Genomic DNA, 70,753 nt, shown 5'->3' on the forward strand with positions numbered 1-70,753 from the left:
TGAGTTTCGTGTTAAAAATGAACAAACAGCTGTGCTACTATTTTTGTCATGCTTAATGGTTGGTGTGTTCCAAAGAAAAAAAACACACAATTGTGCTACATACATGTACTATGTTTGTTTTGTTGGTAAGTTACTGTAATGTTTCACAAGTGTCATGTCCAAAACAAACAAAAAACCTTACTACTATTATTGTTTGTCATGTTTCATGGATGTCATGTTCAAAAGAAACAAACGACCGTGCTATTATGTTTGTCGTGTTTCATAAATGTCATGCTGAAAAGAAACAAACAACTGTGCTGTCATTTTGTCATATTTCATAGATGTCACTTTCAAAAGAAACAAACAACCGTGCTGCTATGTTTGAGTCATGTGTCATATGTGACATGTTCAAAAGAAACAAACAACCGTGCTACTATGTTTGTCATGTTTCATAAATGTCTTGCTAAAAAAAAAAAAAAAAAAAAAATGTGCTGTCATTTTGTCACATTTGGTTTAAGCGTGTTTATTCAAATTCACATACACACGTTTCAAACAATAACAACATTGAGAACGTTAACAAGCAGATTGCTTATGGACACGTTCTTGAACTTATAATCAATACACATTCAAATAGCAAAACATGGCGAACAAGTGATAGCTTCAACACTTATCTTGATAATCTTTAATTATATTTTATACAAATAGGGTAAAGAGAGAGAGAGAGAGAGAGAGAGAGAGAGAGAGAGAGAGAGAGAGAGAGAGAGAGAGAGAGAGAGAGAGAGAGAGGGAGAGGGAGAGAGAGAGAGGGAGGGAGAGAATGCCTGGCTACATCAATTGCACAGTTAATATAATATCAGCCGAAGCGATTAGTTAACATAACATAGTCTTGTACAACAGAGAATATTTTCGTGTTCAAAGATATAGTTAAATCAGTATTTCCAAACAAGAGTGTTTTGCAGTCCAGAACGTGTGTTGGCAGACTATTGAATAAAATGGTTCTATGTTCTTTAAATTTTGGACAGTGTAATAAGAAATGTTCAGAATCTTCCGGGCATGCTCCACACGTACATTCTAAATTATCAGAGAGGTGTCGGTTAACTAAGTCTTGTTGCAAATCGCTCATGTTTAATCTCAACCTGCTGTGAAGTACCTGTCCCTGGCGGTTGCCTAGATAATAATACGGTGGAACAACAACATCTCCATCGGTCAAATACCTTTTAAATTCACCAACTGACTGCGTTTGTTGTATATTTTCTGGAAGATTATTCCACAAAGCTGTCGTTGAAGGAAAAAATGAAGATTTATATAACTCACTTCTGCACAATGGAAACTTACGTTCAAGAGGGCGTCGTCTGTGGTAAGGATTTACATCGGAAACCAGGACCGGCAGTTTGGAATATAAATATTCTGGGGTTAAACGATTTACAATTTTATAATACAGCAAAAGTTTATGACGACGTCGCCTTTCTTTCAGGGGCACAAAACCCGATTCGTTATACAGTTTTTGGTGGCTTGTGCCACGTACTGCACCTACAATGATTCGGATTGCATAGATGTCACTTTCAACAGAAACAAACAACCGTGTTGCTATGTTTGTCATGTTTCGTATGTGTCATGTTCAAAAGAAACAAACAACCGTGCTGCTATGTTTGTCATGTGTCATATGTGTCACTTTCAAAAGAAAAAACCAACCGTGCTGCTATGTTTGTCATCTATATATATATACGACTAGTGTCTGTCTGTCTGTGTGTCTGTCTGTCTGTGTGTCTGTGCGCGATGCACGGCCAAAGTTCTCGATGGATCTGCTTCAAATTTGGTGGGCATATTCAGGTACACCCGGGACACAACCTAGTCGATGAGATATTTCAACACGTGCTCTCAGCGCGCAGCGCTGAACCGATTTTTTGTGTGTGCTGAACCGATTTTTTTTTGTTTTTGTCTGGATCCACTACCAGTAACTCTTCCTTATCTTCTCCAGTGTTTTTAGCCGCGATTATCTCCCTTCCTCCGTGCGGTCCCCGGCGCAGCCGGGTATTCGGATCGACTTCTTCCCGGCGCAGCCGTACCCGGCGAAGCGGGTATTCATCTAGTCTATCATATGTGTCATGTTCAAAAGAAACGACTGAACAACCCAACCGTGCTGCTATGTTTGTCATGTGTCATATGTGTCATGATCAAAAGAAACAAACAACCGTGCTGCTATGTTTGTCATGTGTCATATGTGTCATGTTCAAAAGAAACAAACTATCCTTTGCGGATTATGACTTTATTCAGTTATTCTGCAGAAAAGGAGAAAACCCGTTCTTTTCTGCAGCATTTCTGCATAATGTCATCTTTCGCCGAAGCAGCGTTTTTTTCTGCAGCAAAACATTGTACTGCAGTAAAATTGAAATCAAGAATGCTGCAGTAAAATGGTGCTGTTGTTTTACTGCAGAAAACCTGTTTACATTTTTTCTGCAGGCAACACTGGTGACAATAGCAGGTATGATGTGTTTGACGAAAGACATGTACTCTTCACTCGGCGATCCCGACGTTGTACTCTTCAGAGCCTCGTTCACTCGTGTCAATATGGTCTCGTGAATCTCCGACACATCGATATCAGTACTATTTGCATTTTCAGTCTCCATACCCCTTTCTGCATGGATTAATGCCTCCATTTCCACAGGAGACGATGCCTCACGCACTTTCTTACCCTTCACAGCAGACGGAGGAGAAAACACAAGGATTCGTTTGCTATTCCTTCTCGGCATACCGTCTATGAAGAGTGAGGGTGATGAGAAAAGAAATACTAACAATAGCACAACTGAGATCAACTCAGCTCCGAAACCCGGTGTGTAGGAGCTGTAAGCAAAACACGACCTCTCGCTACGGAGTCCAAGCTGTCGAGAGAGAGAGAGAGAGAGGGAGAGAGAGAGAGAGAGAGAGAGAGAGAGAGAGAGAGAGAGAGAGAGAGAGAGAGAGAGAGAGAGAGAGAGAGAGAGAGAGAGAGAGAGAGAGAGAGAGAGAGAGAGAGAGAGAGAGAGAGAGAGAGAGAGAGAGAGAGAGAGAGAGAGAGAGAGAGAGAGAGAGAGAGAGAGAGAGAGAGAGAGAGAGAGAGAGAGAGAGAGAGAGAGAGAGAGAGAGAGAGAGAGAGAGAGAGAGAGTCTATTGTGTCATGTAGTTGAATATCTAATCTTGCAAACAGACATGCAAAGGAATAGGTGTTGGTGCTTTTGGTCCTAGGCTTATATCAGTGCCAAGGAAACCGCAACAGTCTGAAAAAGAACACACTGGAATGAAACTGAGCAATAAGTGCATGGTATAGGCCTACACTGCGCACAACTGTTGGTACTGCACCAAGGACTGACTCTTTCAGAACAACTTAACAATGTGTGCATGGTCTAGACTGCACACGTTCTTAGTTCTGCAACTAGGACTGACGCTTTCAGTTCAAGTCTCTGGCTCCACTTTTTGTTGACTAATTTAGTCAGAACCTAAAGGGGAAGGCTGCGTATGCGTCTCTGGGTCTTCCTCGCTCGCTGCACCTTCTTCAGAAAGAGGTTCCACGCCGCTGAGGTCGTTGGACGGTTCATCCTGCGCCGTATCATCATCATCTTCTCGCTCGAAGTCTCCTTCCAGACGATCTGTTGGATCCGACAGCAGAGGTTCGCAGTGCCATTGGCGGTCCTCGTCTGTGATCTCGGGCACGCTGAAAGCCTGACTCCATTTGTCGATGAGCTGCCGTTTGCCGTCGCTGTCTTCGGTGATGAAGCTCTTGATGGGGATGACTGGAAACTCCACGCCGTCATCGACAGAGCGTACCATGATTCCCCAGTAATCTCCACATTTCAGGCAGTGCAGCTTGCCTGTTCTGGGGATGCTTGCGTCGTAGGCTTTTTGTTGAGAGAAGTCATCGTCTCTTCTGTCGTATCTATTTTGCAAAGAATCCAAAACAAGAGAAAAGTCAAAGGCCGCCGGGAGATGTGTGGGTGGAGGTATTCTAAAATATGTCCCCCACAAACTCGCCTGATGGTAAGCCACTAGATTATGAGACAACTTGCATGAGGTTTAACTTGCCTCTAAACGAGAGTCGGTGGTAAAGAGATCCGGAGAGAGAGAGAGAGAGAGAGAGAGAGAGAGAGAGAGAGAGAGAGAGAGAGAGAGAGAGAGAGAGAGAGAGAGAGAGAGAGAGAGAGAGAGAGAGAGAGAGAGAGAGAGAGAGAGCAAATCCTAAACTTTGAGAAAGCATGCTTACTTGTTGCTGAACTCTGCCCCAAGAACAACGCGGTTGGTTCGCTTCAGGAGACGAATGTTTTGTGAAGTACAAGCAGGAACACCACAGCCCCGGCATATCAGTCTGTACATCCCCTCTGGCAGCTGTTGGCGCAAACGTTTGGCGTCTTGGACATCCTGCAATCATCATCATCATCATCATCATCATCATCATCATCATCATCATCATCATCATCATCATCACCATCATCATCGTCGTCATCATCGTCATCGTCATCATCAGCAGCAGCAGCAGCAGCAAGAAGGACGAGCCGCAGCAGCAGCAGGAGGAGCAGCAGCAGGAGCAGGAGCAGTAGCAACGTCATCGCCTGTTTGATTTTATTTGTGTGTACAAGCAAATCATAGGCCTTATTTTTGAATTCAAGGCAGTCACCTGCCTTTGCTAAAGGTACTCGAAGTTGCCTGCAGTTAATATTGACCATGGTCATGTCAACTCGAACATTCACAGGGCCACATTTCATTAACTGTCCTCTTCTTTTGTTGTTCGCATGTAGACAGGTCAAACTGTCAGTTCGGTTTGCAGCACTGACAAATTGTGCTGTCCTCTCTAACTGAGGTCTCGGGCCGAACAGCTTTTCTTGCAGTGGGGTCTCAGTACTCAAGACGGGTCTGCCTAATAGTCTTTAAAATGGGGCACATTTAGACGATTTGCTTTGCTGTCTGGTTGGCACATTTCATTTTGCAATATGGCGTTACATGATCAGAAGCAGAAGTACATTATAGTTAGACAAGATCATATACCTATGTCAACAGTTAATACCTTGCGCCATCGTTTTTTCCAGTTGTCTGTCTGTAAGGCCTGGATGGCTTCCGTGTGAGCCTTGGGGTCACGGTCCACTGCTTCCTGGATCTGCTTGACGGCATCACGCATGATCTGCTCGCTCTGAATATTGTCACGCTCCTTAGCTGTACTGTCCGAGCTCTGGCGACCCATCACGCAATAGCGTGAGTTCAGCTCACGGGCGCGACCTGCGCGCACAAAGGTCCAGATTGCCACACACAAAAATGACCAGTCCTAATTTTCATCAGAGTTCAAAACTGTGACAATATCTTCGTAGACGTTAACCATTCTGCTATCCAGCGCGACATGAATACACAAAAGGTCCGCCCAGACAGTCGCAGAATTAGTCTACATTTATTTTTGTTTTGGATCAGATTGAAAAAACCGGCACGGTGGCCTAGTGGTAAGGCGTCCGCCCAGTGAGCGGGAGGTCGTGGGTTCGAACCCCGGCCGGGTCATACCTAAGACTTTAACATTGACAATCTAGTGGCTGCTCCGCCTGGCGTCTGGCATTATGGGGTTAGTGCTAGGACTGGTTGGTCCGGTGTCAGAATAATGTGACTGGGTGAGACATGAAGCCTGTGCTGCACGTTAAATGTCAAAGCAGCACCGCCCTGATATCACCCTTCGTGGTGGACTGGTCGTTAAGCAAACAAACAAACAAACAAACAAAGATTGAAAGAATAAAGGACAAGGTACAAACAACAAGAACATCGCACAATAAGTAAGGTTGAATTGTTCAAGTGACTGCACACTTAACCAAGGAAAATTCATTGACTTTAATACCACAAGAGGGACAACGAAGGACACACTTCTGATGGCCGCACAGTCACGTGCTTTAAATTTAGGATGCAGAGACTCGGTAACTATTGTCTTCTCTTCTGGAAAACAAGAAGTTTACATGTAATATTTTTACGAATACAAATTATTGACTTTATTGAAAGGATAAAATCGAATACATGTAGACGAAAAAAATGCACAACACCGACCTCGAGTCTGAACCATTGACACCATGCTGGCTTCGTACAGATATCGAATGACGAGGTTACAGGCCTTGAAATCCAGGCCCTCTTCTGCTGCGGAGGTGCAGATGACCACTTTGTGTATTCCAGCGTTGAATTTCGCCATCACTTCTGTCACTTCACTTTTGGTCATCCCTGTCAAGACAGGAAACATGACGTTGTCGTTTCTCTCACAACTTAAAACAACCCCAACTCAAAGCAGTGCATGTGCACTTATTGCAGACTACAAGGAAAACAGTGCTCGGCAGAAGCATTTCAGCTGAAACCTCATAACGATAGCACCCCCAAAATGGCTTTTTTTGCACCAATCACGCTTACAAGCAATACAAAACAACGCAAAGCAATCATTTATATGATGTGACTCAAGCGGCAACCAAGTTTTCAGTGAAAGAAGAAGAAAACGCCTAAACGAATTTTAGAGCAATGCAAGTCCCAACTACATCTTTAATTTTCACATGAGGAAGTAAGATCGAGTCTTTCAGAATGTCAAAGTCACGTCCCCTCTCCCTCTACACAAGCCATATAAAACTCGCAATGTGACGCACACACAAAAATCTCTAAAACTTTAAGCCTATCCCGTCAAAACCAGACAGACACAAGATGACTAAAAGAGAGACAGCAAAGCAAATGACAATTAAGTTATCCCAGAAGATCCGTTTCCTCACCTCCATTCTTGACACTGGCATTGACCCCAGTGATGCGGCCAGGGATGAGAGACTTCAGCTTGGGATGCCTCTCCATCCATCTGAGCAGCGCCTTGGACAAGTCCAGTGTTCTGACGAAGATCATACCTCGTACATTGTCGTCGAGGTGATGCCACTCGCTGTCAGTCATTGACAAACAGTCCGTGGACTCCACAGTGTCTGCTGAGGACTCCACCTCTGACGCTTCTTCTCCATTCCTTTCATCCATTGCAAATTTAGATGCCGCCTCTACGTTCGTTGGAGCCATGGCGATTCCTGAAGCAGTTGCTTCTCTCTCAACTGCCTCAGCCTCCTTCTCCCCTGGGGCTTCGGCGGATTCGGACGAAATCTCCAGCTGCTTTTCGTAGGTCTGGTCATCCTGGGTGACTTTCAAGAGCAGTTCTTCGAGGTACTTCAGCTTTGGGTTCTGACATTCCTTGCGGGCGCACTCGTATTGAAGGGAAGGTAGTTCTTCGTTGGACTTGTAATCTGTGTGTCTCTCGAAGAGGCCGAAGAGCTCCTGGTCCACTTGTTCCTTGTTGTGTTTCTCGCGGCGCATGCTGTCCACCTCTTCTTTTAGGAGCTGCAGTGCTCCCAGTGAGTCACAGTCTTCGTTCAGGATCAGGCATCGCTGACAGTGCTGGACACACAAACATACACACATGCATACATATCTTTACAACAAGTGCTAAAATGTTTGACCAATGTTGTCAAAGTATGCTGACCTATGAATGGAAAGATGGGACAGACAGACAGTAGACAGACATTTCTAGAACCCAGCAGTGACGACAGAACAAGGGGCTTTTTCAGTCAAGCTAAATGATTCTTTTTACTCAGTGATGTTCTTTATTTTATTTTAACCCACCAGGGTGTTTTATTTAATGTATTTCATAGTGTGTTTCTTTTTCTTCAGCGGGAATAAAGCAGCCTTGGTGGCCTTGACTGAGCTGTTTTAAAACCATACGCCCATCTAACCTTTCTTCTTGTTCGTCTAACCTTACTTTATTTGAAAACAAACAAACAAACAAACCCTGAGATAATATTTTTTCTCCTCCTTTAGTTATTTTGTTTTTACCTCAGTTGCATGCAGGTTGCTAGCTACTATACCCTTATTTGTTGCCCTCTCTCTCTCTCTCTCTCTCTCTCTCTCTCTCTCTCTCGCTCTCTCTCTCTCTCTCTCTCTCTCTCTCTCTCTCTCTCTCTCTCTCTCTCTCTCTCTCTCTCTCTCTCTCTCTCTCTCTCTCTCTCTCTCTCTCTCTCTCTCTCTTCTTTTTGTAAAACCCTGAGACCATACCTGCAGCATGTTGATGTGAGCAGTGAGAGCGTACAAAGCCTTCTGGTTGTCGACTTCCTTGATGGCTTTCTCAGCAGTGCTGAGCCACTGTGTGTACTGGTCCTCCCCTCTCTGTGTCACTGGTGCCTGGAGCTGCTTCTTCAGCTGTTCCGAAGATTGTGGAGTTTCTAGTTGCTTAGCCTGGTGAAAGTCTGTACAGGCAAAGTCAATGCACGTTGTTACTCACTGGCAAGAAGATGCAGTGTGTGTGTACGGGTGGGGGTTGGGGTCGGTTGGTTTTGAAGTGAAGAAGGGAAAGAATGATACGAAGAAAAACTAAAAACGTTACCCTTAAAACTAAACTTAAGTCAAATGCACATTGAATGAAAAATGAAAAAAAAAACGCTGCTAGTTACAGATTATTATAACTTGCTTTCATCATTTTAAACACTATCACAAGCAGAAGCCGCACCACCACTATCATCATCATTATCATCATCATCATCATCATCGTCATTACATCATCATCATCATCATCATTACATCAGCATAATCATCATCATCATCAGCATCAGCATCATCATCATCCTTATCACCAAGAACAACAACCACTGCCGGAACTAAATTATAAAAGATGACTTCCCTTCGGTCACTGATCCAAAGCCCAATTAAGTGGGGTCATTCTCAAACGTTGGAGAGAGCCTTGAAATCTTCAATAACTCGTGATGGTCAAGAAGAAAATATTTAAAACAAAAAACTTACATCTTTCAACATCCGGGTCAGCAAACATTCTCTCTTCCACGATCTGCATTAGGGCTTCAATCCGTTCCTTTAGCTTGTCCACTTTCCGTTTCTCGCATTCATGAATATCTGGAAATAAACACAATCTCTGCTCTGCTTTATTCTATACACAACCTCAGGAAAAGCACATGCACGGCGAATATCAGTGCATTGATATAAATTATTTTCTTGGCCACATAACAATAGTGTGTTCAAACTAAATGCAAAATAATGGGAACACTCTAATCTTTCAATCAGGATAGGAAACAAAAGCTGCTGTGTTGTTTGTACACACACACACACACACACACACAATCACGCACAGAGAGAAAGAGAGAGAGAGAGAGAGAGAGAGAGAGAGAGAGAGTGAGAGAGAGAGAGAGACAATCAGACAGACAGACAGACAGACAGACAGACAGACAGAACGAAGCAGAGACAGACACAGAGATAGACACAGAGAGACAAAGTAAGCTTATAGAGAAACACAGAGACAGAGAGAGAGAGAGAGAGAGAGAGAGAGAGAGAGAGAGAGAGAGAGAGAGAGAGAGGGAGGAATCCATCTATGTATCCATCCATCCATCCAGTCAGACAAAAACTCCCAAAGCCCCCTGCTGTGTCTTGCTACCCCCCTCCCCCCCCCCCCCCCCTCGGATTTTACAATATTCTGGCACAAAGCGTATATGCTGACAAAACCAAAGCAAGTATAATACAACGAAGGCAAGCATATATAGTCTGTGTGCCCAATACTCACCAAGTTCCGGCTCCTTGACGTATTCCTCCAAGTCTTGCAGGTGCTGTCTGACGCTACAGATATGCGTGACGTCAAGCCGTGCACACAGTTGCTTCAAGTACGTCTCTGCTTCTTGTAGGACTTTACCCCTTGCTTTTCCTACCCCGGGGCTGGCCGTGAGACCTATGATCTGCACACAGCCAGCAAAACGGTGATGTGTTAGAGTTCGGTAGCTTAAAACACTGAAGTTTTAAGTGCGCATAAGTCAATGTAAAGCTACAAAAAACGTGATATCATCTGGAAGAATTTGTATGGAAGAATTTTGTAAGAAGTACCCAACAACAAGTGAAAACATTACAAAGTAATGTCTTGTTCTAATATGCTAAACACATATCGTTGAAGATGCCTTCTTAACAGGCTAAAATCAAACAGCAAGTACCAAACCATGAACAATTGTGACCATATCACTGCCATTCCAAATTCTCTCTGGTTTAGAAGAGTCATAACAGTTTTCCAACAACCAGGTGGGCTTAAATAAACAAACAGATAATATAGTCAGTTGCACAACCATATGAAGGTAGAAAAAGAGAATGTTGTAAAGAAAAGAAAAGAGAAAATCACAATATCTAATAAAAGTTAAACGAAACAAACCTGGGGGAGTTTGACCTTGCTACTGTGTTCCCCAAACTTGAATTCCATGTACAGGTTCATGAGCGACCTGAGCGGGTGACCTCCCCTGGTGTGGTGACACTCATCCAGCACGAGCAGGGAGAACTGGTTCAGTGACACTTTCTTGCTCTCCACCGCCTCCACCAGACACTGACCCGTCATCACCACCACACTGCTCCTGTAATGACGTCATCAGTTACAACGTTAGTGGTTGCGTCATCAAATGTAGCTGGTTCAGTTCTCCACCGCCTCTGCCAAACACTGCCCGGTCACCACTACCACCCCTCCCCTGGAATGACGTCATTAGAGGTTGAAACGTCAAGAACTGGTTCAATGACATTTTGTGGTTCTCCGCCACCCCCACAAGACCGTACCCCCTCATTGCCACCTCACACTACGGCGTCAGTACAACTTCAAGATCTGCACTGAAGAACACCCTGAAATCTGCTAACGTCTTCGAGCTTTTATTCCACAGCCTTTTGAGAAACTCAAGAGACAACATTGCCAGAGAAGACGTATGCCTGCCTAGGAATCCAAGGTCATGCATGTTTATTTTCTTAAAGAACATGATAAATTTACGGAACATTTGCATCACATCCGATGCGTCTTGCATCACATCTGGTGCGACTTGCACCTTGTAATCAAACACAAAAATAATGCAGACTACTCAAGCTTGTATGACGTCACAAAAGGGCATTTCGCTTCCTGTGATGCCTTGTACGTGTATTTTGTGATGGAGGAAGACAAGTTTGTTTGTTTTGTTTGTTTGTTTGCTTAACGCCCAGCCGACCACGAAGGGCCATATCAGGGCGGTGCTGCTTTGACATTTAACGTGCGCCACACACAAGACAGAAGTCGCAGCACAGGCTTCATGTCTCACCCAGTCACATTATTCTGATACCGGACCAACCAGTCCTAGCACTAACCCCATAATGCCAGACGCCAGGCGGAGCAGCCACTAGATTGCCAATTTTAAAGTCTTAGGTATGACCCGGCCGGGGTTCGAACCCACAACCTCCCGATCACGGGGCGGACGCCTTACCACTAGGCCAATCGTGCCGGTAGGAAGACAAGTAAAAGACAACAAACAAACAAAAAAACAACAACAAAAAACACACTAACATTTTTTCATGATGTTGCCTTTGGGTTGTCTTGTACTTCGTAATGCCAGAAGAAAGTCATGCTTACTGCCCACGCTTGTATGTTTGGAGCAAAGCACAAAGACTGTCTGCAGTCAGCAGAATGGTTTCATCGCAATAAAGAAAGAAAACTACTTTAAACTACTCACGTGTGAAGGACCTCACTCAAGGGTTGTCTACTGCCAGCTGTGCCACTGGTCTCCCCGCACTTGAGGTGGGGTTTGAACTCAGGCAGGTAGGCCTGGAACCGTTCGAACTGCTGACGGGCAAGGCGAACTTTGGGTACCACAAAGCCCACCCGTCTATCCTCGCCGCCCTTCAGGTGTTCCTGAAATTGTCAAAGAGATGTTAAGCTGCTTCTTTACACAGATTAAGTCTAATTTATTAAATTCTATGAGAACAATAACATCTGTAACAGACAGGAGACACTTTTATGGTCAAAATGTTGATCAACACACAAACAGAAGACAATTGAATTATCAAGGTTTCTTCCTCACTCCCTATAATTATCTCTCTCCCCATCTCTCTCTCTCTCTCCCTCTCTCTCTCTCTTTCTCTCTCTCTCGCTATCTCTTTTTCTCTCTCTCTCTCCCTCCCATCCTCTTTTTTTCCCTCTCTCCGTCTCCAATCTCTCTCTCTCACCCCCTCTCTCTCCCGCTCACTCAATCTCTTCCTGCCTTCCCTCTCTCTCTCGTTCTTTGTCTTTTTCTCCTCCTTATTTCTCTCTCTCTCTCTCACCCTCCCTCCCTCCCCCTCTCTTTCTCCCCCTCCCTCTCTTTCTCTCTCTCTCTTCTCCTCTCTTTCTCTCTCTCTCTCTCCTTCCCTCTCTTTCTCTCCTCTCACCCCCCTCTCTCTCTCTCTCTCTCTCTCTCTCTCTCTCTCTGTCTGTGTCTCTGTCTCTCTCATCTCCGCATACTTAAAGACAATGTAGGTCTTCCCTATCCCGATGGGCTTGCTCCCTCTCCCCCTCTCTCTGTGTCTGTCTCTCCCTCTCTTTCCATCTCCCCTCTCCCCCACCCTATCTCTCTCCTCACACCTCTGTCTCTCTCTCTGTCTGTCTCTGTCTCTCTCTGTCTCTCTGTCTCTGTCTCTGTCTCTGTCTCTCTCTCTCTCTCTCTCTCTCTCTCTCTCTCTCTCACCTCAGCATACTTGAGTACTATGTAGGTCTTCCCTGTCCCGGTTGGCAGCATGATGAGCACGTTGTTCCCGTTCCTTGCTGACGTCAGCAGCTCATCCTGGTAAGGTCTCAGCTGGATGGGACCCTCCTTCAGTCGTTTGGCCTCCTCCTCCCTCAGCACCCCTGACGTCACAGCGTTCACCCCCATCCCCCTCTCCAGTTGACGGCTGTTGTTTTCCTCCGAGATGAGCGACATCGAATCGTCTGGTGGAACGATAACTTGTAACGAAAAAGAAAGAAAAAGAGAGAGAAATATAAAATTCGGAGTCCAGCATTGGTCGTCATGCGGCTAGTAAAAACAATTGTTTAGTGATAACTGTTGCTTTCTTTGGTTTTTGCAGTGGTACTTCCAAGCAAAAGAATGAGAAACACTAGTATATGTAATGACTATTGTAAGTTGTTCTCCTATCAAACAGACTAATATCAAGACGTAATGTAATGTCGCTGCAGGTGAAGAAAAATAAAGAATTGTTCATTTTGAGCCACTGTTTCCGAAGCAGACTCCCGTACTTGAAACAGTATAATGATGACCATTGTTTTTCTCGAAGAAGAGGGACACAGAGTTGTCTTGTAGTTGTACAGCGACAGTAGATAACGAAGAACATTGCGATTTTGTGTGGTAAACGACCATAGACCATACATAATGTGATCGTGACTTTCTCTAACGATGAAAGTCGTCAAAGGCTCTGCTCATTAAAAACGTGATGCAAGACTACTGTAAACGTGTCATTGCAATCCACTCATCTGCGTGAGTGTGTGTGTGTGTTGGTCTGTCCCTCAGTTTGTCTCTAAGTGCCAGCTTGTTTGTGTCTCATGTGTTTTGCAGACTCCACTCACGATCATCAGACAAGTTCTTTTCGTGTAGTTTGGATGACTCCAGCACATACTTCTTGACCGTCTCTTGTTTGCTGCGATCCAGATTGGCCAGCATCGTCGCATCCACTTCTCTCACTGTTTCTGTGCTAGCACTGCTGCCCGCGTCACTGGCGTTATCCTCCGCTGACACCGCTTGTGCGTTACCTGTAATGTCACGCATCGGGGCATAGCAGTTACGTCATTTAGTTGTCGAGACATGCACGTCATATCACTTATCGGGGGGATGTCAACCACGCCACGTGTTAGGGCTCGTCACGTAGCATAATACAATAGTCACGTAATATATCAGTTACGTTATTTGTCAGGAAATAGCAGTCACGTTATGTGTCAGGACATATCAGTTACGTCATTTGTCTGGACATGCACATCATATGAGTTTATCGGGACGAGTCAATCACGCCGACGCGTCATGTGTTAGGGCATGTCACGTATCACAATACATTTGTCACGTAATATATCAGTTACGTTATTTTCAGGGAATAACAGTCACGTTATGTGTCAGGTCATATTAGTTACGTCAGTTGTCAGGACACGCTAGTCGCGTCACGTATCGATTAGGACGTATCAGTCACGTTACCTGTTAGGACATTTCAGTCCCGTCTGATATCAGGACATATCATTCACGTTTCGTACCGGGACATAGGCCTATTTGTCAAGTTGTGTATCAGAATACCTTACTCATATAATATATTAGGACATATTAATCTCGTCACATATCAGGATGTATCAGTCACGTGTTTGTCCAGTTACGCATCAGGATAAATCGGTTATTTCACATATCAAGACATATCAGTCACTTACGTATCTTGACGTAACAGTCATATCACGTGTCAGTGACGGCAAGTGCCAGAACACATAATTAACATTAACACATCAAGATATTATATACCAGTCCCGTCAAGTATCAGGACGAAAGTATCAATGACATCACGCATCAGAATATATCTGTCGCGTCACGTATTTAAACATACACAGGTCACTTCACAATCAGGATGTATCCGTCATATCAGCTATCATGCCATTTGGGACGCGTCACATGTCATGCCATTTCTGACTGACGTCATTGAGCGAGACATATTCGGTTTATTTCATGGAGCAAGACATGTCACGTATCCCAAGGAAAAAGACCTACCGTTCTCAGACGTTTCTTCTGTGGTATTGTCAGTGTCTTCGCTCATTTCCCTTCTGATCAACTCTGCAAATATATTGTAATCTGAATAAATCGGAAATATCCGCAGCATAGTTGTACAAGTAAATGTAGAAGGTAGTATGCAGCTCCGTAAGATCTATTGCCTCTTGACGTTGAAATTCACATTGACACGTGCTTCCTAGCGCCTACTGCGTTATCGACTACCATGGCATTAAATATGACGGCCTTACGCAGCCTGCATGTGTAAAGTGTGTGTGTGTGTGTGTGTGTGTGTGTGTGTGTGTGTGTGTGTGTGTGTGTGTGTATGTGTGTGTGTGTGCATGAATGCGTGCGTGAATGCGTGAGTGCGTGCGTGCGTGCGTGAGTCCTTGCGTGCGTGCGTGCGTGCGTACGTGCGTGCGTGCGTGCGTGCGTGCGTGCGTGTGTGTGTGTGTGGGTGAACGTGTGTGTGTGCTTGCGTGAGGGCACGGGACCAACCAGCAGCGGTGTTCCACAGTGACCTCAGACAGCTGGGGTCGAGTGCTGAATGGCCCCAGGGTCCGGTCCGACCCGAGGCTCCTTCCAGAACTCTCTGCAGCACCAGTGGCCACAGCTCTCCCCTCTGGCGCGTCCAGGATGCCAAGATCTCGTCCAATCTTCAGCAGAAGCAAGCACAATTATGAGCAAACTTGGACAGCGGACAAGATCAGGCCATAACTGACCCGACACTGCATCCAGAAGCTTTCGGAGCACCTGGGGCGGCAGACAATATATCTCTACTTTCTGTCGCGTCCAGGACGTCATTGTCTGGTCCAGGTTTCATCAAAAGCAGGCATGATTATATCTAATCAGAAATGCACGCAAAATATAGTCCACGTACACAACAGAAAAAAACCAGCAACATGGTCCGTCATCCAGGACGTCATTGTCTGGTCCAGGCTTCATCAGAAGTAGGCATGATTATAACTAATCAAAAATGCACGGGAAAACATTGTAACGTACAGAACAGGGAAAAAATGGCAGCGCCATGGTCCGGACCAGTCTTTATGAAAAGCAAGCAGGATTGTTTGTATAAGAACAGGAGCTTGCAAAACATAGTCAGTCCACATTATCTGCCCAACACCACGTGTTTGTGAATAAAAACGTGGAGAATTCTGGCTGCAGCAGTTTTAGTGTTGCAAGAAGAAGAGGCAAAGGGGGTAGTGAAGGAGGAGGAGAACAACACTGAAAAAGGCAATGAGGAGAAATAGGGGAAAAAGGAGAGGAAGTTCCCGTAGTAGTGGTAGAAGAACATTAAAAGAACAAGATGAAGACGAGGAAGACCATCACAAATACCACTACCTCAACCACCAATAACAAGACCAATATCAACAACTGAAACTCATCATACCAACAGCTACAAATATCTTCAGATTAGAACCAAAATCAAAATTCCCTACCTTCCCCCATCCTCTGCTGCAGAAGTGCCAACTCCAGCAGTGGAAGAATGTTCAACACCACTTCCGCTAGCTGTGTCCCCCACCAGATGTGCCGCGTTTGGGCGTTCAGACAAAGAATCTGCAATGAATGTTGTCAACTGATCAATCCAGTCAGCGTTCCCTTCCCTGTGATCTGCCAGATCCACGTCCTTGTGCGCATCTGTGGATCCTTCGACGTCATCTGGTGACCCCAAGGATCGTTCATCTCTGGGAGAGGTTGTGAATCTGTCCTGAGGTGCTGCCGATATATTTAGAGCCAGGGTGTTTTCTGAGACGCTTCCACTCGGTGAGCCTTCGGGTGGTGTTTGCATCTCCAATAGAACCTTTAAAAGAATGAACCGCCCAAGGAATAGGTCATTGAAGTGAATTCAATGAATGATTATTTCTCTCTCTCTCTCTCTCTCTCTCTCTCTCTCTCTCTCTCTCTCTCTCTCTCCTCTCTCTCTCTCTTTCAGCCATATCTCTCTCCCACCCTTATCTCTCCCACCCTCCCAACCCCGTTGAAACGCACGCCAACAAACCTTGGCTTGGTTGGAGTACAGACAGGCCAGCAGATAGGTAGCCACTTGCACGTGCCGTTCTTCTTCAGGGATATCATCAGACCTCTGGGCCATGTTCAAAACCTGAGGCGCCCGCTCAGGTTCAAGGAGGCGGAACTGCTGCAAGAAGTGAAGCAGGTGGCTGACTGAAAGCGTCCCGTCCCGCAGCGTGTCGGCCAGAACAGTGACGAGGTGTTGGTGGACAGGCAGGTAGACGCTGCTCACGCGCACCACGTTGTGTACGTGCAGGTGTTCTGTATCAACACAAACACGGCTTGACATCATCGTTATGGTTGTCCACCCACTCACCAGATAGTCAACTATGACTGTCTGACGCTATGCTTTTATCAACTACATACACTATGGACACATACCATCTTCTTTTCATGTCTTTTCCTTTTTTCATTTAACACGCCCGTCAGCTAACCAATTATGATTGTCTATCCACTCACCGGGGAACCAACTATGACTGTCTATCCATTCACCAGCGAACCAACTATGACTGACTATACACTCACCAGCTAACTAACCATGACTGTCTATACCCTCAGCAGCTAACCAACCATGACTGTCTATACACTCACCAGCTAACCAACCATGACTGTGTATACACTCACCAGCTAACCAACCATGACTGTCTATACACTCACCAGCTAACCAACCATGACTGACTATACCCTCACCAGCTATCCAACCATGACTGACTATACACTCAGCAGCTAACCAACCATGATTGTCTATACCCTCACCAGCTAACCAACGATGACTGTGTATACACTCACCAGCTAACCAACTTGACTGTCTATACACTCACCAGCTAACCAACCATGACTGTATATACACTCACCAGCTAACCAACCATGACTGACTATAGGCCTACACTCACCAGCTAACCAACCATGATTGTCTATACCCTCACCAGCTAACCAACGATGACTGTGTATACACTCACCAGCTAACCAACTATGACTTTCTATAGGCCTACACTCACCAGCTAACCAACCATGACTGACTATACCCTCACCAGCTATCCAACCATGACTGACTATACACTCATTAGCTAACCAACCATGACTGTCTATGCACTCACCGGCTAAACAACCATGACTGTCTATAATTATACACTCACCGGCAGCTGACCAACCATGACTGTCAATACACTCACCACTGAGCTAACCAATCATGACTGACTATACACTCACCAGCTAACTAACCATGACTCAGTGTCTCTACACTCAGCAGCTAACCAACCATGACTGTCTATACACTCACCAGCTAACCAAACTTGACTGTCTATACCCTCACTAGCTAACCAACCATGACTGCCTCTATACACTCACCAGCTAACTAACCATGACTGTCTATACCCTCACCAGCTAACCAACCATGACTGTTTATACACTCAGCAGCTAACCAACCATGACTGACTATACCCTCACCAGCTAACCAACCATGACTGTCTATACACTCACCAGCTAACCAACCATGATTGTCTATACACTCACCAGCTAACCAACCATGATTGTCTATACACTCACCAGCTAACCAACCATGACTGTCTATACACTCACCAGCTAACCAACCATGACTGTCTATACACTCATTAGCTAACCAACCATGACTGTCTATACCCTCACTAGCTAACCAACCATGACTGTCTATACACTCACCAGCTAACCAACCATGACTGTCTATACACTCATTAGCTAACCAACCATGACTGTCTATGCACTCACCGGCTAAACAACCATGACTGTCTATACTTATACACTCATCGGCAGCTGACCAACCATGACTGTCAATACACTCACCAGCTAAATCATCACTGACTATACACTCAGCAGCTAACTAACCATGACTGTCTCTACACTCAGCAGCTAACCAACCATGACTGTCTATACACTCACCAGCTAACCAAACTTGACTGTCTATACCCTCACTAGCTAACCAACGATGACTGCCGATACACTCACCAGCTAACCAACCATGATTGTCTATACCCTCACCAGCTCACCAACGATGACTGCCTATACACTCACCAGCTAACCAAACTTGACTGTCTATACCCTCGATCACCAGCTAACCAACGATGACTGCCTCTATACACTCACCAGCTAACCAACCATGATTGTCTATACCCTCACCAGCTAACCAACGATGACTACCTATACACTCACCAGCTAACCAAACTTGACTGTCTATTCACACACCAGCTAACCAACCATGACTGCCTATACACTCACAAGCTAACCAACCATGTAGACACAACCATGATTTGTCGGTGATGCGTAGACACTCGGTTCTCACCTCACCCTGAAGGTTAGTGTCTTCCGTCTTCGGTAGGCCTTCGTGGGTGTGATTTTGGACTTTTCCTTGTCATAGACAAGTTTCCTCACACGGTTATCGGCCCTCATCTGGCCGGGTTTGACTTCCGAGTGTCCTAGGAAAGCTGCCTGTCAGGGCTGACGAGTCTTTCCAACCCGGCGCTTGTGAAAGCAGCAAAACATGGGGGATCTTCATCCGCGAAAACAGCCGTTGGGAGCTCCTCGTCCGCCCGTTTTACCGTTGGGATGTGAGCCGTTGGGAGTACACTCTCCTCGTCCGCCTGGTCAGCCGTTGGGACGTAGAGTCTTTGTAGGTAACCCATACCTGGGGGTTTGGTTCATGGGCGCCAGGGCGTGTCCACGCACCGGTGGGCCTGCATGCCGCATGTTCGGGGCCAAACCTTCTCCGCGCCCTTGCAATTCTGCCTGGGGACATAAGGCCCCCAGTTACCACCCAACACCTCGTGGAGGGTTGCTTTAAAGCTTGCATAGGACTTGTTGTGGAGAGGCTTACTGGCAGGGAGAGACTTACGCAAGCTTGCTGCTCTCTTTTTCGCCGGTGCTGCAAGCAGCTTGGCTAGCCGGCGGTGAAGGCTGAAAGCGAGATGTGACAAGCACTGACATGTATGTACGCCAACACGCTGCGGGCGCATCACACAACCATTCGTTGGGCTAACCAACCATGATATGACTGTCTACACTCACCAGCTAACCATGCAACCATGGCTGTCCATTCACTCACCAGCCAACCAACTATGACTGTCTGTACACTCAGCAGCTAACCAATCATGCCTGTCTGTACAGGCTCAGCAGCTAACCAATCATGCCTGTCTATACCCTCACCAGCTAACCAACCATGACTGTCTATCCACTCACCAGCTAACCAATCATACCTGTCTATACACTGACTCACCAGCGGTGCCAGAGCGCAGAGCGTCAAGCAAAGCATGAAGTACATCCTCCGGGTTATCCCTGTCCTTGTCCAACAACCAGTCCAGTAACACTGTCGCCGCTTTCTGCACTTCCTTCTTTTTTTCATGACGAATCACACTCAGCATCGTCTGCATGTCCACAGCTTGAAAAACCCCACAGAAGTTCATGACAATGAGACGCGGGACGCTATATGATTTCATCAACTATCACTATGGGCACAAAACAGCTTCTTGACTTTTCTCACGTGATTTAAATGACTACAGCGCATCATTTCTACGTTTATTATTTGTTTTATGTTAGACTGCAGCACTGCATGAGTTTGTGTTGTTGTTGTTGTTGTTGTTGTTGTTGTTGTTGTTGTTACGTTCTTGCTGTTTTCTTGTTTGTTGGCTGACAGCCTGATACTCAGTGTCACAGAAATGGACAAGCCTTCGAGTCACCTAATCGCAGTAGAAACAAAATGTAACAATCAACAGACAATAAATACTTAAATCTATAAACTGACGGACCAGCAAAAACCAATTACCCTCTCCAACTGACTTGCACCTTCCTCCCCACCGGCACCACCGCTACACCCACTCCCTCACACACATCATGTACTGCCCATCAAACTTACTATACACGTCACAATCAAACGATGGGGAGTGGTGGGGTGGGGGTGGGGTGGGGGTGGGGGGTTTGGGGGGTGGGGGGTTGGGGGGTGGGGTGGGGGTGGTGGTGAGGGGAGGGTATGTACTTTTTTCACCTCACCTATCATCTTTTTTTTTTTTTTTTCTTCTTCTTCTACTCTCTCTACAGCTGAGCGTCCTTCTTCATTGGCGTTTTATAAATTTATCAATTGTGTGTGGTTTTCTACAATGGACAAAATCTTGCATCTTTAATGTTTGTTATTGTCTTACATATGTCTGTGTTTGGGATGACTTAAGTGTTGTTTGTGGCGGTGTCATAATGGAGTTAACATAGTAACAATCACAATAAATAAGAGAAAAAGCAAATTGTAAGCGTGCTATTGCTAAAAAAAAATTCCTAAGTAACAGTTCTCTTTTCATACACACCATACACACAAGTGGTGTTTAGTGTAACAATGTAAGTTCCGCCTTTACCCCGGTGCCGTTCTCCTTTTAGCGAAACGAAAGAAAAAGGAGGCGGCGAGGGAAGCCAGAATAGAAGTAGGCCTACCTATCATCTTTTTTTGGAGCATAACGACTGCATGGGCCGGTGTAAACTTGAGCAGAGCCAGACAGGGTTTTAAGAAGGACACGGCGGAGCGAAGAGATCCATTCTGCAAGTATATTGCTGTTTCTGGAATCCTAGAACTTCCATCTCCATGGCCGTTCTCTACTCTTCTGTCCTCTGCACGCCCACCCTCTGCCATCGCCAATGCCGTTCGGATAGTTCTTGGTCTTCACTGGTTATAATCAAGCTCTGAAAAGTGGACATAATCGACAAAACGTCATAATTAAGTTCAGAATACCACCACCACACAAAGTCACACGTACACTACAACACACAAGCACATCACATCAAGTAGCCAACACAACACAAAAACAACACAACACAACGCAACACAACACAACACAAAACAACACAAACACAATATAATACAACGCAGCACAACACAACACAACACAACACAACCGTACACAACACAACACAACGCAACGCAACGCAACGCAACGCATCGCATCGCATCGCAACGCCGCAACGACTCGGAAACGAAACGAAACGCAAATCAACACCACACAACACAACACAACACAACGCAACGCAACGCAATACAACACAACACAACACAACACAACGCAACGCAACGCAATACAACACAACAAAACACAACGCAACACAACACAACACAACGCAACACAAAACAACACAACACAACGCAACACAAAACAACGCAACACAAAACAACCCAAAACAACACAACACAACACAAACACAAAACAACGCAGCGCAACACAACACAATGCAGCACAGCACAAAACAAAACACAACACAACACAACACAACACAACACAACACCTCTTACCTACAGCTGGAACCTACCTGGCTCCCCGCACCTCAAGAAAACAACACGCAGACATCCGTTCACAATTTAAAAGACCCACTGAACTGTGATACTCCTCCTAGCCAGCAAGCTTTTCCCACCAAGTTTTGTATCACATACTGTTTAAGACAAAACTGTTCTGTCACGAACTTAGTGATGTTGCCAAAACGTTATACTATAAGGTGTGACACGCTATAAGTCAGCATGCATAAAGTGTGCACTGTTTATTGTCTACAATTACGACCGTCGAGCAAAATCTGTACATAGGTAAACACGATATGACACGACACAGGTAAAGCCGCGGAAGTCGGTATGCTGATTACACTCTTGTAATTATATCGACTTCACTAATCTCAAACTAATTACCTGTAAAACAGCCACAACTTCAAACGTGTCCGTTTTCTCGCTGAGCAGCAGGCAAGAAGTGTGAGGACAAGGCTTTTCGTCGATAACAAAAATTCCCATGGCACAAATTAATGCTACTTTCGGTTGGGAATTCCCCGAAGTCGAGTGGGACTTCCAATGCGCCGTTTCGGGTAAACACGTTTTCATTACGTGCTTTTATTTTTAGAACTTGCACTACAAGTGTAAAAAGTTGTAGTGCGGCGACTGCAATTTAAGACCAAGACACAAATTGATTGAACAGTGACGGCTGAAAATGTGTCCCTCGTGTGTGTGTGTGTGCATGGGGGTGGGGGTAGGGTGTGTGTGTGAGTGTACGTGTGTGTGTGAGATGTGCGTGTGTGTGTATGTATATGTACGTATGTGTGTGTGTCTGTCTGTGTATGGGTGTGGGTGTGTGTGTGTGTGTGTGTAGAGTGTGTGTGTGTGTGTGTGTGTGTAGAGTGTGTGTGTGTTTGCCGTGTGTGTGTGTAGAGTGTGTGTGTGGACTGTATGTGTGTGGGTGAGGGTGGGGGGTTATGTGTGTTTATATATGTGTGTATGGGTGCGTGTGTGTGTGTGTGTGTGTGTGTTTATGAGTATGTATGTGTATGTGTGTGTACGTGCATATGTGAGTATGTATTGGTGTTTTTGTGTATACAAGGCGCGCGTGCGTCACTGTGTGTGTGTGTGTGTGTGTGTGTGCGCGCGCGCGTGCGGCGTGCGTGAGTGTGTGTGTTTGTGAATATATATATATATATATATATATATATGTATGTATGTATAGGTTACAACACGAGTGGTTTTTTATATGGCTTGTATTTCAGTCAAGACCCAGCGGATGAATATCATCGGGAGACACGAGCCTTTGGCGAGTGGCTCTCGATTGATATTCCCGCTGGGTCTTGACTGAAATACAAGCCATATAAAAAACCACGAGTGTTGTAATCTGTATATCCCATTCTACCATCAAACACAAAGTGTAGACTACTATAGCGGCACTTTTGCGATCTGTGGAGTGTGAAACAGTGTTTTCAGCGAGACATGGCCTTTTTGCAACCTTAAACTAAGTGACCGTCGCTGAAAAAATAAAACGAATGAGTGCATCTATAAGTACGCGGTAACACTACTTTCAGACCGTTTAAAAGCGTTAAGTAAAGGTTCATAAGTTGCAAGAAAGTAATGAAGTCGTATAGAAATCCATTTAGTTGAAGCGCACAATTCTTTTGCGTTTCAGGTCGGCGGAACGGGGAAACCGGTTTGGCCCCCATTTGGCTTACTCGACTCGATTCAGAATCGATTCCACGTTGTTTTTTTCGAACGCATTATTATACAATTAGTCTTATTGACAGAGAAGCAAATTTTAGGGAACACATATGTAGATTTAACCATTTGCTCCCTATTTGAAATGTATCTACATGATAAACTGTTTTGCGAGTGTGTTTGCATGAACCTAAACTGGTATTGATGCGATGAAAACAGGACCCAAGTCTGTCACCGCCGCTTGATTGCATTTTGAAAGAATATGACTGGATTACGGAAAAATACACACATGTTAAGTTCTTAGATACCTTCATCGCCAATGTGGACTTACTGCAGAGCCAGGCAAAAGAGTAGACTTGCTCGCAAAACACGTGAAACAGCTGATGATAGCGAAGCCCAACCGTGCCAGGTAAGGACGGTCTGACAGATTCTCAAAAGTCGTCTGCTAACGAAGCAAGGGGAGGGTACTCGTGTTTTTGTTTTGGTTCGCTAGCATCTGGTTATCTTGTAAGTTGAATGTTCGTTTTTTCCCACCTGCATTGCTTTCATAATGAAAGAAACGTTTGCTTATTGCATCTCATACATCAGATCAGTTCTGAGATTCATTTTTGCGTGCAACTGATATGGTTTTCTGAGCCGTGCAATACGATTTTGGAACTTCATACAAATGTGTCACATTGTTCGGCGCGAGGTCAAAGGTCGGGAGCAAAGTAGTTCTTCGCCCAAATCGGAATCTGCACTATCATATATTTTTTTGAGTCCATGATGTATTTATTGAGCTATAAAAATACAACATATATACCCATACTGAAGTAACAGAGACAAAGAAGGGAGGTCATGGGATATATATATATATATATATATATATATGTGTGCGCGCGTGTGAGTGCGCGCGCGTACGAATGTGTGTGTGTGTGTATATGTACGCGTGTGTGTATACAATAGTGTGTGTGTGTGTGTGTGTGTGTGTGTGTGTGTGTGTGTGTGTGTGTGTGTGTGTGTGTGTCACGGTGTGTGTGTGTGTGTGTTTGGGGTGTGTGGGTGTGGGTGTGTGTGCATGTGTGTGTTCGTGCATGTGTGTATGTACGTGTGTACGTGCGTGTGCGTAAATCTGTGTGTGTGTGTGTGTGTGTGTGTGAATTTATGTGCGTGCGTGCGTGCGTGCGTGTGTGTGTGTGTGTGTGTGTCGTCTCACGAAGGAACGATACTTTCGTTTTTTCAGAGATCATGTGTGTGTCTGGTCTGGTTCACGCTCAGTGTTTGTATGATAAACCTGATAATGTACGTGCAACAGTTCGTTAGACGGACCTAACACACTCGTATCAACGTCAGTTGCATCAGTGTGAATTTTCTCAGTTCATCTGAATGCAGAGCGGCAATCATCTGCTCCGATCACGGATGCAGGAACGAGTTATTGAAAACGAAGGGTGGATAAACTGATATACTAGATATACATCACTTCATTTCCCCCATATACGCAATAGTTGCGAAATAAGCGGTTGTATTCGTGGTTATTTTTCTTCATTTCAGTCGTTTCAAAAACTTCTTAAAATGATTGCTGTCAGCTTTGCATTATTCTGTCTTGGAGCTTTTGGTTCTGCGGGTAAGGTTTTTATTTAATCAGTGTAGCAGTGATATAATTTATGCGTAAAAGGAAGGTGTGGTTATTTTTGACACTGTCAGTTCTAAACTGTTTTTGTTTACATTATATTACAGGTAGCACCAGGGGCGGACGAGGGGGGGGGGGGGGTTTCTGGGGTTTCCGGAAACCTCCCCCCCCAGCCAAAAAATAAAAATAAAAAATTGTGTTTTTTTGTGTTGAGTTTAAATTTTTGGGGTATTAATCAGTGACAAAATCTGCTGCCTGAAACTGGTAATGATCCTCAGAATGCACCAGATTGCACCATTTTGCATCCTTTTTTTCAACATTGTCCGGGGGGGCATGCCCCCGGACCCCCCTAGCAAGCTAGCCGCTTCGCGCGTCGGCACGGCGCTACGCGCGTCGGCACGGCGCTTCGCGCCTTCACACCCATAGCTTCACAATATACTTTTGGAAACCCCCCCCCCCCCCCCCCATAAAATGAACTGATCCGCCCCTGAGCATAATCAAAAGACAGTTTTTATGAAACACACAGACATCAGGAGTTTATGTGTTATATTGAGCGTCAAACGGACTGCATCCATGTCGATGCAAGTCAATTAGTAACTGTGTGTGTTGTGTTTTTTAGCCGCTCACCATTGTCCGAACGACTGGGTTGCCTTTGAGCATTCTTGCTATGTCTTCCTGGATATCAAAGTTCCTTGGACTTCTGCTAAGGTACGTCTGCTAGCGACCAAAAAAAAAAAAAAAAAAAATACTGTGACCATCAGATAAGCATTTATACAACTGAGTTTATATAAAAATTAAGGTAAAAAGTGATCGAATATCAGTCACATCGGTGAAGCTTTTCGTTGTTTGTACATTCAGTCAATATTTGACCAAATGTGTTGCTGGATACTGGGAATCGCGAGAGAGGTGAGGGCACTGTGTGTGTGTGTGTGTGTGTGTGTGTGTGTGTGTGTGTGTGTGTGCGCGCGTGTTTGTGTGTATGTGTGTGTGCGTGTGAGTGTGTGTGTCACGTGTGTGTGTGTGTGTGTGTGTGTGTGTGTGTGTGTGTGGATCGATTCCAAGAAAACTAATTAACTTCTCGACATTGGCTGTATACAGTTTTACATCCACTTGTTCATAGCATATCCCCATGCGTTTTTACCTATGGTTGTAATAAACACGTTTGATAACACCATATGGGAATTTTTTTTAAAGTTGAGGCGGCACTGTGGCGACTGTTTTTTTCTCAATCACATTCATTGATTTTTTTTTTAAATTACTTCTTTTTTAACCTGGTTCGGACTATATGATAGCATTTCAACTTCAAAGCTCATGCAAGTTGAAAAGGAATCAAATAATGTTTTCATCAATATTTTGCCTTAAGGCCGGAGTCTGTACTGCTTGTAAAAGTAATAACACATTTGTAAAAGAGAACTTTTCTGTAAGTATCAAGGAATGCAAAACTGAAAGCTAAAATATGGGGTATCATAATAACTAATTTTTTTTTTAAATCAACGTCCCCAAACGAGTTAGATTTTGAACAGTATAGGGCTTCTATTATCGCTCCCCCCACCCACTTTGACGGAAAATACGCTTTTATCTTACCCTAGAGGCAAATGTCAATAAATTTGACTTGACATTTGAAAGATAGTTTTTATATGAGTTTCAGGATTGCTCAGAGAGAAATAAGAAATAAAAGAGGCGTTATAAGACCTTGTTTATATGATAATCTATGTAACTTGAATATTGAGTATTAAACTTGTGCACCAGAATCACCCATGAATTCATTAGTAAAATTGAAAAGATTTTCGAGTCTAAGTACCGGATTTCAATCATTTCTTAATAAATGCAGTATTTTTTCTTCTTATTGTTATTGGGGCGGGGATATAGCTCAGTTGGTAGCGCGCTGGATTTGTATTCAGTTGGCCGCTGTCAGCGCGAGTTCGATCCCAGGTTCGGCGGAAATTTATTTCACAGAGTCAACTTTGTGTGCAGACTCTCTTCGGTGTCCGAACCACCCCCCGTGTATACTACATTGGGTGTGCACGTTAAAGATCCCACGATTGACAAAAGGGTCTTTCCTGGCAAAATTGCTTAGGCACAGTTAATAATTGTCTACCATACCCGTGTGACTTGGAATAAGGCCGTGTAAGGTAAATATGCGCCGACATGGCTGCAATCTACTGGCCGTATAAAATTTCATCTCACACGGCATCACTGCAGAGCGCCTAGAACTGTACCCACGGAATATGCGCGATATAAGCGTCATTGATTGATTGATTGTTACTGTTATGGTTGTTTTGTCCGCTTTGAATTGCAGGCTTTCTGCGAGCTGCTGGGTGCCAAGATGCTTGAGGTGGAATCCAAGGCAGAGAATGACTTCATCGTTGCACAGATGAGTCGATCTGGTAAGACATTGTTTTACTTACATTGAAGGGGTCGGTTTCTTCTTCTTCTTCTTCTTCTTCTTCTTCGTTCATGGGCTTAGACTCCCACGTTCACTCATGTTTTTAGCACGAGTGGATTTTTCCGTCGACGACTCAACGAAGCTGCACACTCATAACCGCCTATGCTTGCTTCAGCGACCGCTTTTGAGTTGGTACACAAGCACACATGATGATCTTACAAGCCCCCAACCACCATTACATTCAGTCGACGCGCGGTGATATACATACGCCCTTTGACCTTCTCTGCAAATAGACGGGAGGCATCCCGGACTTAAAAGAGAATACGAGATTGTGGGAGAACTGTTCAAGGGCACTTACGCATTAAAATTCAATTTTCAATACACCACTCAAAACCTTTGGAGTGAATTAAAATGAATAAAATACAAGAATAACGAGATCAGAAAATAAAAAATTGAAACATTGAAGCAAAAAAAGTTACACAAATTCTTGCCAATTACGCGATTCGAACCAGTGACCGCTGTGTCAGTGGGCGAGCGCTCTACCAATGAGCGAACCCGACACACCGTGCACTTCTCCGGAGTGAAAATAGAAATTTGAACTTCAAACACGATGCATTACACGTGAGTTCTCGAGCATGCCAGTGTCGACTCGTCGGTTTCCAAGTTTCTCCGTTCGTATTTGTGTAGCGTACGTTCTTTCGATCTCACTGTTCGAGTTGATAACTGGCCCTATGCTCCCGTTCACTTCGTATAATTATTAGTTTGGAAAGCAATCTCAAGTAGCGTTGATTTAAAGTGTGACCAACATTATGTTGTACTCTGACTCCGAAATACATTGACCGCTGACGTCATTGCATGATAAAGATTTGCCTACCCAGAATTCCCCGAGGATGATTTTGAGACTGACTTGCAAGATTTTGTTCGGGAAGACGACGCTTTATAGCCGGATTATATGAAGGGAAGCAAGCGGTTAAAAACGGACAGAGCCAATGAAGGTGGATACCAACTTGTAGACAATATACCTGCGGTTGTTATTATTTTGTGATATTAAAGCAACAATTTGTATCACTGATATGAAACTTTTTCGCCACCATATTTGCTCAATACAACCGGGTCTCTGATGGTGACTTCACAGATGATTAGTTAGTTGCCCCTTCGCCCATCATGTATGAATGTCGCAGTAATGGTAGGGTCGCCGATAAGGGCTCACTCGTCACGGATAGAAGTGATCGAATTCGAAACTATAAGAAGCACAGTCCTTTACATGAAAACATGTCTGAGATCTGCCCAGGCTTTTGCGCGGGAAAAGACCATCCCTACGCTTGGACTTATTCCAAAAATCAATATCCTGACTGTTTCTTCTATATGCAATTTGTGTTATTAACTGATTTCGGCAATTGGCAATTGTGGCTTTTAACACTCGTTAATAATATTTTTTTTAAATCCTACTATGCACAGAAAGCAGCCAAGGCTTTTGATTTGTGGTATGTGTCTACGAGGAAGGTTGGCCTTAAATCCCATGTAAACGACTGGGCAGACCTGAATTGATGGTGACCGGCCGAATCGTGTGCATGGGCCCGAACAACTGTATAACTGCTGCTTATCACTGAACCATACAGAATCACATGCTGAACATTTCCAACATACCATTTATACCAGAGATTAAACAAACATTCAAGATACCGATTCTTTCCGATGTAATTGATCATGTAAGCCCCAAGAGATATGTACAGGTTATTACGCATCACACAACATTTTGTTGGGCTTTTACGCGAAATAGGAGCATCACTTGGCCAAAATCAACAGCTCCGTGTGCATATTTTTCATGTCATTTTGCAGATCGACAGAGGTGTCGGTAATCGACTAATTTAGTGACTGACTATAGTCAAGCACTTAAATGGAGGGTTTGTTTAAAGCTTGTCATTAATTGAGCGAAGTCGACTACTCGAAGCCTGAGTATACTTCGCGAACGGCTTGCTGCACGTAGCTATAGCACTACATTTTCAATAAAAAAACAAGTCGCGTAAGGCGAAAATACAACATTTAGTCAAGCTCAGTCGAACTCACAGAATGAAACTGAACGCACTGCATTTTTTCCGCAAGACCGTATCACGCCGTGGATCGTGTAACTCTGCATTTGCGCCACCGCAACTTTTTATCGCTTCACGCCGACGAAGAGGCAAGCTGCAAGGTAGGTCTCTCACAGAAAATGAAAATTTGTAGGACTTTCAGGCATCATCTAGATTCTTCATTAGTACATTTTAAAGAAGTATATACTCAAGGTCTAAGGTACGTGCTTTTTTAGTCGAAATGTCAGGTTTCGGCAGTTCAGAAGTCCGATTTCTGCTGGAATTGTAGCTGAAATTGCACGATTTGTCCCTTCCTTCGTAACTTCAACGAAACAGCACTAGTTGATGCATTCCCGTGATGATATCCTGTGAGCTAAACATGTCCTTTGTATTCTTGATGAATGCTGTTGCACAATTTTGTCTTTGGGTGACGCACGCGGCAAAAGAAAACACAAACAATTAGACTTCATGTTATACGCCACCGATGCTTGGTGTAATTCGCCACCGCAATTTCACGTCTTGGATGTTATTTGCCACCGCAACTGTCTAATGAATTGCATAATACATGTATGTTGAAGAGTTCAGTGATTCTGTCACTTCCAATTGAAAATATTGATTTGGAGTTGTTCAGTTCAGTGTATAGTTCAGCTTTTGTAGAACACGTTTCTGAGACGCACCTGGCGGCGTTTCACTCCCACATTCTTCGTCATTCTTCTTTCCCGAAAAACCTCACGTCTGTCAGAGGCGTTCTTTTCTCTTCCAGCGTCAAACTGATGAGTTTTTTTGTTGTCGCTGGTAATAGGAATGACTAAATTTTAGAATTATTTCACACACATGGGTTATACACTTATACTTTTCATACAGAAGAAGAAGAAGAAGAAGAAGAAGAAGAAGAAGAAGAAGAAGAAGAAATACTACAGTTTGATTTGTCAACTCATGGTGCCACGCCCCTGAGTTTAAAACTTGCAGCACTAAAGTTAAAATACTCCTATCAATTGCTGTCAGTTTTGTGACAAAAATAAAGGTTTAAATGCCTCCACGATGTTGATGCGTTTGAAAATAACAATTTGCGTAGTGCGGTGGCGAATAACAAAAAATGCGGTGGCGAGTTACATCTAACATTGAATTGATGCGGTGGCGAATTACAGAGAGTTGTTGACACTCTGTTTTTATCTGCTTCTTGCAAAGTATATATGGAACTATATACAGAGAAACTACACGTGGAGATTCATAAAACATTAAAGTTATCAGTGAACATGTCCAAGAATAACCAGTAATCTCCGTTTTGTTGCATTTGACGCAGAAACTGAAAATATGCCCAAAACATGGGGAAACGAGAAGAAAAACAGATCGTCACGATCACCAGGGCCATCAAAGCATCAAAAAATATATACAGAAATATAGCTAAGGATATAAGTATGTGAAATGCAACACTTGAGAACATGCTGAGTGCCTAGCATTCTAACAATTTAATTTATCATTCGAGAGACCTACCTCGCAGCTTGCCTCTTCGTCGGCGTGAAGCGATAAAAAGTTGCGGTGGCGCAAATGCAGAGTTACACGATCCACGGCGTGCGTAATAGAGATTACACAACGTCATCGAGTGAGGGACCGAAAAATATTGAAACTCGAGGATGATTTTTTTGTGGTATCAACCGAGACCGTAGGTCGAGGTTGATACCACACAAAAAAATCATCCGAGAGTTTCAATATTTTTTGGTCCCTCACAAGATGACGTTTGTGTAATTTGTGTATACAATGATAAATTGATTGTATACAATGATCAATCTGTATACAACTCTCCTGTGTTCACTTTCAAGTGAATAACTATCGTTCTGATATCATTTTAAAGTGAAGCTAAAGAAACCTGGTATCGGCACTGCTGTGCATCTCCTATGATCTCAATGGTATCAAGGCACGGGTCATAGCCCTGTCACTGGAAGCAGCAACACTTGAAAGCATAAGTTCCCTTGACAAACGTCATTTATGATTGGCGTCATCTATGAATGACGTCACTGTCTAGACAAGACAAGTGCCGGTATCGGCAAACCTTGTCGCGGCAAAGGGCTATGACCCGTGCCTTGATACCATTGAGATCATAGGAGATGCACAGCAGTGCCGATACCAGGTTTCTTTAGCTTCACTTTAAAATGATATCAGAACGATAGTTATTCACTTGAAAGTGAACACAGGAGAGTTGTATACACACTCGTAGCATCGTCTGCCCACCGCTCGTGGCAAAGGCAGTGACATTGACAATCCAGAAAAGCGCGGTAGCGGTTGCGCTGAGGAGGATAGCACGCTTTTCTATATCTCTATTCTTTTTAACTTTCTGAACGTGTTTTTAATCCAAACATATCATATCTATATGATTTTGGAATCAGGAACGGACAAGAAATAAGATGAAATTGTTTTTAAATCGATTTCGGAAATTTAATTTTAATCATAATTTTTATATTTTTAATTTTCAGAGCTTGTTTTTAATCCGAATATAACATATTTATATGTTTTTGGAATCAGAAAATGATGAAGAATAAGATGAACGTAATTTTTGATCATTTTATAAAAAAATTATTTTAATTACAATTGTTAGATTTTTAATGACCAAAGTCATTAATTAATTTTTAAGCCTCCAAGCTGAAATGCAATACCAAAGTCCGGCCTTCGTCGAAGATTGCTTGGCCAAAATTTCAATCAATTTGATTAAAAAATGAGGGTGTGACAGTGCCGCCTCAACTTTTACAAAATGCCGGATATGACGTCATCAAAACTTTTATCGAAAAAATTAAAAAAACGTCTAGGGATATCATACCCAGGAACTCTCATGAAAAATTTCATAAAGATCGGTCCAGTAGTTTACTCAGAATCGCTCAACACATACACACACACACACACACACACACACACACACACACACACACACACACATACACCACGACCCTCGTCTCGATTCCCCCTCTATGTTAAAACATTTAGTCAAAACTTGACTAAATGTAAAAAGACATTATCTGAGAGAAGGACTTAACACGGGAAGGATTGTGACTCAGGGCAGGACTACCGGGGGGGTTATGGGGGTTGCGCAACCCCCCCCCCCCCCCCCTAGCCTAAACATGTACCTTACTTATTTAATTTTTTTTTTATTATTGCTTATTTTATGCCGTTTCATGCAAGGAGCGACCATTTTCCTATCTCAGAATATGACCTACCCATCAGCTTCAGGGGGCTTTGCCCCCTGACCCCCACAATGAGGGGGGGGGGGGTTCTAGGGTTTCCGGACCCCCCCCCCCCCCAGCCAAAAAATAAAAATATTGAATGAGGTATGCATTTCTTTATTTTACATTGAGTTTCAATTTTTGGGGTATTAATCAGTGACAAAATCTGCTGCCTGAAACTGGTAATGATCATCCTCAGAATGCACCAGATTGCACCATTTTTCATCCTTTTTTTCAAAATTTTCCGGGGGGGCATGCCCCCGGACCCCCCTAGCAAGCTAGGCGCTTCGCGCCGTCGGCTCGGCGCCTTCACACCCATATCTTCACAATATACTTTTGAAAAAAACCACCCATAAAATGAACTGATCCGCCCCTGCCGCCAGGGGGGACATCCCCCTGGGCCACCACTGGCAACCCCCCCCCCCTCCTCTTCGCCTAGTCCGGCCCTGTGACTTGATTGAACAGTTCCTGCCTGGTTTCTTTCATCTTCAGGGTTGAGCCGCGTGTGGATGGGAATCAACGACCTGGTGCGGGAGGCACGATGGGTCTACAACAGCAACGGTCTACCGTTGAAATACTCCAACTGGCTTTCAGCGAAATTTGACAACTCTCAAGCATACGAAGGCGGGGAAGACTGTGGTGAGATATTCTCAAATGGCGGATGGAATGATCTCTGGTGTGAGAGATACTATCAACAGACTACTCCGGTGTGCGAAAAAAGGTATGCTATGTTTGGAATACACTATAGGCTAAGAAGTCTCGAATATTGTGCACATCTTTATTACGATTATGTGTGTGTGTGTGTGTGTGTGTGTGTGTGTGTGTGTGTGTGTGTGTGTGTGTGTGTGTGTCACGGTGTGTGTGTGTATGAGTGTGTGTGTGTGTGTGTATGTTCAATGACAGAAGTTGTAAGAAAAAGGCGGCGGCTGGCCTTAAATCTGTATCCTTGTGACGACGATAAATAAAGTTCAGTTGAGTTCAAATCAGCTCTCTCTCTCTCTCTCTCTCTCTCTCTCTCTCTCTCTCTCTCTCTCTCTCTCTCTCTCTCTCTCTCTCTCTCTCAGTCTCTCAGGCTGTTTGTTTGAACCCTTTCAACTGCAATCACGTTTCGATCAGATTTGGCGTTTCATTTGAACCGCAAAACACAGTGCACGAAAAGTGGTTGAATTTTTCATTTCAACACATAATCCAGTGCTTGCAATGTTCTTGTGTACTTTCTCAGTTTTAGGTCAAGGGAAGATGGAGTAGTGGACCCCCCCCCCCCCCCGGCCCCCGAACAAATAAAATAAATTTGGTTGTGCCCACAATGTTATACTGATTCCAGTCTACGCACACTCACAGCATACTAGCACAGAGAGACAGACAGACAGACGACGTTGCCGGGTCCGGGCCATTATACACACTGTATGTCTTTTTTTAATTAACATTTCAACCTTTTTTTTCTCCATGCTTCACACAGGCCTAGGGAGGTTCATGGATGAGCAGCTTTTTTGACAGCGGCGCCAAACGACAATCCGTCATACATGGATGAGATAATTTCAACTGCGGCACAGAAAGCAGCTGAAAAAAAGTCAAAATTAAAAAGTTGACCCAGTCTTCTTTTGTCATTTCTGTCGTATTTGTCATGTCTGTGAGGTACGCAGTGGAGAACGTTTTATACATATATACCGAGCAACAAAAGAAACGCGAATTATTTTTCGATATTTTGATTTTAAAAAACGCAGTTAATCTGAGAGTGACCATTTTTGGGATATAGATGCCCTATGCAGTCATGTGTAACAAAGCTGTTGTGTGAATATTTTCCCATTGCTGTGCTGTCTCAACGCACGGGACAAGCAGTTTCCACGTGAAACACATGATGCGCGCTTACAGCACGTGCAAGAGGAGTAGGGGAAACCTCATGTGTGAGATGTGTTCACTGATGCATTAGTAATAAAAAGAGACCATGGCACGCTTACTGCCAGTAAAACTTTTGACAGAGTCAAGATGCCAAGATTGACACCAGAACAACGCGAGAGGGCAGTGGGTCGATTATCGGCTGGTGATGACCAAGAAGCGGTAGCAGTCGCTTTCAATGTGCATCTCAGGTCAACAGTATATCGCCTTCAGCAACGTTTTGTCAACACTGGAAGAACTGCTGATACACAACGAAGTGGAAGACCTCGCGTTACCACACAGAGACAAGATCGCCAGATCCTGCGACATCATTTGAGAAACCGATTCCAGTACAGCCAATGAAACAGCCAGGAACACCGTCGGTAACCACCAGAGACCCATTAGTGGCCAGATAGTACGCCGAAGACTTGCTGAGCGAGACCCCCAAAACTGACTGCCGTCCAGCTAGAGCCCAGTTCTCACTCAAAGACATCGCATGGCGCGCCAGCAGTGGGCCCAGGATCACATCAACTGGAACTGGAGACAATGGCGAAACATTCTGTTCACCGATGAGAGCCGTTACTGCATTAGTCATGATGGGCGTGTCAGAATGTGGCCAAGAAGAGGTGAACGCTATGCTGGTGACTGCGTCATGGAACACAATGCCCAGGGTGGACCAATCGTCATGGTCTGGGGTGGAATCGGCCTCAACCAATCCCTGGGACCTGTGTTTTTCAACAATCTTGGTCAGTCCTGGTCGGGGAAACGGCATCACAGCACAGCGTTATATTGACCAGATCCTACAGCCTCATGTTGTGCCCTTTTTCCAGGCGCGCAGAAACTGTCAGTGTTCTGCAGCAAGATAGCGCTCGCCCGCACACAGGCAGGGTCACCCAGGCCTTCCTGCAGCACAATGACATCGACATCATGGCCTGGCCGGCCCGCCTCAGCCCAGATTTGAATCCCATCATAGTTGAACATTTCTGGGACCAACTTCAAAGAAAGCTCAACCAGTTACGCCCAGGACCAAGACTGAACTGCCGCAGAACTGCGTCAGGCCCTTATCCATGCCTGGCGCAACATCCTGAGAGACGCCATCAACAGACTCATCCACTCCATGAGGCGCCGCTGCCAGGCCGTCATCAACGTCCAAGGGGGTCACACACCGTACTGACCATCTGCAGAGGCTTTCTTTGCCCGTGGCAGCGAAAGACTATGCCATAGCCAAGAACAGTGTGCGAAGAACATACCACCGTGATTTTGATTCGTTTCGATGTTACGTTTATGAGAAATGACATTTTAAAATTGTGATTAAACGTTTTTCTGGAGAAAATTCGCGCTTCTTTTGTTGCTCGGTATATATATTTTTTTACCAAGCACACCCGCGATCTGTGAGACTGACTTGAGAGATCACAGATATTCACACATACCGTGCCAAAAACAGAGAGAGAGAGAGAGAGAGAGAGAGAGAGAGAGAGAGAGAGAGAGAGAGAGAGAGAGAGAGAGAGAAGGTATTACACACCGGTACGACCGAACTATAAGGTATCAATAAATTACTGTTGTGCAGCGGGTTGAAAGAATACCCTATACCTCGGAGATATACCTTCACTCGGTCTCAACGACGTCACGTGACATGTTATATGGTGGAAGAGAATGCTGTCACTTATTTTCCACCCTCAGTTCGGTAAGACTGAAACGATGCTCAGTCACAGAAAGAACTATCCAAACTTGCAAGCACAGCCGCGGTTGTCCTGTAAGTTCCCGATCCATGTTAAACCCTCATCCTCAAAAGGAAAATAAGCGACAGCATTCTCTTCCACCATATAACATGTCACGTGACGTCGTTGAGACCGAGTGAAGGTAGGCCTATATCTCCGAGGTATAGCAGGGGCGGACGAGGGGGGGGGGCACAGGGGGCACGTGCCCCCCCCCCCCGAAAAAAAAAAAAAAAAAAAAAGAAGAAGAAAAAAAAAAAGATTTTGCAATGCTGATTCTATGACCATTTCTAAGTTCAGATGGCACCAGATGGCACCATTTTGCTTCTTTGGGCAAACAAATTTTCCGGGGGGGCATGCCCCCGGACCCCCCTAGCAAATTCTGTCGCTTCGCGCCCATCACATTTCACTTTCGATTCAAAGTGCCCCCCCCCTTACAAAGCAACTGATCCGCCCCTGTATAGGGTATTCTTTCAACCCGCTGCACAACAGTAATTTAACGTTACCTTAGTTCGGTCGTACCGGTGTGCAATGGAAGGGGGGGGGGGGGGGGGGGGAGAGAGAGAGAGAGAGAGAGAGAGAGAGAGAGAGAGAGAGAGAGAGAGAGAGAGAGAGAGAGAGAGACTGAGGTAATTCGGCACAGTAAACGGACTTACACTGATTAAATCGGTATGGTTTTAATTCATTTGTTTGCAGCCGTTTATACTTTCAAAGCAAAAAGCACAGCGACAGCGAAATAGGAAGCGAGACTGAGTGAGTAAAAGAGTTACTCGGAGTGTTTTTAGGCATACATTCATCACTGAAACCCGACTTGAAAGGGCATTGCTCGTTAATGAAGAAACGACCTAAGTGAAGATGATATCTACAGCAAAACACGATGAAAACAAAAACATATCAAAGCAATACAAAACAGAAACAAACGGGGAAACACATAAGCCTACAACAGGGCCGGACTAGGCGAAGAGGAGGGGGGGGGGGGGTTGCCAGTGGTGGCCCAGGGGGATGTCCCCCCTGGCGGCAGGGGCGGATCAGTTCATTTTATGACTGGTTTTTTTCAAAAGTATATTGTGAAGATATGGGTGTGAAGGCGCGAAGCGCCGAGCCGACGGCGCGAAGCGCCTAGCTTGCATGCCCCCCCGGAAAATTTTGAAAAAAAGGATGCAAAATGGTGCAATCTGGTGCATTCTGAGGATGATCATTACCAGTTTCAGGCAGCAGATTTTGTCACTGATTAATACCCCAAAAATTGAAACTCAATGTAAAATAAAGAAATGCATACCTCATTCAATATTTTTATTTTTTGGCTGGGGGGGGGGTCCGGAAACCCTAGAACCCACCCCCCCCTCGTTGTGGGGGTCAGGGGGCGAAGCCCCCTGAAGCTGACGGGTAGGTCATATTCTGAGATAGGAAAATGGTCGCTCCTTGCATGAAACGGCATAAAATAAGCAATAATAAAAAAAAATTAAATAAGTAAGGTACATGTTTAGGCTAGGGGGGGGGTTGCGCAACCCCCATAACCCCCCCGGTAGTCCGGCCCTGTACTACTACATGGCTCGCACTCGATTACCACTCAGTGACGAATCTACCGTGTGACGAACTTACTGGTAGCCTAAAAACTGACAGCGCAGTGCAGGATCGTATCAGTTAGCGATTTCCAATACGCTGATATATTTTCTAGATGAGATTTTTTTGTCAAACATAATTGAACGATTGGACTTTATATATAGATCGAAGACATGCACTGGCGCATCTCTCCACCATGTGAAAGTTTGCAAGTGCGAAACACTGAGTGAGCGAGTTTTGGCGTCAACTAAGGTGACTCGAGTCGAACCGGAGGTCGCAAAAACTCGGTCCGGTACGACTGGAGTGACGTCACCGGTTAACCAACTTTCAACCTTGCTTCCTGCGTAGGGTCTCTCCAGTTCCAAGATGGCTGCCAAGGCGAGGTGAGAAACTTCTGCAAATATCTTTTGACAAAGTTACGGATTGTGAGAAGACATTTGTTGTAAATCACTTAGCCTTTCAAAAATTAAGGATACTGGGTTGGATACTGTCTTGGTTTTAATGCATTTTATTTTAGCAGTGATGTTTATTTTGGGAAGAAATGAGGTCAACAGGAGTTTGGGTGCGATTTCGGCTCAAATGTACTTTAGCGCCCTGAACTTTTACCCGGCTGTTTTGCGCTCGATTTTCACGCTCACTTCTTCATTGACGTTCGAATCGATAGTTCGATGTTTTGGCATTACATTCACATCAACAATAAAACAGTACTGCTTGTTCATCATCGTCGTCCATCAACTCTCCACAACAGTAAATCCGTAACGCGCTTGTCGCCATCTTGTTGCAAGGGACGCGACTGGACACAACCCAACAGCGTTTCCGCGAAGAAAAAAACCAGACATGCGCAGTGACCCTACCGTAGCTCAACCCTGTTCCTCGCGAAAACTCGCTCTGAGTGACGTGACCTAGTTAAATTTGTTATCTCTGGCAAAAGAAGAAACAAGAACGCTGAGGCGTGATTAACCATTCGCCGTCAAGTACGGAAGACAGGCACACCCGCGGCGAAGCGATGACGACTAACTAACCGTCCAATTAGCTTACACAGAACAGATAGAGGACATACATGCAGACCAATAAACAAAGCAGTTTACCATCGTCACCTGAACTAACAAAGAGGATTCTTGTTTCGCTTTCTGCACCATATTTGTGCTGGATACTCTGATAGGCTCAAGTCTACCACTAAAAGACCAATCGCTGCGACCAAATAAGAATGTAACTACAGCCATGCGCAGTATGGCGTTCCGGTAGCAACTTCCGTTTTAAACACGAGGATCGCAAAACCAAAGCGACAGGTAGAACTAGAAGAAGGGTCCATTCGACAACATGCCTAAACGGTAAGTTGATGTTGATGTAGCAAACAAATTCATTTGGGTAATGCCTTTATTTTTTGCTGAATATCAGAATCGCGAATGGATTTCCTTGATTTATCAAGTGGATCAGGTTTGCAGTGTGAATCACTGAATCATGAATGCCAGTGACTCTGAACAACGTCACGTATGTCACTATGTGTGTGTGTGTGTGTTGTAGATTAGTTATAAAGAAAGAGAGCTGATGGACGGAATATATTCACTCAGTGACACAGACAGTGACAGTTGACACCCTTTCCAGTTGAGAACATTTGATTCCATGGTGAGCAGTACATTTTGTTTTGTTCTAATAGACCTTTTCGGTATCTGAGCAACTCTCGCGAGACACGTTCTTTGTTATGCTTTGAACGTCGCGAGAACTTCGAACCTCGGCTTTTGCAGCTCGCGCGAGATCGCTGTACCACATGCTTTGCTATGCTCTGAAGTTTGCGAGAGCTTACGAGAGCTTGGAATACTGATAGGGTCTATTCTTGTTGCACTGTAAAGTGTAAACTTTCCATGTACATAAGTGTCTGTGTCAATATTCAATCACTGTTAACACATCATAGATTGATGTGTGTCACACTCACAACTGCTCGTTGCGCTCGAAATAAGGGATGAGCACAGACTTCTGTGCGGATAGTTTCCAACTTTTGGAATAATTCTTCTAATCTTAGTGTTTAACTAAACTTATAAAGGCCCACTGCGCCTCGTGAGTTTGTCTCACCTTCTCAGATCATCTGGCATGGCTTTTGCATAGGATAAGATTGTCCGTCCACTTGGTCACATACCAAAACATGATTGATGAATCGTCTGGGTGCTCTCTGAGTACAGTGGTACGAGGTATGATCCAAACAAAATGATCAAACCCCGTTTATACAAGTCTCAGGCCACTGATCATAAAAAGTAATATATCATGTGAAAGGCCAAAAATGTAACTGGTATACCTCCAACAGACAACGTCATTTGGTTACTACGTCATAAATGACGAGGTTTTAAAATACGTCACTTTTGGGTTGTGCTTCAAAACGGGGTCTTTTGTCAAGCTCCATGAAAATCTTCACTTCTTTGAAGAGTGTAACTGGGTAATGGCACAACGAAAATGTCTACAAAGCTGAAGAATGTTACATGAATCAAAGCTGTTCCATATTCGACAATCTGCCAAAGAAAAGGGAAATTGAAACTGGGGAAAAGGGAAATAACTCTGACAAGCCAAAAAGACTTCCGAAGAGCGCTTTAAACGAGAATAATGTAGCTGCTGTGTCAAAATTTAAGAACTAAGATTAAAAAGTGTACATGCGGGTATAAAGAGCAAAACTTCAACTTTCATATGGAACAATCCAGAGAGTTCTACTCAATGATCTTCCGCTTCAAAAGCTGGCCGCAAAATGGGTGCCTCATTAGCTGACATGGGAACGGAAGGAGCATCAGGGTCCTCTCGCACGCGATCTGCTCAACCGTTGTGAACCCAGTAGACCCAAATTTGTTATTACTGTAATCACTGATTATGAGACTTTGGTTTCCTTTTACTTTAGTGCCAGAAAACACAAAAACAAAGTGTGTCTAGACCAAAATGACAAGATGCATCAAATTTGTAAGCGAGGTTTTCAAAGCAAAAACAGGGCTATTCGCTGTATTTTTTTTACCACGAAGGTCCCGTTGCTGTCGATATTCTGTCTACTGACAGCACTGTCATTGTCACATACTATGCAGAAACCGTTTTACCAAAACTTGTTCACGAGTTTGGCAGTCAGTGACCAAACTGCGAAACCCAGACTGCCCTTCTCCTTCATGAAAATGTCAGTCTCCACGAAAGAAGGGCCATAACTCCATTCCTAAAAAAACAAATGATCCCATTTTTGCCTCACACATTCTTCAGACCTGATTATACACCCCTTGAGATTGCTGAACATACCCTCTTTGAACATCAGACTTTTTGCCAACAAGTTTCACTGCACCCAGGACCTACAAAAAAGACATCAAATCAGAGCTGAAAAGCAACCCAAAATAGGGCCACCTTAAGGCCTCTTCTGATTGGCTTAGACACTTGTGACTCTGCATCGATGTCGGAGGAAAGTAGTTCTAATGACTGCTGCAATTTGGGCCAGATACGGATACGCCAAACGGTCTCTGCGAAAATCACATTTGATCATTTTGTTTGGATCATACCTCGTATTTGTTTTGGTATGTGTACAAGTGAAGGGATGCTCTTATATCATGTAAAAGCCAAGACATATCTTTGAGTAGATTATTAGGGCAGACAGTTCATTCTGTGACTTAATTCCCATTTCAGCGGCAGCAATCAACCCAGGGGAGACGAATCTGAATCTGACCAGTATGATGATGAGATTTCCACTTTCCACAAGGACCGAGAAAAGGTATGACTTTGAGCCGCTGACCTTCAGAACGAATTTCATAATCATATACGAATTCTGTAATTGGGTGGAGCACTCTTGGGTGGAATTAATGTTGGCTGTGGGTATATCCACGGGTCCGTGTCTCTAGACTCAATGCTATATTGACGTCATCGTACTAAAGGGACGCTACTCTCGCCTTTTATTTTCCTGCTTTCGGTTGGGCACTTCACTGACATGACACACAGTGACGTCAGCTGTCAAATTATAAAAGTCAAAATTCCCTTTTTAATAACGAGTTAGACTCCATGAGTGGAATACAGGGTCCAAAGTTCGATCGGCAGCACTTTGAAGGGGAGGAGAGGGGAGTTTATGTGATAAAATGTAAACAAAGCCGGCTGCCGTCCTACCGTTGTGACCGGTGAAAATTGCAGTCCCCTTTCGTGAGCTTTTTTGTTGCAATCTCTATCAATGAAATGCTTTGGAGAAAAGAAGAGTAGAGCAAATTAAAAGAACGGAAAGTTTAGAGGGGGGGAAAAATAAGTCAACAAATTTATTATTTTTTAAAGAAAAAAAGACTAGGTCCAGGCTCGAACTGGGGACCCCTTGGACAATTCACTACCGTCTGAGCTACGGAGACAACATCCTTAGAAGGAGAAAATAAGAATCTATAATTTGTGCGATATTCCTGATGACTGCTATCGATCTCAAAACTTGCACATGTCAAGTGCACTCCTGAAAGGCTTTCAGTTTAGTTTGCAGGTTGTCAAAAGAGTTGATTGTTTCGTGGTAAAAACTAAATGGCGCTTAATAAGAGTGCCAACGCGAGGCTTCCCGTGCGACGATGATGTCAGTGACGTGGATATAGCCTGGGGACTAGAGACACGGACCCGTGGATATAGCCACAACCATTAATTTTTGCTGTCCTGAATTTTTTGGCACTGTTAATTCATGTATACAACAAGAAGGGCAAAGCCCATACGACTCACATCCTTGACCTTTACATGACCTTGACCTTCAGGGTCAAGGTCAAATAACTAAACCTAGCAATGACATCATACACTAAGAACTGCTTTACACATTTTTCCTACCAAAATACATGTGACCTTGACCCAAGGTCAAGGTCATCGAAGGTCATGCAACACAAAGCTGTTGATTCAAGACATAGGAAGTACAATGGTGCTTATTGGCTCTTTCTACCATGAGATATGGTCACTTTTAGTGGTTCACTACCTTATTTTGGTCACATTTCATAAGGGTCAAAGTGACCTTGACCTTGATCATATGTGACCAAATGTGTCTCATGATGAAAGCATAACATGTGCCCCACATAATTTTTAAGTTTGAAACAGTTATCTTCCATAGTTCAGGGTCAAGGTCACTTCAAAATATGTATACAATCCAACTTTGAAGAGCTCCTGTGACCTTGACGCAAGGTAAACCAAACTGGTATCAAAAGATGGGGCTTACTTTGCCCTATATATCATATATAGGTGAGGTATTCAATCTCAAAAACTTCAGAGAAAATGGGGAAAATGTGAAAAATAGCTGTTTTTAGACAACATTTATGGCCCCTGCGACCTTGACCTTGAAGCAAGGTCAAGATGCTATGTATGTTTTTTGGGGCCTTGTCATCATACACCATCTTGCCAAATTTGGTACTGATAGACTGAATAGTGTCCAAGAAATATCCAACGTTACGGACGGACGGGGGGGACGGACGGACGGACGACTCGGGTGAGTACATAGACTCACTTTTGCTTCGCATGTGAGTCAAAAATGATTTTAATTAGCATGTTGTTATTCTACAGACTGTGATTTTGTGAATGTGAATCTTGACATATTTTTAGCCTAAATGGTTTATTTTACTGCTATGTTGATTTCTGAACACAAGCTTTACAGTTTACATATGTTGTATTTAGCTGTTTATTGTAAGTGCTTTCTTTTGAGGTTGGTCTGTGTGATATTTTGTATTACAGTTTACACTTTCACAGTGTTTCAATATTAATGACAAAAAGATCAGTTGCACATTTCCACACGAATTACAGAGCTTAGTAGTTAGTGGACATTTCAATGACAAAGTATAGCCTACACACTCTGCTTCAGACACACTTGCAGTTGCATCCATAAAGTAAAGTACATTTCAAAAGTGGAGCTGATCAACAAACAAGAAAAAGACCCTAAACATGTGGGCATTGGTGAAAATAAAGTTCTGAAAATACTTTTTGCATTGTCAGTTGTGTGTAGAAATGACCAGACCAGCTTCCAAGTTTACTGAGCTTGGTCACAGATATGCTCCGCAATCTGCTGTTCTACTGAGACAATCACGATGCTAGATAGAATATTGGTATCAAGTGGTCCAGTATTAGTCATAGAACGCTTCATTAATGCTGTGATTTTTTCTTCCAGATTCTTCTTGACAGTGATCAGGCCCAGTCAAGCGGATCTGAAGAAGTGGTGAGAAATGTTGTTTGATTCATTGAGATTGACATAGGGAAAACAGCAACAACAAAAACCAAACAAAACAACAACAACAAAAGTTTGCCTCTGTCCTGTCTCGGATGAATTTAAACAAATGATAAAAGTTCTCATAACCATGTTTTGTCATTTTGGACCAAGGTGTTCGAGATCTTAGCTACAATGATGTCAGATAATTTATGAGTGTGGCCATCTCTCTGCCTTCACCTTCCCTGTCCATGAATAGAGTTGTGTACCATTTTCAGCTGGGTTGGTAAAAGAAAAATTAATGGGATACAGTGTATCCGCATACTCATTGACATTGTGTGGAAGACGTACTTGGTCTGCCAGCACGGGAGGCACACATGCTATATAGTACCAAAGTCTGCAGATCAATTGGAACAGTGATACCCTCTCTCTCTCTCTCTCTCCCTCCCCCCCCCACCAAACACACACACATACATGTATTCATATGTGATAACTGTTGTCAGCAGATATATATTTAAATTCTTTTTCACTGATTTATAAGAGAAGACATGAATGTTTATATTTAATTGTTTTCTGGGGTACGTTTTCGTGAAGCTGTAATTTGATAGGGTTTTCATGCCATTTGATTTTGACCAAAGACTATGTGAAACAGATTTATGAGAGAACAAAATACAGCACATGTTTATGGTTTAATTAATACAGTTGTTTTTTTAACATATTCAGGACCTTTTCCCGATCGATGATGATGACAGTGATGATGATGACGAAGAGATTGCTGGGTTCAAGCAGCAGTTACGGCAGCTTCGTCGCAACAAGTTCAAGAAGAACATGGACAGTGATCTGGAAGAGGAAGAAGAAAAAGAAGAAGGTGAGAAACATGATTGCCATGGTGTTAGTCTCTGATGTTTTGCATAGCCATCAATATTATTTTTTGGGAAAGAAAAAGGCCTCACAGCCACAGATTAAAAGCATGGGACCTGTGTGGTAATGCTCCACATTTGAACATGATTGTTAACACTAAAGCCTGTCATTAATTGGGTGAAGTCAACTACGTGAAATATACTTCGCCAAGCTTGCTGCATAAAGCTATAGCACTACATTTTTGTTAAAAAGACTTTGCGCAGTCTTCACATAGTTGACTTCAGGCTCAACTAAGGAAAGCTTTCACAGTAGTATGGATAGTGTGGTTCCTGTTTAGGCCACACAAAAAAATAGGTCTGTTTATGGTAACATAGGCCCAAAAAATAGGGTCGGTAGGTCGGGATTTTTTTTTTTTTCTTTTTTTTTTTTTCCAAAAAAACATATTTTTACGTTATTTTGCAAAAAAACTCAGATTTTTTTTTTTTTTTCCCCAAATGCCAAAAAAAAGTCTAGGGTCGCGCGAAAAAGATAGGGTCGGTCGGGTTACCGTAAACAGACTATTTTTTTTTTTTGCCTTATTACCTGACTCACATTTGGCTGATATTCTTTCTTGACAAGTCGCACTGTTCCTCTAATCCACGCTTGCATTCTACTCTGCAGCAGAGGTGCCAGAGACTACAGCATGGGGGTCAAAGCGATCGTGGTACATGGGAGGCGACGTGCGAGACAACAAGATTATCCTGTCCGGTTCGGAGGATGAGGCCACAGCGGGCACTGCCGCTCTGGAGGAGAAAGAGGCCATGGAGATCCAGAAACGCCACACCGCCTTGATGTCTGAGGAGGACTTTATGATCCCCAAATCTACCAAGGTAGGGTCAAGTCAATGATTCTATTTCAGCTACCCCAACCAAAGATACATGCATAAAAAAAGTGTATGTGTACAGGGTTCGTACAGGTCATGGAAAACCTGGAAAGTCATGGAATTTGATTTTTAATTTTCCAGGCCTGGAAAGTCATGGAATTTCAATTCAAGTCATGGAAAGTCATGGAATTTAACAACAACAAAAAATAAAATAAAATTAACCTTTAGCACGCCAGCGGCGATTTTTGTTGCCCAGCCATTCCCCCCTTTGCCAGCCAGCAGCGATTTGTGTCGCCAGCACAAGGCTTGTTCGTATGACCAACTTCTCGTTCGTATTTGCATACGAGAATAACGGTATTTTTAACGGCACTTGAGCCAAAGCGAGGCTCACTTCCTTCCGTTATCTCGTCGTGTCGTCTGCGCTGCATTAGAGTCGGTTTCGTCGAAGTTTTCTGCTTTTGTTTTTGCATCGATAAAGTACTTTAGCAAGATGGAGGATGATGAGTTTGAAACTTTCTTTCGAGTTGTTTCTTGACAACAAAAAGTATGCGGAATTGGAACGAATTACCGAGGAAGATCTTCGCAATGAACTGTGTATCGCGGTGAAAAAAATGACAGTTCGTCAAGTCACAGTGACGGTTACGAAACGGAATTTACCAAAGTGCAGATGGATACAAACAGTGGGTGGTCCAGTTTAGTGAAATGACAGGACCAGCAAACATTACCGATAATCTGACTGCTGATAAACTGACTGCGTAGCAAATGCTTGACTTGCTTGTCGAAGAGACACTCCGTAGAAACTGACTCAAATTCAGTGTAAAGCAAGCCAGTGTCAAAACTGGCAGTGACAAGACGTAAAAAGTGTGCGTGTTTGGAAATGGCGACCTGTGGATCTAGTCATGGAAAATGTTATTGAGGCTCATGGAAAGTCATGGAAAAGTCATGGAATTTTGTTTCTAAAAACCAGTGGGGACCCTGTGTGTATCAATCATGCATTATCAAACTGAATATTTCATTTTTCAAGAGTACAATATCTGTTGGATAAACTCATACGAGTGTTAAAATGGTGTGGTGTGTGTATTTTGGCTGCTTGATGTATTGTCTGATTTAATTATTGGTTTTATACAAAAGGAAAAGTATCTGACAAGAATTTGTAACCTTTTAAATTTAAATGTTTATACAATTGTTCTCCTGTTTTTCTTTTCAGAAAAAGAGTAAACCTGAGAAAAATAGGAAAAAGAAACAGACATTGGCTGAGGTGAGTTTATTACACCCCCGGTATAGGGGTGTGTATAGGTTTCACTGGATGTGTTTGTTTGTTTGTTTGTTTGTTTGTTTGTTTGTTTGTTTGTTTGTTTGTTTGTGTGTTTGTTTGTGTTCGCAAGTAGATCTCAAGAATGAACGGACCGATCGTCACCAAACTTGGTGAACAGGTTCTATACATTCCTGAGACGGTCCTTACAAAAATTGGGACCAGTCAAACACACGGTTAGGGAGTTATTGGTGGATTTTGGTTTTTTGGGGGGATCAACTACGCATAACTCTTCCTTATCTTCTCCATGTTTTCAGCGTTTACCTCCCTTCCTTCGTATGGTGCACTGTAGTATGAGGGGCATCTTCGGATATTCCCGGCGTTCTGTTACTATTTTTAGAAGGTCACCGCAGTGTCCAGAACGTAAATTGGACCCGTAAATTATCCTCACTGTAAAAGTGCAAAGGTCGAATCAATTTATAGCCACGCGAAAAATACACTCTCATCTATCTCTATATATTTATACAATAGATATAGATATATATATATACGGCTTCTCTGTGTGTGTGTGTTTGAGTGTGTCTGTAGAAAACACCTGTGTATTGCACAGTTCTGTTTGTGATGTGGTACCTAGGGCGTCGTCGACAAGTATGGGACTCGACATGATATGATCAGGAATGGCATTATGGCCCCTGAATCATGTTCGTGCTGTTCCCATTCCACGAGTCTGGAAGGGACCTAAGCTTGACGGGTCCATGGTTCGAAGCCGGCGTACAGTGCGCCACTCAAGCCGGGTATTCGGCTCTACTTGCTACCCGGCGAAGCGGCAGAAAATCCTCGGTCGATGAGATATTTCAATACCTGCTCTCAGCGCGCAGCGCAAACCGATTTTGGTTTTTTTTTCTCGGGATCTTTTGTTTTCTGTATGCGGTCAGTAGGTGTTACAGAAAGAGTTATATTGATTTGTCTTTTTCTCCGCCTGTCTCTTTGTCCACTCAATCAACTTATTTTAACCACACTTGTTAGCAGTGCCTTCTCAGTTGGTGGCAGTGAGAATGGTAAGGACGGGGGTGTTTTTCCTACCTCGGAGGAATTTCTTGTTTTAACCACTTTTGGGCTTAAGTTTCTATGTTCTGCATGTCTGTTTAAATTATTACTTTCTATTGACACACTCCACTATTACTGTGCTGGTGTATTGAGAGAAGGTGTTTACAGAATTTAATTTTGTTATCAGAAAGCATTTTTTTTAAGCTATGCATGAATTTGATTTTCTCCTCTCTTGTACTTGTTGTGTCTCTTACGTTTCTTTTACATTTTTGTGTGTGTGTGCAGGAGGACAGTGATGAAGAAAACGAAATTCAAGGTCTTGTTCGGGTAAGTAAATCTAGAATTAAGAGCCAAGGCTTCGCTTTGTTGTTCATGAATGTAGGGTGATTATGTCTAAATGACTGCTAAAAACACATAAACCAGGTTTGAGTGAGAATGTTAAGTCCACTAAATCAATGCAAAACATCAAGCCTTGAAATAGTAATAAGTGCCTGTGAGTAGAAATGGGGACAAATTTGCGGAAAACAGATGAACATCACAAGCATGGTGCAGCGAAAATGGGGTATGCAAGAAAAACAGACGAGCAATCTTTTAGAGTCCTCGTTCACAGTATTCTATCTACCGAGCGAGGCCATCAAATTGCCAAATACTGTTTATGGGATCCAGACAGGGCATTGCACCTAAACCACACCCAGGCTGGTAGGCCCCAGCACCCTGGTTAGGCTTTGCAGATGTTTTTTCTCAGCTGTGCTCTAGTCTGTTTATTTCACCTGCTGATTGTTTCTCCGTGGTTCTGATTTCAGAGTGGAAGAGACGAGCTGGAAAAGATTGAAACAGATTTTTCAAAACTGTCCAAGAAGGAAGAGCAGGAGGTAGGCTTTTTACCTTTTTACATTTAGTCAAGTTTTGACTAAATGTTTTAACATAGAGGGGGAATCGAGACGAGGGTCGTGGTGTGTGTGTGTGTGTGTCTGTCTGTCTGTCTGTCTGTGCGTGTGTAGAGCGATTCAGACCAAACTACTGAACCGATCTTAATGAAATTTGACATGAGAGTTCCTGGGAATCATATCCCCGGACAGTTTTTTTCTTTTTTTCGATAAATACTTTTCATGATACATGCTTCATGAACCTCATGGGCATACATATACCCACATAAGATGAGAGTTACATGCATGGGCCAAATACTGCTGATTGTCTGAAAAGTTGATTTTCAACAAGGATTGCTAAATTGTGTTGACATCTTTTTCTGCTTTTTTTTTCAGATCATGAGGAAAATGCACCCAGAATATATTCCACTGCTGAATGACTTCAACAGCAAGGTGTGTATGAATTATATGTTTATGTAGCCCTGCCTCAGAAGGAACTTTGGTATTTCTTTGCGTCAAAATTGTGCTGATTTGTTTCACAGTATGAATAATGATATTTTTTTCCGTTTCTTCCCTTTTTGTTTGTTTGTTGTGTTTGGTTTCTCATTTGGGAAGAGGGATTGCATGTAATGAGGTTGAGGAAAATTTCTTTCACTTTGTTATTTGCGTTATGGTTAAGATGACTGTGTAACAATACACGTTACTTTTACTTGTGTTTCAGTGTCGAGAGTTGCAGGATCGGATCCTCCCTTTGATGAGGCTGGTGAAAGATGACAAGGTACAGGGGCTTGGAGCAGAGTATGTGCGTATGAAGTACCACATAATTACAAAGTGAGTCTTGCACCTTGTCTTTTTACAAAGCTTACGTGAAGTGGAGGTGTTGTGTTTTCAGCAAGAAATATTTGAGAATTCATTGCTTTTTCAGTCTGTTTTTCATCTTCTGCATTCCCGTTGCCATGCTCGTTGAGTGTGTTGATTGTGTTCTGTTTGTTAACATAATGGTGTTAATGCCTATAAGGAACCTTCATGCAGGATTCTGTTAGGATACTGAATGTGGAAAAAGGTGCTGTTACTCATGCAAGGATACATATATTTGTAACTGTCACAAATGACAGGACAGCTACAAGACTAGTTGCTGAGACTTAAAAGCTGAAGGATAAAAAGGAAATAGACAAGCATGAACAACCTTTTTCCCTCCTTTCACATATATTCTTCCCAATGCCAGTTACTTCCCTTTGACCAGCACTTAAAATACATGGTTCAACATGTTTGTGTTTTGCAGCTACTTATCAAACGGTGCATTCTACATGTATCTAGTGGCGAAAAGGGCGAAGGGCATTCACGAACATCCTGTCATCAAAAGACTGGTGCAGTTTCAGAATGTAAGTAGGGTCAATTTACAACAGACTACATTTTGATTTGAATGTGATTTTTATTGTGTTTCTTTAATTTTGGAAGTTAAAAAAACTTCATCGATTACATTAGTTTAAATCTGAATTTTATTTAATGTTTCTTTCTTTTTTTTTAAATGAAATAAGAAAGAAACTGCCATGTCGGTGTTATACGTAACTTTCAAGGTGGGTTCTTGTAACTGCTTTCTCTTTTTTATATTTAGTCAAGTTTTGACTAAATATTTTAACATCGAGGGGGAATCGAAACGAGGGTCGTGGTGTATGTGCGTGTGTGCGTGTGTGTGTGTGTGTGTCTGTGTGTGTGTGTAGAGCGATTCAGACTAAACTACTGGACCGATCTTTATGAAATTTGACATGAGAGTTCCTGGGTATGAAATCCCCGAACGTTTTTTTCATTTTTTTGATAAATGTCTTTGATGACGTCATATCCGGCTTTTCGTGAAAGTTGAGGCGGCACTGTCACGCCCTCATTTTTCAACCAAATTGGTTGAAATTTTGGTCAAGTAATCTTCGACGAAGCCCGGGGTTCGGTATTGCATTTCAGCTTGGTGGCTTAAAAATTAATTAATGACTTTGGTCATTAAAAATCTGAAAATTGTAAAAAAGAATAAAAATTTATAAAACGATCCAAATTTACGTTTATCTTATTCTCCATCATTTGCTGATTCCAAAAACATATAAATATGTTATATTCGGATTAAAAACAAGCTCTGAAAATTAAATATATAAAAATTATTATCAAAATTAAATTGTCGAAATCAATTCAAAAACACTTTCATCTTATTCCTTGTCGGTTCCTGATTCCAAAAACATATAGATATGATATGTTTGGATTAAAAACACGCTCAGAAAGTTAAAACAAAGAGAGGTACAGAAACGCGTGCTATCCTTCTTAGCGCAACTACTACCCCGCTCTTCTTGTCAATTTCACTGCCTTTGCCATGAGCGGTGGACTGACGATGCTACGAGTATACGGTCTTGCTGAAAAATGGCATTGCGTTCAGTTTCATTCTGTGAGTTCGACAGCTACTTGACTAAATATTGTATTTTCGCCTTACGCGACTTGTTGTAGGTATACATTTAGTGAGGAAAAGGTTCAGCCATTTTCATCCTTTTTTCAGACGATTCCTTCTTTTTTCATTTAAAAAAAACATGTAATTTGTTGGAGAACAGCTTGTGATTATCATTCCAGTCCGGTACTCTGTGCAATTCTGCTATTAGTATTATCCTTGTGTGTGCATTTTTGAGTCACTTGAGAAAAAGTGACTCTATGTAATCGGTCAGTGTTAGTCTGTCCGGCCAATGACCTCTACACTTTAACGATGGTTTTGTTGACCTTTGACCTTTTTCAAGGTCACAGGTCAGCGTCAAAGGAAAAATTAGACATTTTATATCTTTTCTCGGAAACTATCAAAGCGATCGGGCTCATATTTTGTTTAGTCGTGACCTCCAATGACCTCTACACTTTAACGATGGTTTCGTTGACCTTTGACCTTTTTCAAGGTCACAGGTCAGCGTCAAAGGAAAAATTAGACATTTTATATCTTTGACAAAGTTCATCGGATGTGATTGAAACTTTGTAGGATTATTCTTTACATCAAAGTATTTACATCTGTAGCCTTTTACGAACGTTATCAGAAAAACAAGGGAGATAACTAGCCTTTTCTGTTCGGCAACACACAACTTAACGTTGGGCTTTTCTCGGAAACTATAAAAGTGACCGGGCTCAAATTTTATGTGAACGTGACTCATTGTGTTGTGAATAGCAATTTCTTCCTGTCCATCTGATGCCTCATATAATATTCAGAACTGCGAAAGTGACTCGATCGAGCGTTTGCTCTTCTTGTTACTCCTTGTGTTCATGTTTGTGTAAGTGTCTCCTCTCTTGAAATGTTAACAATAAGTCCACTCATTATTCTGTTTTCTGCCATCACATTTTAGCTGTACAAACGGTTGCTGCCGGTGGACGAGAGAGTGAAGGGAGACATGGACAAACTGTTGGAAAGAGTCAAGAATGGAGAGGATGTCGGCATTGTTACTTCAGAAGGAGGAGCAGATGTCACCAACAAGAAAAGAAAACTTGCAAAGAAGATGAAGGAAGGGGCGAGAGAAAAGAAGAGAAAGGTGGCTGCCATGTGAGTAGTGTTGGTGAACAATTATGTTTGATGTGCAGCTTCTTGTATGTGATCAAGGCTCACATGATGAAGGTTAAGGTTTGTACCAGTGTTTCTGAAATTCCAGCTGACTGCTACTGTCACTGTCTTTTTCTACTACTACTGTCCTATCTTGAACATACTTATGATTGCATTGAAAACAAGGCAGAATAAGAATAAAAGAAGGTAGGTGAATGGTACCATAACAAGGGGTACATCAGTCGTAATAATAAATGTGCCATATGCAGATTGACATATGGCAGGCCAAATGATTCATGATCAGATTCTCTATTTAAGGCAGCTTTGTTAATATGTTTGTTCTTTGGAATTTAGGGAGGAAGCAGAGAGTGGAGAGGATGAACAGGTGGCTGCACAAAGCGGAGAGGAGAATATGGATGAAGAAGAGAGGAGAGCTATTACTTACCAGGTACGTTCGTTTAATCTCTGACTCTTCATGTTTTATCAAAACAATCAGGTTTTTTTTCAGTCCAGGATAACTTTTTTTCTTTTTCTTTTTTAAAGGGATCACATTTTTAGGCTTTTGTTTGACATAGTTGATGATCTGTGAAATGACATTTGCTTTGATAAGATAAAATAACATAACATATTTCATCATTTGTGCTTGCTATTGACTTGCTCAGTAAACTGGATGTTCATAAAGAGAAAGGATACCTTCTGGTAAAGATGAGTGTGTGCATGTCTGTCTGTTTGTCTGTGTGTGTGTGTGTGTGTGTGTGTGTGTGTGTGTGTGTGTGTGTGTGTGTGTGTGTGTGAAAACAATCTGGTACATTAGGATGTTGACTTTTTAGGCACAAAGGTGTCAGTTACTTTTTAGGTTAAACACTCTTATATCCTATACTGCTGATGTGTTCATTAAGGCTTGTACCAAAACAAACTGAAAATGTGTTAAACAGATGGAGAAGAACAAGGGACTGACAGCTCACAAGAAGAAAGAGGCACGCAATCCACGCGTCAAGCATCGTATGAAGTTCCGACGCGCAAAGATCCGCCGAAAGGGACAGGTAAGAATTCTGTACACAGACAGATAGTATTTGCAGGGCCCCCATATGTGTACTTCAGAAAATATTGCTGTTATGATTTACCGGACTACCTGTTATTTCATTGTTAGCATGCGGTGCATTTCTCAAACAATTGAACATTTCTGCCATTTAGGCAAAGAACTTTCTCTGGTATATTTTTGTAAGTTTTTATTTGTAAAATATACCTGTGCGTTTGCAGTTTTGCAGTTCGATCCTTCCATTGTTATCTTTTTCAATGGTGTTTGGTTTTACGCAGTATTTTGAATAATTGTGTTTTGTTTGAGCACCAAAACATACACTGTGACACAAGGCTTTGACATTTTGATTTTTAACAGGCTTTTCATTGGCAAGAACGTTCGCGGGTCGTCGGGGAACAGGAGACTCTAAACTTTTTTTTTCATGCATTATTAATTATCTGCTTCTGCTGTTGCAGGTACGAGATTTCAAAGCACACAAGAATCTCTACACAGGGGAGGTGACTGGAATCCGCTCTGGAATCATTCGCAGTCGAAAGTTGAAGTAATTGTTCTAGCCAGTAAATGTGGTGGTACCTCTGATCAGATCCTTTTTGTCGAATATTTTACAATAAACAGATGAACCTGTGAAACACCAGAATGTATTTGCTCATAATAAAAGATGCATATATTCACATCATGAACTGTGTGTGTGTGTGTGTGTGTGTGTGTGTGTGTGTGTGTGTGTGTGTGTGTGTGTGTGTGTGTGTTTCCATGCATACCACTGGCTGTCAGGAGAAATAGAGGAACCACAGGTCCAGACATTCTGTTTGGATAAACGCATGTATACAAACTTAGCAAGCTAGCAAGGCATGAATATTGGCCGAGCAAACACCAACACAAAGAAAACAGCAGCAACCACACACGCACAAGGTTGAAGGTTGTGAAAGGGATTTATACTCGTGAGTAAAAAGCCCCCCAAAATGGGATCAAATTATATTCCTGAAAGAAGTAAAGCTATTGGGTCTATTCCTCAGACATTTACTTGTAGCCATGGCATTGGTGTAAGTAACAGCGCTTATTGTCGTGTCATTTAAAACGATAGTGCATGTGATTAAAAAGATCAAACTTGTCTATATTTAAACAAAATTATGTTCTTAAAAAGTATGCCCGGACAGTAACGCTTTTGGTAGTTTGCTTCACGGCCGACCATAACAGATGTGAGAAAAGTTTAACTTTTACATCTTTTTGTATTAGATGCCCTGGATAACAAAAAATCTTGAATGATCGCATCTTACATAAAGATTTGGGTGTAACATTTGACGACCACATGAGTTTTGACAAACATATTCAAAACATAATAAATAAAGCGAATAAAATGCTTGGCATAATAAAAAGAACATTTTCCTATCTTGACAATGACACATTTACAAAATTGTATAAAGCATTGGTTAGACCACATTTAGAATATGCCAACGTTATCTGGCATCCGAATCTATCAGCCGCCCTTGAAAGGATGCAAAGGAGAGCGACTAAACTGGTTAAGGCCTTGAAAAACATGACATATGTTGAAAGACTACGGGTACTCAATCTCCCGACCCTTAAATCGAGAAGACTCAGAGGCGACCTGATACAGACCTATAAAATCTTTCAGGGTATTGATAATATCAAAGTCGAGTCTTTTTTCAAGAAGTCTACCACTGATGTAACGAGGAAAAATACGGACAAAATCTTTATTGAATTTAGTCCAACTAATATCCGGAAACGTTCCTTTTCTACCAAAGTTGCACCATCATCATGATCATGGAACACACTGTCTGGTGTTGTTAAAAATGCACAAACTATTAACACTTTCAAAAATCTGCTGGACGTACAAAAACTTAAGACTGAGTCACTTTTTTTGTACGATAATGGATATCGAGTAAATACGACTTTGAGCATGTTATTATGATTGACCTGAAACAATTTGTTAATGAGATGGGACTCAAAAAAAAGCCATGAGGCTTATGGATACCAATCCAGTCCTATCATTGTTCAAAATGAAAGCAAGCAGGAAACTAGGAAAAAACAAGTCGCGTAAGGCGAAAATACAACATTTAGTCAAGTAGCTGTCGAACTCGCAGAATGAAACTGAACGCAATGCAACGCAGCAAGACCGTATACTCGTAGCATCGTCAGTCCACCGCTCATGGCAAAGGCAGTGAAATTGACAAGAAGAGCGGGGTAGTAGTTGCGCTGAGAAGGATAGCACGCTTTTCTGTACCTCTCTTCGTTTTAACTTTCTGAGCGTGTTTTCAATCCAAACATATCATATCTATATGTTTTTGGAATCAGGAACCGACAAGGAATAAGATGAAAGTGTTTTTAAATTGATTTCGAAAATTTAATTTTGATCATAATTTTTATATTTTTAATTTTCAGAGCTTGTTTTTAATCCAAATATAACATATTTATATGTTTTTGGAATCAGAAAATGATGGAGAATAAGATGAACGTAAATTTGGATCGTTTTATAAAAATTTTTTTTTTTACAATTTTCAGATTTTTAATGACCAAAGTCATTAATTAATTTTTAAGCCACCAAGCTGAAATGCAATACCGAAGTCCGGGCTTCGTCGGAGATTACTTGACCAAAATTTCAACCAATTTGGTTAAAAAATGAGAGCGTGACAGTGCCGCCTCAACTTTCACGAAAAGCCGGATATGACGTCATCAAAGACATTTATAAAAAAAAAATGAAAAAAACGTCTGAGGATATCATACCCAGGAACTCTCATGTCAAATTTCATAAAGATCGGTCTAGTAGTTTAGTCTGAATCGCTCTACACACACACACAGACAGACAGACAGACAGACAGACACACATACACCACGACCCTCGTCTCGATTCCCCCCTCTATGTTAAAACATTTAGTCAAAACTTGACTAAACGTAAAAACACGCTGAGAAGTTGGAGAAGCAAGATTCGAGACAGGGGGAAGAACACTGAAAAGTGTTTGATTTCAATCTCGCAAGATTTATCTCTCCCTGGTGTGTCACTTTTCTAACTTTGATAAATACGGAATCAAACTGAACACCAACTCTCTGTATCAAATATGAGTCAAATAAATAACATTTCATAATTTAGTACAGAAACCTGAATTATCATGAATTTTCTACGAAACCAAAATAAAATAAAAAATATAAAAATGCTGCTGTTCCGATCCATGACTTGAGTAAACCATTGTCAACATGGCTGCCCACAGCAAGCTGACTTCGAGGAACTCCGCTGTTCTGACGGCAGCAGGGCTAGGTCTCTACCTGGCCTACCGACACTTGTCCAGAACAGTACAGCAAAAGAAAGGGTAAGCAGATAAATATTCAGGTACTTTACTACAGATATCTACTCTCAGATTGACGAAAAAGTCGTGGGATGAAACGTGCTTGGAATGGTTCACTGTGCACCCGTTCGGTACTTTGCGTAGCACTCGTCGTCAATGGACCTTGATCCTCCAAACGTACACTGGTGACATTCTTTTGACCATGTGTCGGATTTTTTTAAAGAAAATATTATCACCGTTTTGCTTTTACGAGCAATACAGTACACAAACAAATACTTTGGAATGAGAGATTGCTTGACATTTTGCAAAGAAAAGCTCTCATTGAAGAAGCAAATTCCCCCCATCACTGTCAGTGTCACTATGGGGTGATGTAAGATTAGTACACATGTATATATTCGGTTTGCTGTGTACTCATGGTACATTCAAAAGAGTGTTTGCACACATGCACCGGTCATAACGTCTTATACTTGATGCCACATTGTTATCAAACCATTGTAGTTTACAGATCTGTGGAAGCGTAGGCCGTAGCCTACTTAATTCAATAATTGTAACACTTTGTCAAAATATTTAGTGTGAATTACCACATGAAGTTAATTGACACTTAAATAGAACTTTACAAACTTTGGTTAGCTTTTGGGGTGTGTGTGTGTGTGTGGGGGGGGGGGGGGGGTGGTGAATGTGAGAACGTGGTCATTACAAATTATCAGGCCAATTGAATTCACACAATTAACCCTTCCTTCATGATTTATTTTTCTCTTTTTTTTATTCCAGTGGCAGTGAAGAAGAGATCAAAGTTGTCATTGCACAGGTGAGCTGAGAATAATGCAAAATTGCTGAATGAAAGGTTTTATTCAGTCATATTTCACTTTCAATCAAACAAAGTTATAGATAATGCATGCATGCTTCTGGCTACTGCTGTCCCCACATGCATGCCCACCTTGTAATGGGCTAATTGACCAAAGCATAGGGTTGGTTGTCCCTATGGTGCATGCTCCTTGGTCTATCGAATGCTCCAAACGTGCATCTCTGAAATCAAAATTCATGTTTAAATAAAACATTATTTTACTTGAGTGCAGCTGCAATAGATTTTCTGAAAGTCTAAGAAACAGAGAGATGTACAAGAGGACAAGTCCAATAAAAACGAAAATAATGTAAGCTTGTGTAGTATAAATTTTACAAATTTTACAAAAAAAGAATTTGATTGAGTCTGTCTCATAATTATGAGAATTGTCCAAAACATTGTTTTAAGCAGAAGATTGTCTGGGAACAAAGCATGTTTTTTTTAATTTTAAATTTCGGAAGGTTTAATTGTATATAAGTCATAGATTTGTAAATTGTATTATTATAGATCTGCATTGTGAACCTCTGACTTTGTTAAAACCTTGAGGATTTTTTAAAATTCAGATGATTATCATCAAATGCTGTCACATGAGTGTAATCTGCATGACAAAATCAGATAACTTAATGCCATCTGGATTTTATGTGAAAGTCGGGGGTGTAATTCACCCAGCATGTGTGAACGTAAGGCCTTTTAATATATATGTCAACAATCCTGTGACAGAGCAGTAGATAACTTTTATATGCTTTTTATTTAAATTTACTTTGATTCAGTGCATTATGTTTGAAGATTTAGACAAATGCGAGACTTTCGTTAATTTTGAATCTGGTACACTTTTGATTTTTATTTGGAATACCTGTTTCATTTTTTTGAAAGTTTACTCTGGATGTTTCTCAAGAGAAAATATGTTTACCTACAGATGTCTGTGTACACTAGAGTCGTAGAGAGTATGTCGATCATTCTATAGATGTGAGTGCGTGATAGAGGAAGATTAGCGTGCTTGCTCATCCTTGTCAAAACTTACTATGCACTGTCAGTCTCTCACTAAACATGCACCCAAAACAGTGATAAACTACTTTTGGGATTTTGAAGGGTTATGAATACTATCAACTTCAAATCAGTAGTGCCACTTCAGAACATTGATACTTTCTTATGTTTTCAGCATAACCAGAAGAAAGAAAGAGCTGCTGTTGACAAAGTGTTTATGAGGTAAGCAATCAATATGTATTTTGCATTCATATAGTCCCTGACTATGTCAGTATGTGTGTATGTCACAAGCAGGAATACCCAGCTCTCAATAAGAAATAACCAAATACCTACCCGTATGTAGAGCTTACATGCCGAGTCTCAGTGATTATCAAAAATAATGGTCGAAGTTAGCGGATCATGAAAAATGCGAGCTTCAGCGAGCTTTTTCATGACAGCGAACTGAGAAATGGCAGTTTGAGAAATGGCAGTTTTTATGGTGTTGACAAAAAAAATTACGCTGACACACAGACAGGCAGAATTATATATATCCCTGCAGACTTTTGGTTGTTTCTTTCACAACTTTGATCTTTTATAGTATTAGATTAGCTGATTTGTGTGTGTGTGTATGTGTGTTATTTTTGTTGGGTGGGCACATAAGGAATAATTTTAAATTTTATCTTTTGAAAATGTTATTACATGTACTTGTTTCATGCTGATTTCAGGAGGCTGGGGCGGATTTTAAAGATTCTGGTCCCAGGATGGCTTTCCATGGAAGTAAGGGCTTTGTGTTACAGTGGAACCCCCCTTATAAGACCCCACAATTCATGTTAAGGCCCCCCCAAAAATAGTCTGTTTACGGTAACATAAGCAAAACAAAAAAGGGTCGGTAGGTCGGGATTTTTTTATTTTTTTATTTTTTTTTCAAAAAAACCATTGTTATTTTTTTATTCAATTTTTTTTCTTCTTTTTTTTCTTCCCAAATGCCAAAAAAAGTCTAGGGTCGCGCGAAAAAATAGGGTCGGTCGGGATACCGTAAACAGACTTTTTTTTGTGGCCTAATTATGCCTCACTCCCTTTTTATGCCCTGTTTCGTCAGATTTCTTGTTCATAACCTCTGTAAATTTACCCCCCTTTTAAGACTCACTCTGGGTTCGAACCCCGGACGGGTCATACCTAAGACTTTAAAATTGGCAATCTAGTGGCTGCTCCGCCTGGCGTCTGGCATTATGGGGTTAGTGCTAGGACTGGTTGGTCCGGTGTCAGAATAATGTGACTGGGTGAGACATGAAGCCTATGCCGCGACTTCTGTCTTGTGTGTGGCGCACGTTATATGTCAAAGCAGCACCGCCCTGATATGGTCCTTCGTGGTCGGCTGGGCGTTAAGCAAAAAAACACACAAAAAAACTCGCTCTTTCGACCTGATTTTCTCTTTTATTTTAGGTCTTAAAAGTGGGGTTCAATTGCATTTTGTTTATCTCTCAATCTTCTTCTTACGCAAATCATACAGTGCATGAGCAGCAATCATATACTGTACAAGTGTGTGTGTTTCGGTGTAACTTTAAGGGAACGTTGAACAGGGAAGAGAGACTGCTGAATAAAGTTCCTTATTTGAACATTCACAGCAACATATCTATTCTATACATGTGAATTGCAGGCAAAATAACCTGTTCAATTGATAATTTGCAAGACTGTTGTGTTGGTTGTGTGGATTATGACTTCACCCTTTAGAGTTAACAAAAAGTTTAAATGTAGAAATCAGTAAATCATCTCCTGCCGATTGTTTTTAGGAGGTAAGTCAAAAGTGTGTTGCAAATGCTGTTATGATCTTCAGTATTTCTGGTTCGGAATTTTTGTTTTCTTGGGCAGTTCATCTTGTAGAGTGCTTTAGGTAAATGGCTGTCAATAATTTATGAGGCAGTTTTGTTGCTCAGTCTACTCTAATTCATCATCTTTTTTCTTGTGTTGACAGGCATGGTATCTGGCTCTGGTTGCTTTCTCGCTCATTGCTCGCACATATGCCGATGTCTGGATGATCACAAATGGCACTGCTATTGAAAGGTAAGGGGTGACGGGCGCTGTGGCGGGGTGGTAACACATCAGCCTCTTAATCGGAAGGTCAAGGGTTCGAATCCTGGCCGCGGCCGCCTGGTGGGTTAAGTGTGGAGATTTTTCCGATCTCCAAGGTCAACTTATGTGCAGACATGCTAGTGGCTTATCCCCCTTCGTGTGTACACGCAAGCACAAGACCAAGTGCGCACGGAAAAGATCCTGTAATCCATGTCAGAGTTCGGTGGGTTATAGAAACACGAAAATACCCAGCGTGCTTCCTCCGAAAGCGGCGTATGGCTGCCTTAATGGCGGGGTAAAAACGGTCATACTCGTAAAATTCCACTCTTGCAAAAACACGAGTGTACGTATGAGTTTCAGCCCACGAACGCAGAAGCAGAAGAAGAAAGGTAAGGGGTTAAGATGGAAAGCCCCCCCTTCCCCTCACACCAGAAGGATAGTGTTCCAGTGTATTGCTTGTATTTCAAAATATCTTGCACAATAATTCTACCTGTTGTGTCTCGCTGCAAACACTGTTTGTTATTCATGTTCTTTCAATTTCAGTGCGATCATTGGACGAGATGTCGCTCTCTTCAAGACTTATCTGTTCCAGTTTATCTACGCCATGCCAGTTGTGAGTAAAATTTATTCTGTTTCAATTTGTTGAAAAACAGAATTCTGTACTCGCATGTTTCAGTTCTGTTGTCTTTGTGAGTATTGTGGTTTTTGTTTTTCAATTTCATTTATGATTTCTTGTAAATGCCTCAGTTTCTGAAGTGATTGTAGGAATCAGTTGCAAATAATTCTAGGTTTCATGTAACGCTGATTGCCCTTAATACTAAGTTCGAGCAAGAAATTGAAATTTTGCTTCTGTGAAGTCTTCATTTTCAGAACAAGTAACAGATAACATCTGCAAGGTTGATGGCGAGTAAAGTTGTGAATGTTTTGCAAGAAGTATGTGATTGTTAATACTCTGGAATAATTGATTTTGTTCTCTTTCTTTCAGATTTCTGTCGTCAACAACATGCTTAAGGTAAGAAATCAGCTAAAATTATGTCACTACGTTCATTTTTGTTGACTCACCTGAACAGTCAGCAGTCTTAGTAATGAACAATTTCAGGCCATCCGTACACGAACAAATTAACATTGAGGTTTTCTCAGATGTAATTGAAACGAGACCTTAGCTACTATACACACTTATGTGTTTTGATGACTTCCAGACATTACACTAGTCTGGTTGATCCTTTTCAAATGTTTATGCTGCAAGTGGTTGAGTTCAGGTCGATACATGGGAAGTTATTATTTTGTTGAACATTTATGGAGATAGCGCATCAGATAAATTCTGATTCATATTATGCATGACAAAGGCGAGTCGAACAAATATTTGCTCTTCTTGTAAGTTATAATAAATTGTTTAAGGTAACAGAGAGACAATGTATTATTTTCATGTACATGTGAGATCTCTTTCTCTCAGAGTTGACAAAATTGAGGGAATGTCTTCTGATACCATATAACTGCGATTGCTCATTGATGCCATTGTGGTTCCTTTGCTGTCAAGTGTCATGCTAGATTTATATATATACAGTGGCACCTCTCCTTTATGACCTGAACAATCGGAGAATCAGGTCTTAGAAAGGAGGGCGTCTTAATTTTACAGAGATTATAACCAGAAGATTTGGAGAGAAAAAACAAGTCTGAAACTTTTGAAATTGTGTTGGGGGGTGTGGGGGACGGGATGGGGTATCTTTAAAAGGGGGTTCACTGTAGCCCCAGAAACCATTGATGAAGCATGGATGCTTTGTGTGCTGTTTTGTCGTTTTTTCTACTCAAAGCTTGTTCATGATACGATGTATAAAATGGCATTTGCAGTATGGCCTGAACGAACTGAAGTTGCGGTTTCGCACACAGCTCACACGCCACTTGTACGACAGATATCTCAGGTATGTTCTTGTGAGATACGGATAGGGAGGGATGTAATTTGGAATATATGTTTGTCTTGACTGTCCTGACACTGGTAAAATAACATCAACACTTTTATGATCTTGATGGATTAATAGAATAACTGATAGCCATTAAATTTGTCTTAACGATGTCCTGACAGTATTTTATGAGAGATATGGTTTTCAGTTTTAATAATTTGCTTGAAATTTGACCTTTCAAAATGTGATCTTGCAGAGGTTTCACATTCTACAAGATGAGTAACCTTGACAACCGCATCGCAAACGCAGATCAGCTGTTGACACAAGATGTGGAGAAATTCTGTGACTCTGTGGCCGAACTCTATTCCAATCTCAGCAAGGTGACTTTTTCTTTATAACACTCGCTCTCTCTGCAGACTCTCCTCAGTGTCTGAACACAGCCATGTGAACTCATGCACGCAATACAGATCCCAAGTTTGCTGTGTAAGTCTCGGGGCTTGAAAACATGAATAAACGCATACTTGAAAAATGAAAAAAACGTGTAGCGCTGTGCTGTATTTCAGCTCGCTTTCTTCAGTTAGAATGCAGAGCAATGAGTTTAACCTTACAGTCATAGGACTATTGTATACTTTATCCTTGTCCTCACTATCCATGATTTTAACAGTGAAATTTTGAAAATGAGCTGAGTACATATGTGACCCGTTCTCACAAAAGGGGGCCTAAGTCGGAATTTGGATATTTGGAGTTATGCATATCACTGGAAACTGCATTTAATAAGCTTTAATTTGATACCAAAAAGAAGTTTGTGTGAAAAAAATTGCGGAAGTTAAGTAAGTTACAACCGGACCATGTTCAAGGACGCCATTTTGAGAAAATCGCGATTTTTTCCTTCCCTAATTATAGTGTTGTGAGCGAATTTGTGTCTTTGAAGACATAATTAACACATTTAAATAATAAAACTCAACAAAATATTTCGGAATATGAAAGATTAGGGTATAAAGAGGTCAGAAATGCAAAAAAATGAAAATCACCCAAGTAGGCCCTCACTGCCTTTCCCAGCCGATAGCTCGGAACGGCTCGCTGCGACTTAGGCCCCCGTTTGTGAGAACGGGTCACATATGTGTTCACTTATCTTTGGCAGTGCTTACCATGAAATGCCAGTCTTTTTTCATGTGTTTGTACGTGTGTGTGTGTGTGTGTGTTAGTGTGTACTTTTGATGAAAATGCTCGTTGACATTGCATCTCACTCTGTCTCAGTCTGATTCTAGTTAAAAGCTTTATAGGTATCAGGAAGAAATGATACATTTCTGGAATAGACAGTGCAGTTGAACTCAGCAGAGGGAATTATGTCAAAGTTACCACTACCACTTAAAATCAAAATGTTCTAAGCTATTTCATTTGCAAGAGTGGTTTAGTATGGTTTGTGAAAGATGCTTGCTATGTGGCGATGTTTTTACTGCAAAATCAAGATAAATTTGTCAGAATTGTTGTCAATAAAGCATTGTGTTTGTGAACTTGAATGTGTGTGCAGCCCATTCTTGATGTGATATTATACTCGGTCAAGCTGACCGGTGCCATTGGAGCTCAGGTGAGTAAAGGCAATACGTTTGTTTGAGAAAAAAAAATTGGCGAAAAGAAAGATGGAGCGTAAAGTGATGTTTAAAAGACTACACAGAGAGTGAAAAAAGAAGGGTATAAAAGCAGGATTGCCATTAAATTAGAAAGCTTCAAGTTTAGCATTACATTATTGAAATTCAAAAGAAGCAAAATTTCATCTGGATTAAACTTAATAAAGAAGTGCTACGGATAAATGTAGCATTGGGGGCAGTCTTAATTAATTAAATTACTGGCCGTAAAGTTAGTGCCAGGATGAGAGCTTTCTCAGTGAGATTAGCTCATGCTCACACAAATAGTTTTATTCTGTTCACAAATAGCTGTTCTTTAGGAATACTTCGAAAAATCTTCAAGTGACCTCAAGTGATTTGAGAAGACAAAGGTGATATCACACGTGACACGTTCATGTTACATGTTCATGTAGTTATTTATATTTTATTCATGTATAAATTGTCTTTTATTTGCGTGCAGGGACCTGCTTACATGCTGTTGTACCTGGCTTTTTCTGGTGCTGTTCTGACCAGGTAAGGCTTCAGTATAGATCATTCTTCAGGCAGTGTCATTTCATTTGACAATAACAATAACAACCCTTTATTGTCCATTAAAATGAATACATTTAGAATGGAAACTTGTCTTCATCATGTCTATTCTGACTGTAAACGATTATAAAATACAAAAAGAGACAGTTTGACAGGAATTCTCCAGCTTTCATGATATACATATCAAGAGAAAGTCTTTAGGTACTGAATATGACAAAAAGGATTGTCTGTTGCAAGGTTACGTCGCCCCATTGGACGTTTGACAGTGGCTGAGCAGAAGTTGGAGGGAGAGTACCGCTACGTGAATTCCAGACTCATCACAAACAGGTCGGCATCTTTTTATTCATAAGAAAAACAATGAAAATCAATACCTTTTTTGTGTATATTTGCTGTCATCTCTAATTTGATCTAACAAGCTTCTTTTATTATGTATCTGTTTGCCTGAAAATTGAATATAATGTCTGTCGTAGGATGTTTATGGCAATTAGCTGCACTCCAAACATACATGCATCTTCCTTATTTGAGAAAAGAAAGTCAATAACACGAAAGAACTATCAGGCTAATTGTTTGTGTCATTTAGAAGAAAAGGGAAAAAAGAAGGCATTGGTAAAGCCATGTTGTTGAATTTTTGATTCCTTAAAGAGTCTTAAACTTTATTTTGTTCCTCTAAGTTATGGGAACACAGAAGAATAAAGAATAATTGGCTCACAGAAATGCAAGTCCTTTAGCTCTATGTTTGCAATTAGTGTACAATTGTAATTCATGGCAGGTATTCTTCCAGTATATGCCGGAAATCTGGATTCAATTATGGCCTCTTTTTTTTTCTCTCTTTTTTTGTTTTTGTTTGTTGTTGGTTCGGTTGAAGTTCAGGATTCATGACAGTTTTCAGTCCCACCCATGGTAATTGTTTCTGGTTTCAGTGAAGAGATTGCTTTCTACCAGGGACAGAGAAGAGAACAACACATCATCATTGCCACATTTAACAAACTGGTGAGTGTGCCTTGACAAACACAAACAGACAAACCAACACACACACACACACACACACACACACACACACACACACACACACACACACACACACACACACACACACACACACTCACTCACACCAATATTCCTTTTTATGTTCTTCTCTGTGTCTGTCTCTGTGCACAGACACATGTGAATCGAGGCACACATGTAAGCAAGCATGCACATGGTTACGCACAAAAACACCCACAGACAGACACACACACACACACACACACACTCACACACGCATGCCCGCATGTTATTGAACAGACAGGTTTGCTCAGTAATTCTTCACTTTTTCTTATCTGAGTACTTTTCTTTTTCTGACACTTTTTTACATTTAGTCAAGTTTTGACTAAATGTTTTAACATAGAGGGGGAATCGAGACGAGGGTCGTGGTGTATGTGTGTGTGTGTCTGTGCGTGTGTGTGTGTAGAGCGATTCAGACTAAAGTACTGGACCGATCTTTATGAAATTTTACATGAGAGTTCCTGGGTATAAAATCCCCAGACGTTTTTTTCATTATTTCGATAAATGTCTTTTATGACGTCATATCCGGCTTTTTGTAAAAGTTGAGGCGGCACTGTCACACCTTCATTTTTCAATCAAATTGATTGAAATTTTGGCCAAGCAATCTTTGACGAAGGCCGGACTTTGGTATTGCATTTCAGCATGGAGGCTTAAAAATTAATTAATGACTTTGGTCATTAAAAATCTGAAAATTGTAATTAAAATTATTTTTTTTATAAAACGATCCAAAATTACTTTTATTTTATTCTTCATCATGTTCTGATTCCAAAAACATATAAATATGTTATATTCGGATTAAAAACAAGCTCTGAAAATTAAAAATATAAAAATTATGATTAAAATCAAATTTCCGAAATCGTTTTAAAAACAATTTCATCTTATTCCTTGTCGGTTCCTGATTCCAAAAACATATAGATATGATATGTTTGGATTAAAAACACGCTCAGAAAGTTAAAACGAAGAGAGGTACAGTAAAGCGTGCTATGCAGCACAGCGCAACCGCTACCGCGCCAAACAGGCTCGTCACTTTCACTGCCTTTTGCACTAGCGGCGGACTACGGTCATTGTGAAAAAATGCAGTGCGTTCAGTTTCATTCTGTGAGTTCCACAGCTTGACTAAATGTAGTAATTTCGCCTTACGTGACTTGTTTCAATCTTGTAGGTGAAACATTTGCGCAACTTCATCTTCTTCCGTCTGCAAATGGGATTCCTGGACAACATCATTGCTAAGTGTAAGTCACCTTTTTGAGCTAAAGAACAAGGTTAGATCGACGTCTTGAACGGTTTTGATGATGTTTTGTTTACATACACATTGTCAGCTATAATTGTAATGAGCCTGAGTAAACAGTAATTAAACTGCCCTGCCTAGTTTCACCTACAGGTATACCACTGTCTAGCTTTATCAGCCCTGGACTGGATAACAACTGCACTATTATTCATGGCACTCCCATGAAATGTAAACTAGGTCAACCATATCTGAGCTCATGCTACACACAGATCCACCAAAGTGGAAAGCTCATGTCTGTGTGATCAAAGTATGATCCATGGTGTGTGTAGAGTAGAACAGAACATTGCAAAATTGGCATTTAATATGTACGTGAGGACTCTTCTGTTATTTTGTGTGCGCAGACGTGGCAACCGTGGTTGGATACCTGGTGGTCAGTCGACCGTTCCTCAACATCGCTCATCCGCGACACTTGCACTCTTCACACAGTGAACTCTTGGAGGTGAGTAAGAGATTCTGAAAACAAATTGTGAAGCCAACAGGTGTTGCAAAAGTTGTTGTAACGCTCAGGTTCATTTTGTAATGAATCTTGTAAAACTGTTGTTGTGCTTGGTAATTTTCACTTCTGTCTTATCACCAAATACTCGGTGTACCAGCAGTGTACAAGAGAATGTTTCGAACAAGTTTTGCTTATTTTAAAGAATTGTAAATTTTAAGATACTTGTACATAAGCAAGCTTTATATGTTATATCCATGAATGAACACTGGTTGTGTCTGCTCAACACATTTCAAGCAGCAGCTCAGTCAGTTTCTGTGGCCAAATACTGGCTTTGCAAACAATAGTGGTACATGTACTGCCGAAAATGGTGAAACTCAACTGCGTCTTTTTCTAATTCATTACTATGAAACTTAATAAGATTACTGCCAAAAGAAGTCAGAATATAGTCACATTATGAGTTATCTCGGAAGTAGTCTGCTGAGAGTCAACAGTAACAGTTATCTCCTCCAGAAATAAAGTGACTAATATATTTGTCATATTGAATGAAATGCTGACAAGACATCTGTTGTGTGTGTGCAGGACTACTACAAGAGCGGACGTATGTTGGTCAAGATGGCAGAAGCCATTGGCAGGATTGTTCTGGCTGGCAGAGAAATGACAAGACTGGCTGGGTAAGATTGTTTTACTCAAAGCATGTGCAGCAGTGTATTCAATGCAAAGAAGCGCCGTCTGTGTTTGTCGGCCTCGGAGCAACAGGGTTAATGTGTATATCAAAGAGTGCAGTCTGTGTGTGTCAAACAAGTGAAATGTGTCTATGAAAGCATTCAGTGCAATCTACAGTGGAACCCTCTTTTAAGACCGGCACGGTTGGCCTAGTGGTAAGGCGTCCGCCCCGTGATCGGGAGGTCGTGGGTTCGAACCCCGGCTGGGTCATACCTAAGACTTTAAAATTGGCAATCTAGTGGCTGCTCCACCTGGCGTCTGGCATTATGGGGTTAGTGCTAGGACTGGTTGGTCCGGTGTCAGAATAATGTGACTGGGTGAGACATGAAGCCTGTGCTGCGACTTCTGTCTTGTGTGTGGCGGGCGTTAAGCAAACAAACAAACAAACAAACAAACCCTCTTTTAAGACTGCCTTATTTGATAACTTCCCCCTTAAAGGACATTGCTTATTCATATTTTCTGTCTTTAACTTCTGTACATTTTCCTCCATTTCAAGACTCTCCCCTTTTTAAGACCTGATTTTCTCAGATTTTGTATGTCCTGAAATGGGGAGTAAACTGTACATCAAAGAGAGAAAAAGAGTGTGTGTCAAATTAACAATTGCTGTCTCTGTTGACAGGTTCACAGCTCGAGTGACGGACCTGATCAAAGTGCTGGATGATCTGAACAACGGCCGCTACGAGAGAACAATGGTCACTTCCAACGGGCCCAAAAGTGAGTCATTCTCACAACTTTAATGCAGTATTCTTTCCTTTGTGAGACTTTAAAAGGCAGGGAGAAGCGCCTGAAACGGATGGAGCTTTGAAATGGAGAGAAATGGACAGATTTCATGAAGTTGAAATCTTAAGAAATAAGGTCTTGAATAAAAAAAAGTCTGTAGAGGGACCGTGCTGTACCAGGCATGGGAATTGTCCGCTGAACGGCGGATTTCCGCCGAATTTTTTTTTTGTTCCGCCGAAAAAGCAAACGTGTCCGCCGAAAAAATAAAGGAGGGAGGCACACAAAAAAAGCACCGGTTACTTTTGCCTTTGCGCAAAAGCCCGCAAAAACTTTCCGTACTTTGTTCACGCACTGCTACCGCCCGCCTCAGTTACTTGAACTTTTATGTTTGAAAGTAAACCAGATTGCACAGATTGTGTTACAAGTTACATTTTCCTGTTTGTCTCAACAGATCAATTGTTTAACAAACTTAAACCATATAATATAATGTATATATATTTTTTTTCTTCAAAAAAGCAAATATTGGTACTGATTCTAAAAACAGAATTTAATGGCAAACTTGGAGCTCAGATGACACCAGATTGCACCATCTGGGTTCTTTGGAGAAATTTTTTCCGGGGGGGGGGGCCATGCCCCCGGACCCCTCTAGTAAGACTTGACGCTTCGCGTCTTCAGTTATAAATTTTCAGCCTTTTTTACAATTGTCAATTCCCATGCCTGTGTACTCATGAAGCAATCAGCGCAAACAAACTGTACAATTTCTTTATGTTTTTGTGTCTGAGATACTTTTTTGTGTAATGGTCTGACAGTGACAATGTGTTATCATGGACACAATTATATTGTAGTCATGTGGAAGAAACGTCAGAGCTAATGGTAGTAGTTACCACAAATTCAGATTCAATTATTGTTAAGTGATCAGAGTGTCATAGGAATAAGCCAGTTGGCCAGCTGTCTCCAGAAACAAAAACTTAACTTGGAGGGTTTTTTACGGTGTTTTTTATGCTACAGCTTTGAAACTTGGATTACCTTCGGACATGGTGAAAGTTTTGCATGACAAAAACAATGCTGACAGACTTACTGACTACTAAATTTGTGTTGTTGTCCAAAGTAACTATAGCAGACATGATTGCTTAAAACAAAAGCAATACCTTACAATATTGGAAACTGCACCCTTTGTTTACTGTGAATGCAGTTGTGATAAATGTATGATATTTTGGCACAGGCGGTGTGAAAGAGGGAAGTGTGAAGCTGAAGCCTGGTGCCGGAAAACTCATCTTCAAGGACTATGTCATCAAGTGAGTAGCTTTAGATACAGTGGAACCCCCCTTTTAAGACCTCCAAAAATATGAGAAAATCAGGTCTTTAAAAGGAGGGGGTCTTAAAATGGGGGTAAATTTGCAGAGGTTCTGAACAGAAAGTCTGAGAAAACAGGGTCTTAAAAGGGAGTTCCACTGTAGCTTCAGATAAACATTTTGGCGTTCAACTCAGAAGCACTGTTTTATGTTGGCTTTTGTGTGAAAGCCCTGTGTTCTAAGCCTTTCTCACTTTTGCTTTGTTCAGATGTTGTTTGGCCAGATTGTGTTCTTTATTAAGTCTTCAAATTTATCTCAGCTTTAGTTGGGACTGTTTCTTTTACTAGTTTTAGAGTCTGTTTTTGTCAAAAACCATAGGTGATTGTGAAACAGATGCACTTTTGTGTTTTTCAGAAGAGCGTGTCTCATGTGATGAGCATCGTGATCTCTATGTACTTTCTGAAATTGAAGTTTTTAGGTTAGGTAGCTGTACTATGAAGAACTGACATTTT

The 70,753-nt window shown here is 42.1% G+C and overlaps 4 protein-coding genes across 6 annotated transcripts in view; 3 read left to right on the plus strand and 1 right to left on the minus strand.

The window, feature by feature from the left end:
- Nucleotides 1-3,182: 3,182 nt before the first annotated feature.
- LOC138966933 (interferon-induced helicase C domain-containing protein 1-like) lies at nt 3,183-22,345 on the minus strand. The gene is made up of 19 exons (XM_070339336.1): nt 22,198-22,345; nt 20,964-21,209; nt 19,765-19,926; nt 16,510-16,781; nt 15,950-16,311; nt 15,009-15,166; nt 14,514-14,576; nt 13,343-13,525; nt 12,468-12,724; nt 11,478-11,656; nt 10,172-10,367; nt 9,542-9,710; nt 8,773-8,880; nt 8,032-8,222; nt 6,720-7,377; nt 6,022-6,189; nt 5,012-5,220; nt 4,214-4,368; nt 3,183-3,889 (listed from the first exon to the last, which is right to left on the minus strand). Exons 2-19 carry the CDS (start codon nt 21,157-21,159, stop codon nt 3,442-3,444), a joined length of 4,134 nt encoding a protein of 1,377 aa, XP_070195437.1. The 5' UTR covers nt 21,160-21,209; nt 22,198-22,345; the 3' UTR covers nt 3,183-3,441.
- A 2,573-nt stretch (nt 22,346-24,918) lies between these two features.
- LOC138966934 (asialoglycoprotein receptor 2-like) lies at nt 24,919-34,346 on the plus strand. 2 transcript variants are annotated; one of them, XM_070339337.1, is made up of 5 exons: nt 24,919-25,078; nt 25,704-25,792; nt 27,384-27,471; nt 33,244-33,472; nt 34,211-34,346. In XM_070339337.1, the coding sequence occupies exons 1-5, from the start codon at nt 25,027-25,029 to the stop codon at nt 34,230-34,232; spliced, it is 480 nt and encodes a 159-aa protein (XP_070195438.1). In that variant the 5' UTR covers nt 24,919-25,026; the 3' UTR covers nt 34,233-34,346. The 2 variants fall into 2 exon arrangements, with proteins under 2 accessions (XP_070195438.1, XP_070195439.1); XM_070339338.1 differs by having other exon boundaries at nt 34,217-34,346.
- A 4,733-nt stretch (nt 34,347-39,079) lies between these two features.
- On the plus strand, nt 39,080-54,188 carry LOC138966936 (something about silencing protein 10-like). 2 transcript variants are annotated; one of them, XM_070339339.1, is made up of 15 exons: nt 39,080-39,235; nt 41,541-41,625; nt 44,011-44,058; nt 44,770-44,914; nt 45,568-45,776; nt 46,977-47,027; nt 48,354-48,395; nt 48,872-48,940; nt 49,331-49,387; nt 49,656-49,765; nt 50,217-50,316; nt 52,288-52,481; nt 52,833-52,926; nt 53,414-53,521; nt 53,973-54,188. In XM_070339339.1, the coding sequence occupies exons 1-15, from the start codon at nt 39,225-39,227 to the stop codon at nt 54,060-54,062; spliced, it is 1,413 nt and encodes a 470-aa protein (XP_070195440.1). In that variant the 5' UTR covers nt 39,080-39,224; the 3' UTR covers nt 54,063-54,188. The 2 variants fall into 2 exon arrangements, with proteins under 2 accessions (XP_070195440.1, XP_070195441.1); XM_070339340.1 differs by having other exon boundaries at nt 45,571-45,776.
- A 2,505-nt stretch (nt 54,189-56,693) lies between these two features.
- The window catches only part of LOC138966937 (ATP-binding cassette sub-family D member 3-like), a 23,958-nt gene continuing 9,898 nt past the window's right edge, over nt 56,694-70,753 (plus strand). Inside the window, exons 1-18 of the mRNA XM_070339341.1 lie at nt 56,694-56,837; nt 57,585-57,621; nt 58,814-58,860; nt 59,343-59,394; nt 60,590-60,678; nt 61,231-61,300; nt 61,673-61,699; nt 62,536-62,606; nt 62,842-62,965; nt 64,117-64,173; nt 64,671-64,723; nt 64,976-65,065; nt 65,659-65,728; nt 66,945-67,014; nt 67,412-67,509; nt 68,086-68,177; nt 68,849-68,943; nt 70,172-70,244. Of these exons, the coding sequence (XP_070195442.1) occupies nt 56,725-56,837; nt 57,585-57,621; nt 58,814-58,860; nt 59,343-59,394; nt 60,590-60,678; nt 61,231-61,300; nt 61,673-61,699; nt 62,536-62,606; nt 62,842-62,965; nt 64,117-64,173; nt 64,671-64,723; nt 64,976-65,065; nt 65,659-65,728; nt 66,945-67,014; nt 67,412-67,509; nt 68,086-68,177; nt 68,849-68,943; nt 70,172-70,244 (1,328 nt within the window). The 5' untranslated portion in view covers nt 56,694-56,724. The remainder of the gene's footprint in view (nt 56,838-57,584; nt 57,622-58,813; nt 58,861-59,342; nt 59,395-60,589; nt 60,679-61,230; nt 61,301-61,672; nt 61,700-62,535; nt 62,607-62,841; nt 62,966-64,116; nt 64,174-64,670; nt 64,724-64,975; nt 65,066-65,658; nt 65,729-66,944; nt 67,015-67,411; nt 67,510-68,085; nt 68,178-68,848; nt 68,944-70,171; nt 70,245-70,753) is intronic.

Source organism: Littorina saxatilis, linkage group LG5, assembly GCF_037325665.1.
Source record: "Littorina saxatilis isolate snail1 linkage group LG5, US_GU_Lsax_2.0, whole genome shotgun sequence".
Classification (NCBI taxonomy): Eukaryota; Metazoa; Mollusca; class Gastropoda; order Littorinimorpha; family Littorinidae; genus Littorina; species Littorina saxatilis.

What these genes read in the sequence shown, in the direction of transcription:
- LOC138966933 (XM_070339336.1), bottom strand. Translation starts at nt 21,159, where the DNA reads ATGGCAGAGGGTGGGCGTGCAGAGGACAGAAGAGTAGAGAACGGCCAT. An exon ending in TAGTACTCAAGTATGCTGAG is followed by an intron (nt 11,657 to 12,467) that starts GTGAGAGAGAGA and finishes TGACAATTTCAG; the next exon opens with GAACACCTGAAGGGCGGCGA. An exon ending in GGGGCAGAGTTCAGCAACAA is followed by an intron (nt 3,890 to 4,213) that starts GTAAGCATGCTT and finishes TTTGCAAAATAG; the next exon opens with ATACGACAGAAGAGACGATG.
- LOC138966934 (XM_070339337.1), top strand. Translation starts at nt 25,027, where the DNA reads ATGATTGCTGTCAGCTTTGCATTATTCTGTCTTGGAGCTTTTGGTTCT. An exon ending in TGGAGCTTTTGGTTCTGCGG is followed by an intron (nt 25,079 to 25,703) that starts GTAAGGTTTTTA and finishes TGTGTTTTTTAG; the next exon opens with CCGCTCACCATTGTCCGAAC. An exon ending in TTCCTTGGACTTCTGCTAAG is followed by an intron (nt 25,793 to 27,383) that starts GTACGTCTGCTA and finishes TTTGAATTGCAG; the next exon opens with GCTTTCTGCGAGCTGCTGGG.
- LOC138966936 (XM_070339339.1), top strand. An exon ending in AAGAGAAAGGTGGCTGCCAT is followed by an intron (nt 52,482 to 52,832) that starts GTGAGTAGTGTT and finishes TTTGGAATTTAG; the next exon opens with GGAGGAAGCAGAGAGTGGAG. An exon ending in AGATCCGCCGAAAGGGACAG is followed by an intron (nt 53,522 to 53,972) that starts GTAAGAATTCTG and finishes CTGCTGTTGCAG; the next exon opens with GTACGAGATTTCAAAGCACA.